Below are 72,089 nucleotides of genomic sequence, written 5' to 3'. Positions count from 1 at the left end.
GAATAATAGGTTCAGGATAACATTGGTAACAAATGAGAGAGAGTGGACAATGGTTAAGGGATAGAAGTTGAGGAAATACACTTATAGCTTGAAATAGACATAGCAAAGTTGAGAACACATAGCAACTAATCAAACAGGTCACAAGACTTAGAAGTAAGTTCAGCAAGACTTAAAAGCAGGTTCAACACTTAGCGAGTTAAACATATAGGCAGTCACATATTGAAAGAGTTAAGGGAGAAACAAGTTTGCAGGATTAAAAGAGATTATCATACACAGGTGCATAATACTAAACAAGTTTAAGTAAGGCACTGACTTAAAAGTTTGAAGCCTAAAGGTCCCAATTATACTAAGGATTCATCACAATGTCATAAGACAGCCATGTTAACTCACATCAGGAAACAAAACAGCATCAAACATGGTAAGGAAAATCAAATTATGACAATTACTACTGAAGGGATATTGAATCGAGTGAGCCAAAGACATGCTGATGAACATATTAACAGGGGAACCAGTCATGGTTGATAGAAAAGGTCTTAACACAGATTAGAACACATCACATATGCAAGATTATCATTATAGAGGTTCACAACAGAGTGGAAAAGTAAACTCATGTCAAATAGCAAATGTAGGCATTCAGGTATTGACACAGTAGACTAATTAACTAAAGAAGGTCCAAATTATTCAGATGAAGCACATTCAAATAATGTATGGTCCAAATTATTCAGATGAAGCACATTCAAATAATGTATCTCAGAACTGACAACCTTTAGGTGAAATTAAACACTAAAGAGGTTCAAAACAAGTGTAAAGCTGACAAGGTCACACACAGAAGTAGCCCAGAACACATTGTCTAAACGAACTTAAGAGAGTCAAAATTATTCAATTTAAGCACAAGCATGTCTTTTTATTGGCAACATTAGGTAAAATTAAATGCAAAAGAGACTTTAAATGAGTGTAAAGCTAACAGAGTTGCACACAAGAGTAGCCCAGAAACACATTAAGCTATGAATTTCAGAAGGGAGAATATATGCAAATCACAGACACATAAAAACGAAAATGCAAAAGCCAAGTGACTTGCTAGTTAAACGGACAAAAATAAAGAACAAAATTCCACAAGAATCCAAAATCTTAATGCGTCAAAGTTCCCAAGGGCTTCAAAGGAACCCCGGTCCATGCTCGCACAAAGAAAAGGTTGAATAATTGAATCTCAGTGGCCTTGGCTTTCAGGCGGCCAAGAACCAAGGCATAGAACAAGAGAACAGTAAAGTGATAACTCTAATTTTTAGTGAAAATTTAGCGATTAAGGTCGGTCCCAAAAGGGAAAGGGGAGGGGTTTATATAGCAGTAAAATTGAACGAACAAACAAGGAAATAAAATAAATCAAACATAGAATAAGGAAAGAAGGCATGCCAAATTAGTTTAAAATCAATTTAGGAGAGAAATCGAGTAAACCCTAGTTGACAGAAATCAGAGATTGGCCGGAGATCTTTACTAATCGGTGTAACGAACCGGCCGGTCGTTTTTGGAATTTACGCCTCGATCCCCCCTTAACTGCTTCCCCTAAGTTCATTTCTGCTATTTTGGTTTGCCGGGACGTTCGGTGTTAGGATTCGGAGTGTTTTGGGACACTTAGTCCCTAAATGAGAGCTTAAGTGTTGAAAAATGGTCCGAAGTCGGAACAGTGTGAAGACAACCTCGGAATGGAAATCCGATGGTTCCGTTAGGTGATTTCGGGGTTGGGAGCGTGTTCGAAATGTATTTTGGAAGTCCGTAGCTCATTTAGGCTTGAAATGCCGAAGTTTGAATATTTGAAGCTTCCGGTCCGATAGTGAGTTTTTGATCCGAGGGTCGAAATGGGATTTCAGAAGTTGCAGTAGTTCCGTCATGTCAATTGGGATGTGTGTGCAAAATTTCAGGTCATTCGGACGAGGTTCGGATAGGTTTTTGATCGAAAGCGTGTTTTGTTGGAAATAGAAGTTCTTAGGCTTAAATCTTTGATTAATTCGGGTTTCCGGCGTTGTTTTAGGTGTTTTCAAGATTGGTACAAGTTTGAATAAGATATTAGGTGGTATTGGTGCTTTTGGTTGAGGTCCCGGGGGCCTCGGGATGATTCCGGGTGGTTAACGGAGGAAATTTCTAAGTTTGCAACAGCTGGTATTTTGTTCCTTCTGGTATCGCAGAAGCGAGATTGGTCTTCCCCCTCATGAAACCGCAGAAGCGGTAATGAATCCGCATAAGCGGCAACCGATGGTGCGGTTTAAGACCGCAGAAGTAGAAATCTGACTTTAATGAAGAACCGTAGAAGCGGCTCGTGGTCCGCAGAAGCGGGACCGCAGAAGCGGTCCCTTGTCCGCAGAAGCGGAAATCCCTGGGCAGAAATAGAAATTTCGAAGGTTTGAGTTCATAAGTTACAAAAATCAATTGAGAGCTCGGGAGAGGGCGATTTTAAGTGGGTTTTGAAGAGAAGATTATTGGGTAACGTTTTCTTTATCCCTTCTAGTTATATTTCATCATTATATAGTTAAATGAATCATTGGAATTTGAATTTAGGATCAAAAATTGGATAATTCGGGGTAAAACTTCATTGGCTAAATTATTGAGTTTTGAGTGAGCATTTGACCTCCGATTTGGGAGATTTTTATATGGTTAGACTCGTGAGAGTACGAGGGTTCTGAAAATGAGAAACCAGGTGTTTGCGATGTTATTTACAAAGTGTAATTGAATTGAATAGATTTGAGCCATTGGGAGTCGGATACTCGTGGCAGGAGCGTGGTTTCTAGTTAATATTGAGCCGGTTCAAGGTAAGTGGCTTGTCTAACCTGTATGGTGACTTCCCTAGGATGTACTTGACTGTTAGTGCCTTGTACGTGAGGTGACGAGCGCGTACTTGAGCCAATTGATGAAAATTCCGGTTTTTACTTAAGTTATTGGGATTTAGTTTTCTTTCTTACTTGTCTTATTCTACCTGAAGTTATAACCTGTGCTAGATTAGGAAAAAGCATGTTTAGTTGACTTGATTGCCTAATTGCTTAAGTTGTTTTGACTGTTCTATGTGGAGCATGCTAGGCTAGTTCTACCTGTGTTTGTATTTCGCACTTCATTCCTTAGTATATTTCTGGCTGTGGTTGCGCATTTACATTGGGACTAGGATGTGGGATTCCGGTAGCTACCCCCCCCCCCTCGTCTGTTTATTTTGGGACTACCAGTTCGATTCCCGGTAGATACCCCCCCCCCCTGCACTTTTACTTTGGGACTGCGAGTTAGATTCCCGATAGATCCCCCCCTGCATATTGATGGTTGGACTACGAGACGGTATCCCGGGAGATCCTCAGTGTGGCACATGAGTTGGACTACGGGACGGTATCCCGGGAGATCCACTGGACAGTTGAGAAAAGGGCTACATGACGGTATCCTGGGAGACCCTCATTGTTATTCCTAGTATTGAGCTGTAGTCATTCTGTGTTCATTTCGTTCTCTGTGTAGTTGTTATTATTTCGTTAGCATGTCTTATCTCACTGCTGTACTCATTATTTCTGTCAGATTTTCATACTGTTAACTAAAATTCTATTTTACCTCAGTAGGGCCCCGACCTTCCTCGTCACTACCCAACCGAGGTTAGGCTTGGCACTTACTGAGTACCGCTGTGGTTTACTCATGCCCTTCCTGCACATGTTTTTCATGTGCAGATCCAGGTACCTCTTCTCAGGCGCACTATCCTTGAGGCAGGGAGATACATGGAGACTTCGAGGTATATCTGCAGCGTCCGCAGACCGAAGAGTCTTCTTCCTTATTCTAGTTGTAGAGCTGTTATCCTATCATACTTTTTATGTAGATATTCTGGAGATTAGAGTACTTATGGTAATTCTATTAGCCTGTGTTTCCCGTGAGTTTCCGGGTTTTGGGATTTAGTTGTAGACTTCCGCATATGTTTAGAGTTGTATAGGCCGGGCGGCCTTATATTCAGTTGTTATTTTTCATGTGTTCAGTTTTAATTGATTATTCCTCAAGTTAAATTGTTATTTCCGCACCGTTAGGCTTACCTAGTTGTAGGAACTAGGTGCCATCACGACATGTTCATGGAGGGTGAACGGTGGTCGTGACAAGTTGGTATTAGAGCCCTAGGTTCATAGGAGTCACGGAACACAGGCCGGTTTATTAGAGTCTCGCTGATCGGTACGGAGACGTTTGTACTTATCTACGAGGGGCAATGTAACTGTTTAGGAAAAATCTTCGTTTCATTTGAATTCCTTGTCATGCGATATTTTGACATCAATTCTAAACTTCTGACTTCTATTCTCTCACAAATGGTGAGGACACGTGCCACTTGAGATGATCAGGCACCCGCACCCCCTACTGCAACCGTTAGAGGCCGGGACCGGGGGAGAGGTCGAGGACGCGCACGTGGTGCAGCCAGAGCACCTGCGCGAGCTGCCGCCGAGGTACCACCAGCAGATCCAGCTGGAGCCCAGGCACATGGCACACCTACTACTGCCACTACTACTCCAGCGCTCCAGGAGACTTTGGCTCAGTTCATGAGCATGTACACCACTTTGGCTCAGGCGGGGTTGCTTCCCATTGCTGTAGCCACATCCCAGGCTGGGGGAGGAGCACAGACTCCCGCCGTCCGCACTCCTGAGCAGCGAGTGCAGGTTAAGCAGGCTCTCGAGATTATTTCGGCACCGCGTGCAGCGCCAGTTCAGCCCGAGGATGGGTCAGCTGCTTCAGAGGACGAGCAGCGGAGACTTGAGAGGTTCAAGAAGTATGATCCCCCAGTGTTCAGTGGATTAACATCAGATGATGCCTTGGGATTTCTAGAGGACTGTCATCGTATTCTTCGCACTATGGGCATAGTGGAGTCCAGCAGGGTTTCTTTCACTGCTTTTCAGCTTCGGGGAGCCGCCTATGATTGGTGGCGGACTTATGAGATAGACAGTCTAGTCGAGGCTGCTACACTGACTTGGACCCAGTTCTCGGATATGTTTATGAGAGAGTTTGTTCCCCAGAGTCTCAGGGATGCATGGCGCGCAGTGTTTGAGCATTTGCGCCAGGGTGTTATGACCGTTTCGGAGTATGTTATCCGTTATACCAGGTTGGCCAGGCATGCACCGGCTTTGGTTGCTACAGTTCGGGAGAGAGTTCGCAGGTTCATTGAGGGTCTTATCCCACCCATCAGATCTAGCATGGCTCGAGAGTTGGAGACGGACGTTCCTTATCAGTAGGTAGTGAGCATTGCTTGGAGGATTGAGGGTATGCTCGCCAGGGAGCGAGGGGAGAGGGAGGCCAAGAGGTCTCGAGAGTCGGGTCACTACTCTGGTGCCCGTACCCCATCAGCAGGTCGTTATGGTAGGGGTTATTCGGGTCGCCCTGTTCATTCAGCTCTTCCAGCAGCCGGCAGTGCTCCAGCTCCACCTGCACCTCAGGAGGCACCTCCAGTTTCTAGCGCGCCTCCTCCGCGGGGTGTTTCCAGAGGTCAATCCAGCAGGCCTAGTCCCAGCCAGTCACAGCCACCACGTCCTCCCAGAGCTTGTTTCGAGTGCGGTGATACACGCGACATGGTTAGGGACTGCCCCAGACTTGGTAGGGGTGCATCTTCACAAACTGCTCAGCCACAGCGTGCTCCTCAGAGTTCTCAGGCCATGATCACAACTCCAGCTGCTACCCCACCTACCCAGCCGGCTAGGGGCGGAGGTCGGGGAGATAGAGGTCGCCCTTGAGAGAGGGGCCGGGCCAGATATTATGCTATTCCTGATCGTACTGAGGTTGTTGCCTCTGAATCCGTCATTACAGGTATTATTCTGGTTTGTCACAGAGAGGCATCGGTTCTATTCGATCCGAGCTCTACTTACTCTTATGTGTCTTCTTACTTTGCTCCTCATTTGGGTGTGCCTCGGGATTCTTTGAGTGCTCCCGTTTATGTTTCTACTCCTGTGGGAGATTCTCTTGTTGTGGACCGCGTTTATCGGTCATGTTTGGTTACTATTCGTGGTTTTGAGACTAGGGCAGACTTATTATTACTCGGCATGGTGGATTTTGACATAATTTTGGGCATAGACTGGTTGTTGCCCCATTTTGCTATTCTTGATTGTCACTAAGACCGTGATGCTGGCTATGCCAGGTATTCCGCGTATTGAGTGGAGTGGTACTTTAGATCACACTCCCAGTAGAGTTATCTCTTTTCTTAAAGCTCAGCGTATGGTTGAGAAGGGGTGTGCCGCGTATTTAGCTTATGTGAGAGATGCCAATGTTGATACCCCTTCTGTTGACTCAGTTCCAGTGGTACGGGATTATCCCGATGTGTTTCCAGCTGACCTTCCGGGCATGCCGCCCAATAGAGACATCGATTTTGGTATTGATCTGTTGCCGGGCACTCAGCCCATTTCCATTCCTCCGTATCGTATGGCTCCTTCTGAGTTGAAGGAGTTGAAGGATCAGTTACAGGAATTGCTTGGTAAGGGTTTTATTCGGCCCAGTGTTTCACCGTGGGGTGCTCCTATTTTGTTCGTAAAGAAGAAGGATGGTTCTATGCGCATGTGTATTGATTACCGCCAGTTGAATAAGGTTGCAGTGAAGAACCGTTATCCCTTGACTCGCATTGATGATCTGTTTGACCAGCTTCAGGGCGCACAAGTGTTTTCTAAGATTGACTTGCGCTCAGGTTACTATCAGTTGAAGATTCGGGAGCCAGATATCCCGAAGACTGCCTTCAGGACTCGATATGGCCATTACGAGTTCCTTGTCATGTCATTTGGGTTGACCAATGCCCCTGCAGCTTTCATGCATTTGATGCACAGTGTGTTCAGGCCATATCTTGACTCGTTCGTGATTATTTTTATTGATGATATTTTGGTGTATTCCCGGAGTCGGGAAGATCACGAGCAGCACCTGAGGACCGTACTACAGACCTTGAGGGAGAAAAAGTTATATGCAAAGTTCTCAAAATGTGAGTTTTGGCTGAGTTCTGTGGCATTCTTAGGCCATGTGATTTCTAGTGATGGTATTCGGGTGGATCCGAGGAAGGTAGAGGCCGTGCAGAGTTGGCCCAGGCCGTCCTCAGCTACAGAGATTCGCAGTTTCCTTGGCTTGGCGGGTTACTACCGTCGCTTCGTGGAGGGATTTTCATCGATTGCTACCCCTATGACTAGATTGACCCAGAAGGGTGCCCCATTTCAGTGGACAGAGGAGTGTGAGGCGAGCTTTCAGAAGCTCAAGACATCTTTGACTACAGCCCCAATTTTGATGTTGCCTACTGGTTCGGGGTCTTATACTGTCTATTGTGACGCCTCGAGAGTTGGCCTTGGAGCGGTGTTGATGCAGGATGGTAGGGTGATTGCCTACGCGTCCAGATAGTTGAAGATACATGAAAAGAATTACCTTGTCCACGACCTTGAATTAGCTGTCATTGTTCATACCTTGAAGATCTAGCGTCATTATTTGTACGGCGTGCCTTGTGAGATCTATACTGATCATCGAAGTTTGCAGCATATACTCAAGCAAAAGGATCTTAATATGCGTTAGAGGAGGTGGTTAGAGTTGCTAAAGGATTATGACATTACTATTCTGTATCACCCTGGCAAGGCCAATGTAGTGGCGGATGCCTTGAGTCACCGGGTGGAGAGTTTGGGGAGTTTGGCATATTTACCAGCTTCAGAGAGGCCTATGGTGATGGATGTTCAGGCCTTAGCCAGCTAGTTCGTGAGATTGGATCTTTCGGAGCCCAGTCGGGTTCTAGCTTGTGTGGTTTCCCGGTCATCCTTATTTGATCGTATCAGGGAGCGGCAGTATGATGACCCCATTTGCTGGTCCTTCAGGACAAGGTTCAGCGTGGAGATGACAGAGATGTGACCATTGGAGATGACGGGGTATTAAGGATGCAGGGCCGAATTTGTGTGCCCAATGTTGATGGTCTTCGAGAGTTGATTCTAGCAGAGGCCCATAGTTCGCGGTATTCCATCCATCCGGGTGCCGCGAAGATGTATCAGGACTTGAGGCAGCACTACTGGTGGAGGCGGATGAAGAAGGATATAGTTGGTTATGTGTCTAGATGCCTCAACTGCCAGCAGGTGAAGTATGAGCACCAGCGCCCGGGTGGGTTGCTTCAGCAGATAGAGATTCCGGAGTGGAAGTGGGAGCGCATCACCATGGATTTCATATCGGGACTCCCACGGACCTTGAAGAAGTTTGATGCCATTTGGGTCATTGTGGATCGGCTGACCAAGTCCGCTCATTTCATCCCTGTGTGTACCACTTATTCATCGGAGCGGTTGGCGGAGATTTATATCCGGGAGATTGTCCGTCTGTATGGTATTCCAGTTTCTATTATTTCGGATAGAGGTACCCAGTTCACATCGCGGTTCTGGAGAGCCGTGCAGCAGGAGTTAGGCACTCGGGTGGAGTTGAGCACAGCATTTCACCCCCAGACGGACGGACAGTCCGAGCGCACTATTCAGATTCTTGAGGATATGCTCCGTGCGTGTGTGATTGAGTTTGGAGGGTCTTGGGATCATTTCTTTCCATTGGCGGAGTTTGCTTACAACAACAGCTATTAGTCCAGCATTCTGATGGCGCCGTACGAGGCCTTATATGGTAGGAGGTGTAGATCCCTAGTGGGTTGGTTTGAGCCAGTGAGGCCAGGCTATTGGGTACAGAGTTAGTTTAGGATGCATTGGAGAAGGTTAAGACGATTCAGGATAGACTCCGTACAGCCCAGTCCAGACAGAAGAGTTACGCGGACAGGAAGGTTCGTGACGTTTCATATATGGATGGTGAGCGGGTTCTGCTTCGTGTCGCCTATGAAGGGCGTCATGAGGTTTGGGAAGAAAGGAAAGTTGAGTCCGAGGTTTATTGGCCCTTTTGAGATCTTGCGGCGAGTTGGGGAGGTTGCCTATGAGCTTGCCTTGCCTCCCAGTTTGTTGGATTTCAGTTCAGTCCAGTTGGACAAGGATCTATCCTATGTTGAGGAGCCAGTGGCTATATTGGACAAACAGATCAGAAAGTTGAGGTCAAAGAACATTGCTTCAGTGAAGGTTCAGTGGCGGGGTCAGCCGGCCGAGGAGGCGACTTGGGAGACCGAGCAGGATATGTGCAGTTAGTACCCTCATCTTTTCACTACTTCAGGTATGTTCTCTATGCTCGTTCGAGGACGAACGAATGTTTAAGTGTAGGAGGATGTAACGACCCGGCCGGTCATTTTTGGAATTTACGCCCCGATCCCCCCTTAACTGCTTCCCCTAAGTTCATTTCTGCTATTTTGGTTTGCTGGGACGTTCGGTGTTAGGATTCAAAGTGTTTTGTGACACTTAGTCCCTAAATGAGAGCTTAAGTGTTAAAAAATGGTCCGAAGTCGGAACAGTGTGAAGACGACCTCGGAATGGAAATCCGATAGTTCCGTTAGCTCCGTTAGGTGATTTTGGGGTTAGGAGCGTGTTCGGAATGTATTTTGGAAGTCCGTAGCTCATTTAGGCTTGAAATGCCAAAGTTTGTATTTTTGAAGCTTCCGGTCCGATAGTGAGTTTTTGATCCGAGGGTCAGAATGGGATTCCGGAAGTTGCAGTAGTTCCGTCATGTCATTTGGGATGTGTGTGCAAAATTTCAGGTCATTCGGACGAGGTTCGGGTAGGTTTTTGATCAAAAGCGTGTTTTGTTGGAAATTGAAGTTCTTAGGCTTAAATCTTTGATTAATTCGGGTTTCCGGCGTTGTTTTAGGTGTTTTCAAGATTGGTACAAGTTTGAATAAGATATTAGGTGGTATTGGTGCTTTTGGTTGAGGTCCCGGGGGCCTCGGGATGATTCCGGGTGGTTAACGGAGGAAATTTCTAAGTTTGCAATAGCTGGTATTTTGTTCCTTCTGGTATTTTCGCTTCTGTGGCTTGGGGACCGCAGAAGCGGCTCCCTCATCGCAGAAGCGAGATTGGTCTTCCCCCTCATGAAACCACAAAAGCGGTAATGAATCCGCATAAGCGGCAACCGCAGGTGCGGTTTAAGACCGCAGAAGCGGAAATCTGACTTTAATGAAGAACCGCAGAAACGGCTCGTGGTCCGCAGAAGCGAGACCGCAGAAGAGGTCCCTGGTCCGCAGAAACGGAAATCCCTGGGCCGAAATAGAAATTTCGAGGGTTTGAGTTCATAAGTTACAAAAATCAATTGAGAGCTCGGGAGAGGGCGATTTTGAGTGGGTTTTGAAGAGAAGATTATTGGGTAACATTTCTTTATCCCTTCTAGTTATATTTCATCATTATATAGTTAAATGCATCATTGGAATTTGAATTTAGGATCAAAAATTGGATAATTCGGGGTAAAACTTCATTGGCTAAATTATTGAGTTTTGAGTGAGCATTTGACCTCCGATTTGGGAGATTTTTATATGGTTAGACTCGTGAGAGTACGAGGGTTCTGAAAATGAGAAACCAGGTGTTTGCGATGTTATTTACAAAGTGTAATTGAATTGAATAGATTTGAGCCATTGGGAGTCGGATACTCGTGGCAGGAGCGTGGTTTCTAGTTAATATTGAGCCGGTTCAAGGTAAGTGGCTTGTCTAACCTTGTATGGGTGACCTTTCCCCTTAGGATTGTTACTTGATATTTAAGTGCCTTGTACGTGAGGTGACGAGCGCGTACTTGAGCCAATTGATGAAAATTCCGGTTTTTACTTAAGTTATTGGGATTTAGTTTTCTTTCTTACTTGTCTTATTCTACCTGAAGTTATAACCTGTGCTAGATTAGGAAAAAGCATGTTTAGTTGACTTGATTGCCTAATTGCTTAAGTTGTTTTGACTGTTCTATGTGGAGCATGCTAGGCTAGTTCTACCTGTGTTTGTATTTCGCACTTCATTCCTTAGTATATTTCTGGCTGTGGTTGCGCATTTACATTGGGACTACGGATGTAGGATTCCGGTAGCTCCCCCCCCCCTGTCTGTTTATTTTGGGACTACGGGTTCGATTCCCTGTAGATCCCCCCCTACACTTTTACTTTGGGACTGCGGGTTAGATTCCCGATAGATCCCCCCCCCCCTGCATATTGATGGTTGGACTACGGGACGGTATCCTGGGAGATCCTCGGTGTGGCACATGAGTTGGACTACGGGACGGTATCCCTGGAGATCCACTGGACAGTTGAGAAAAGGGCTACTGGACGGTATCCTGGGAGACCCTCATTGTTATTCCTGGTATTGAGCTGTAGTCATTCTGTGTTCATTTCGTTCTCTGTGTAGTTATTATTTCGTTAGCCTGTCTTATTTCACTGCTGTACTCATTATTTTTGTCAGATTTTCATACTGTTAATTTATATTCTATTTTACCTCAGTAGGGCCCTGACCTTCCTCGTCACTACCCAACCGAGGTTAGGCTTGGCACTTACTGAGTACCGCTGTGGTGTACTCATGCCCTTCCTGCGCATGTTTTTCATGTGCAGATCCAGGTACCTCTTCTCAGGCGCACTATCCTTGAGGCGGGGAGATACACGGAGACTTCGAGGTATATCTGCAGCATCCGCAGACCGAAGAGTCTTCTTCCTTATTCTAGTTGTAGAGTTGTTATCCTATCATACTTTTGATGTAGATATTCTGGAGATTAGAGTACTTATGGTAATTCTATTAGCCTGTGTTTCCCCTGAGTTTCCGGATTTTGGGATTTAGTTGTAGACTTCCGTATATCTTTAGAGTTGTATAGGCCGGGCGGCCTTATATTCAGTTGTTATTTTTCATGTGTTCAGTTTTAGTTGATTATTCCTCAAGTTAAATTGTTATTTCCGCACTGTTAGGCTTACCTAGTTGTAGGAACTAGGTGCCATCACGACATGTTCATGGAGGGTGAACGGGGGTCGTGACAATTGGCCCCAATATAGCCTGGCGATGATGCATATGGATGAGATTTCGTCCAAGTTCAAACGATTGAAGTTGAATGGCCAGAATCTGAGAGATAGTACTTGCCATGTTTAGGCAAGTACTAAGAGATACCATGGTCTTGCAGGTGGTACTGAGATAACATATAAAAGGCAAGAAAATCATGGAAAGAATCCATGGTTGAGACAGATTTGGAGAAAATTTAGAGGGCGGCTAGGGTTTCTGAGGAGAGTGGAGAGTAATTAAGGGTGGCTGGGCAGAGACAATGGGTCTCTAGGGTTAGGGGTTAGAATATTAGAGAAGGGGTTAGTTTATTAGGGGTCGTTGATCATTTGAGATCAACGACCAAGATAGAAAAGGGGAGTTAGGTGTTTCATTTAAATGGGTACCGCCCAGGTTGGGTAGAACGGTTGCCTGGTTTGGGCTTGGGGTCTATTGGGCTAATGTGTTGGGCCATTTTGGTCCGAAAATTGGCTTAATGTTTGGGTCATCCCTTTAAATACACACAATTTATCAAAATAAATTATAAAATCATTAGTAAATAAATAAAAAATATTCTTATGCACTAAAATGATTTAAAACATTGATTTAGCATTATAAAAATATAAAATATTATTTTGACATAAATAATATAAATAAGGACCATTTGTGTATGAATATAGGCAATGCTGCAAAATTAGGTAAATAGCTTAAGAATACAAACATAATTATACAAAATAAAGTGAAAATATTATAAAATATATGGGGATGCAAAATAGTAATTTTGGATGATTAAGTCATAACAAATAATTTAAAGGGATAATTATTAAATATTTATGTAATTTAAATGCAAGAAAATTAATTTTAAAGTTCTAAAAGATTAGGGAAAATTATAGAAAAATGCTTACATAAATCTTGTAAATTAAATAATGATGCAATAATAACGTTTTGAAAGTATATGTATTGTTTGAAAAAATATGTGGGCAAAATTGGGATTACAATTAAGGATAAAAAATTGGAATCAGTATATTCTCTAGTAAATTGGTTCTGAAAAAAGGATATAGCTTCATTGGCAGTATCTTCATATCCTTCAATCCAATTGCCATCATTTAGTATGATCTTTTTGAAAGATAACCTCTTCCTCCTACCCTTGACAATGGAGTGGAAGAATTTAGAGTTAACTTCCCCTTCTACAAACCATCTGATCCTAGATTTTTGCTTCCATATAGACTCCTGAGTTTTTTAGGCCCTGATAAGGAGAGCATTTATGCGGTTAAGCTCAGCTTTATTGGAATCAGTGTTATTTGCAATGATCTTGTGCTCTAGATCATCCACCTTCTTCTCCAGCTCCCTAGCATTGTCAAAAATATTACCAATAGAGTTCTTGGACCATTGGGATAAGCACATGTAAGTATTTATTAGTCTCAGATGAAATTTCCACATAGGGGAGCCATGAACCTCTATATCTTATGCTTGCTCTACCACCTCTTTAAAAGCATCTTCATAAGTCCAGAAGTCTAAAATCTGAAATATTTGGTAGTGGCCTGGAAAGTGTTCTTAGAGATTGTGAGGAGGGGAGAGTGGTCGGATCCTGTTCTGATCAAGTGATTGACACTAGTAGAGTCATAGTTGTTCATCCAATCTTGGTTAACCAGCACTCTATCAAGCCTTTACAAGACTCTTTTATTAGAAGCCCACTCATTGCACCAGGTAAATTGTGAACCTGATAAAATTGGGTCAATAAGATCATTATCCATCATAAACTGTAGCATAGACATGCTTTTAGACATTCTATGTAGGTTACCACCCTGTTTTTCACTTGGATCAATAATACAATTAAAGTCATCGGCGATATACCAAGGTAGTTTATAATTCTAAGAGATATCCCTTAGGTTACCCCATAGTTGTTTTCTCAAACCAGCATCACACTTTGCATAAACTGAAGTAACAAGTATGTTTGTTCCCATCCAATCAATGATACAAGTAACCTGTTGATCAAATTCCTCCACCACCCTGCAGTTCAAATCATCATTCCAGAAAATCCAAATTTGACTATTGATATTGGCATAAGCATTACCATAGCCCAGCATAGCCTTGAACTTATCAAGTTGGTCCGCTTTGTGAAAAAGGTTCACTAACAGCAATAAAAGGAAGATTTCTAAGCCGGTTAATTTGCTTAAGTCTATCAAAAGAACCACTAGAGCTGATGCTTCTAATATTCCAATATAAAGACTTAAGCATCATAAATCAGTTGGAGAGGTTTTGTTCCTGTGGTATAACCATAGCTTGTTGATAGATGAGTCTTCCACCTCTTCCTCTTGGGTTGTGTCTGCCATTTTTTCCATTATTCCTGCCTCTTTCTCTACCTCTAGGAGATAAGTGAGTCCTTTCAACAATTTTATCTATCTCAAAACTTACATTTACCTCCACTAGAGCATTGGAGTTGAAGGTTTCAATAAGTTGGGCAGCATGATCATTAGTAGTGTGGTTAATAGGTTGGACATCATTCTGAAAGCTTTCAGTATCAACACTTTCGAACTCGTTGGATTCTTCAGTGCACATTTCATCCGCATAGTCACCATCTTCTGCGCTATCCTCTTCCCTATCATCCTCAAAAGATGATTCTTTCATGTGAATATGTTTGGAAATGTACATGTCTTCACTATCTTTATCCTCTTCCAAGCTGGTACTATTGATAAGTTTAAGATAAGTGTTATGAGCATCTCCTAGATTAATTAGGTGATTATTCTTGTTGTTGTTGGATTCTATGTCATTTCTACTGTTGGCTTCCTCTTCAGTGTGTTTGTTGGTGTCATTATCATTAGTAGTATTCCTATAGAAAGAGTGTCTACTATTTTGATCATTTTCGAGCAGTAGAATGGTGTCTTTCTTGTTGTTAGCCTTCTGTTCTGAGGGTTTGTGGATTGTATCAACTCATTTGCCGCTTGGTTGACCCTTTTCCAAGATTGTGTTTTGCAGTTGGACTTTATTGCTAGTCATGTCTTGGTTCTTTTTTTTGTAACTCTGAACCTCTTCTTTTTTTATGTTTTTTCCAATCTTCTGGTTGTTGTTATGAATGGTTTCTTCATCCAATTTGTTTTTACTTTTTCCTGGAACTTTTTCCATCACGGGAGTCTTCTGCACCTCGACTAGTTCATTGATAACAATGCCAGTCCTTATCTTACCTCTCTGATCTTGATTTGTTGCTTGATGGTTCTGGGGTTGAATTTCGGTCAAGCTCTGCTCATCATGGTTGTACCCATTGGGCTTGTTGGACATTTCCATTTGGGTGTTGTTATGAAATCTCACTTTGGCAACCTTCTTCTTATAAATCGTTTGAAATTCATCATCCTTTGGTTTATCTCTTTTTTGCTCCTTCTCCTTATTGAGTTGAGCTTCCTTCTGTGTTTTAATGCTTTCATCTCTGATCTTGTTTCTACATTGGCTCTCATAGTCACCTTGCATATTGCAATACACACAGTAGCTTGGAACCTTTTCATATTGATGTCAAGCCACTTTCCATCATCAGATCCATCTAATCTTTTATAACCTAACCATATTTGTTCAAGTCTAGGCTTTAGGAGGTCAATTTCAACTTTAACCTTTGCAACATTACCTCTATACTTAGAGTAGGTTGCCAAGTCGGGTGCCACAGCCACACCAACTTCCCTAACGAGTCTAGATACAATTTTTCATTTAATCAGGTGATAGGGAAGTTGGTGAATCAGGATCCAAATAGGGACAATGGATGTTTTCTCCTCAGGTTTGAAATCCGGAGTCCACTTGAGAATTTTGATAGGGGCATCGCCAATGTCAATGTAATCCTTATCAAACACGTGATTGTAATCAACTTCATTAGCGAAGACAAGGTAAACATGCTTAGGGTCGAAGTATGCTATCTTAACAGTAGAGGAGAGTTGGAATTGCCTAACAAAAGTCTTCCTATTTTCCTCCATGGATGGTTTACCTCGATAGAACTTACCAATGATAGTGAATCTGCACTCTTTTGCTAGGTTAACGAAATAATCCTTCGCCTTGAAGAAAATCGCTGGTTTTCCGAGGTGCGCGCCATGTTGAATATCAACCATGGTGTCACTGTCAGGAGATTGGAGCTTGGCTTGGATAGTGGCGGCAAAGGTTGGTTTGGACACCAAATGCTTGCCATTGATGTACTTACTCCCTTGATCGAACTCATTTTGTTATTTAGGGAGGTTAGGGTCAAGTAGTTGTTTGCTATTTTGTGGTTGAATGCACTGTTGGTCACATTGATTTAGGTCATTTGTGTGTAGGGTTTTGTGTTGGGGTTGATCGAAATTAGTCGAAACTTTTGGGTAAGAAGTGTGGTTAAGAAGTTGGGTATGTTTTTGGGTGTTGTTATCAGAGGAATTGGGTGTTTGGTTGGTATCATATGATTTAGGTTGGTTGTTTTTGTTTGGTGGTGGGTTTGTCTTTGTATTTTCAGTGGTGGTTCCAGCGATGACATTAGAAGTATTAGCCGTTGGGCTAGCCGTTACTCGATCATTAGTAGCTTTTTTTGGGAGGGGGGAGGCAGCTGAGTTGTCGATATTTCCTTGGTTTGGTCAGGTGGGTCTGGTGGTCGAGTGGGGTCTACGGAATTGTTTGACATCTAGTGAGAAGGGAGAGCAATTTTTAGATAGAGAGAGAGAGAGTTGTGTCGCTTTAGCAGTATTCATATACAATAATGATATCTTTTGGATTGGAGTGCCGAGGTGTTGTCTATTTGAAAACGTTGCCACCCAAACTACAAAGGTAGAGTTGTAGCGTAGCTGTTAATTCCACATGTTCTTTATACGATGCGGCTTCTCGTGGCTAAATTTCTATAACAAATGTCCCAAGAAATATATTTCCCGTCTAAGGCAAGACGTGCCTAGATTATAGAATGTTGTGAGATCCATTTAATTTAAGCCCAACTTTGACTTTTGGCATTAGGTTTGCATCTTCAGCAACGGAGGGAAAAGGAGAAGTAGTAGGTTCATTGGTTTGTAACTTTGGCACAATTGTTCTGTTACTATAAGTAGTTCAGGTTTTCCCTTGTGGCGTCTTTACATCATTGTTATAGTAGCTAGGTTCTTGGTGTCAATTAGACCTCATACCGCGAGATTTATATGTTCTTTATGGGTGAGATTTATATGTTCATTTTTTCTTTTTCTGTAATGCCTAAGAGACAATGTCGTTGTGGTGATGTTCATTTTCTACATGAAATAACCAGTTAGACAAAACATCATCATTTTTTATGTACGTATTAACCAGTTAAGAGCAGACATATTTTCCTTTAAAGTTTTCCATTTTAAGTTTTTATGTTTTATTCTTATAATGGTTCAACGTCATTTTTAGGACGAAAAGGATGCCTGAAGAATGGAGGTGAAGTACGATGTTTTCGTTGTACAAGAACAAGGGTGATATCTAGAATTGCAATAACTATAGAGGTATCAAGCTCCTAAGTCATTCGATGAAAGTATGGGAGATGATGGTGGAAGGGAAGGTGAGGAGGAGTATGTCTATTTCCAAAAATTACTTCGATTTCATGCCGGGTCGTTCGAATACGGAAGCCATTCATCTGGTGAAGATATTGGTGGAGAAGTATAGGACTATGAAGGACTTGCATAAGGTGTTCATTGACCTAGAAAAAACATTCGACAATGTCCCGAGAGAGGTTCTGTGGAGTGATTAAAGGCTAAAAGTGTTCATATAGCCTACATTAGAGTGACTAAGAACATGTATAACGGAGCTAAGACACGGTTGAGGAACACAGGAAGAGACTCAAAACACTTTCTAGTTGTGATGGGGTTGCATCAAGGATCAGTCCTTAGCCCATTTTTGTTTTTTTGGCGATGGACTCATTGATGTGACACATCTAAGGGAAGGTGCCATGGTGTATGCTATTTGCAGATTATATAGTTCTGATTGAGGATACATGAGGAGGTGTTGATGACAGACTGGAGTTTTGGAGACAAACTCTTGAGTCTAAAGGTCTCAAGATGAGCAAAACCAAGATGGAGTATTTGGAGTGCAAGTTCAGTGAATTTACCCAGGAAGCGGACATAGGTGTGAGGCTTGATACACAAGTCATCCCCAGGAGAGAAAGTTTCACTACCTTGGATCTATAATACAAGGTAACAGAGAGATTGTAAGGATGTCACGCATTGCATCGGAGTAGGATGGATGAAGTGGAGGCTCGCTTCCGGTGTCTTGTATGATAAGAATGTGCCGTTGAAACTTAAAGGCAAGTTCTACAAGGTAGTAGATAGACCGACTATGTTGTATGGAGCAAAGTGTTGGCCTGTCAAGAACTTTTATATCCAGAAGATGAAACTAGTTGAGATGAGGATGTTAAGGTGGATGTGTGGGCATACCAGGTTAGATAAAATTAGGAACGAAGTTATTCTGGAAAAGGTGGGAGTGGACCCTATGGAGGATAAGATGCGAGAGGTTATGTTGAGGTGGTTCGGGCATGTTAAGAGGAGAAGCATAGAAGCCTAAGTTAGAAGGTGTGACAGGTTAGGCTTGGTGGGTATCAGGAGGGGTAGAGGTAGGCCTAAATAGTCTTTAGGAGAGGTGATTAGGCGGGACATGGCGTAACTGGAGTTGACTGAGGACATGGACATAGATAGAAGGGTGTAGAGGTCGAAGATTAGGGTATAGGGCTAGTAGGTAGTCGAGCGTTTCTCTTTGTCTTACTCAGTTTGCTATCATTAGTGTTAGTATGATAACCTTTTATTTATAGATTGCTATTACTAGCTAGAGTTTAACTGCTTTTTTGGCTTCGATCTTATTTTTACATTGTTGTTGTTCCTACTTGTTGTCTGTCAGACCCAAAACTACGTTACCAGCATCCGATATACTTCCCGACCCGAGCGAACCAAACCATACGATGCACCCAAACCATATGCATGAAAACCAATTTAACTGCAGAAGCTCTTTAAAAATTATATATATGTTCAAGTTAAATGATGAAATATTTTTTCAATTCAAAATCACTCATGAAGTCTTTCATAACAATAATGAGATCAAATACAACAAATATATTTTCATATATGTCGTGTATTATCCCGTTACTACAACTCATCACAACTATCTATGGGGTCTATGTCGCGCCCCGTTTTCTCGAGAAAGTGTGTTTCGACGTTGTGACAACTCTTATGGATGGGAGATAGAGTTCTAAAAGAAGAAGAGTCGCTACCTAATGGTTTTTAAGGTGCGTTCGGGCAACTATTTTCAGATAACACTATTTGACTAGTCAACGCCACCAAAGATCGGGTAAGGGCTCAAATTACCTCAAAGAGAAGGTGTTAGGCACTCTTCGAGGTCCACAACTGTGGGTCCCGGCCAAACTTAAGACAATGTGGATTATAATTATGCAAGAACAACAAAGAGAGTAAGGTTCAAAGAAATTTATTATAACACAATGACAAAAAAGGATTACAAAGATATAACTATAACGGTCTATATTAGATGACTAAATGTATAAAGAAGAGGGAGGTCCTAAGTTTTTTAGCCTAAAGGATCACCTCGTGCAACATAAATAATACGTTGCAACTCCCTTGAGGTAGGGAGTTACTCATATTATTCAGATCATCTCCTGCTACCCGATTACTATGTTAAAGTTGTTTACCTAAAAGCGCTCTAATTTAATTCTAAGTCGTACCCTATGCGTGCACTACCCGTCCCATGCCTATGGTCCAGGAGGCATTGGACCTCTATTTAGGGTGGTTCTAGACTTTACTTAGGCTACTCAGAATGATAAAACTAGGAGACATACAAAATAAGTTGGACTTCATGTAAAGGTAGTTAAGGGCTCAAGTTAGCCTCCACACTTAGACAACAAATGCACGCAAACAGATTCTCACATTAGGTGTTAGACAGTTTTAGAATTGAGGCAAATTAAAGCCATTAAGCCCAATAGTCATGGTTTCTATGTGACCTTGGATTCAAACGTGCAGGCAGTTTCAGACGCAAGGCGCCACTTTAAACTTATAGACATGATTTCTAAACAACTATACAGTTTTGGAGTATTTGGTATGGCATGTTGATTATTGAGATTACAGGTTACAAGTTATTAAACCTATAACCATGATCTTTAAGTGATTTACGCAGTAGGGGGCAGTGAAAACCATTGGAAATACTCAGAATTGCTCATGTTTGATCCTATGGACATGCTTTCTAGGCGAGTAGCAGCGTTCATAGCTAAGTTCCAACAGTTGGCAAATTTATCAATTATTCCGAAAACATGTTATCTAAGTGAGCGATAGATATAACAGCAGCTAATTAATCAATTAAGCCCCGGGAACATGATAAACTAGTATAATCTTATAGGCATGGTATCTAACCGATGTGCTGCAGTTATGCAAATTGAAAGAACGATTATTGACATTTGTTTCTTATAGGCATGTTGTCTAGTAACACATAGCAGTAGACATATGAATAAATAAAGCACTTATGCTTGGATAGTAGACAAGTTGTGTGAGTGTGTGATTCTCCTAATGGCATGATTTCTACCAGTGTACGTGGAAATTGAATAGCATATATGGCAGATTTGATAAAACAACAAGTAGATCATACAACCCTATAGGAATGTTTTCTACCCTTTCATGCAAACGTTAGAGTATGCCCATTTCCCCGATTTCACTAACACCCCAATTGTTTATTACAAAATTATTACAAACCAGATGATAAATATAAGTAAAAATATTACACGAAAGATAATAATAGGTCTATAGTAAGCCCAAAAGGAGATACTAGTACTGCATGGGCCTTCAACAAACTCTTTCTTCACAAACAGCATACCCGAATCACAATAGGGGACTATATTCATCAGCACAGCCCAGAAACCATAGAGGAACTCAAGCCAAACCAAACAACCACAGATTGACCATATGACCCAAACATTGAATTACATAGAAATCACTTAAGCAACCCAGTTTGCAAATTCAGTAGATAGAATGAGGAAAGAACTGAGTTTTAGAGATAGCTCAAGTCTTGGTAGTAAAGAGAGTGGCCAAAGAACCCCAAATCCTAGTGTGTCAGAGTTTACAAGGGTCTCAAATGGACCTCGAGCAGTGCCTACACTAGGGAGGTCAATAGTGAAAGTCTTGGTGGACTTGGCTTTCAGCCGGCCAAGAGTGATAGATTCATAATAGTGTAGGTAACAAATGAGAGTGAGAGAATAATGATTAAGGGACAAAATAGAGATGCACTTGTATTTTAGAAAGAATACATAGCAAAGTTGTCTAAAACACAGAACATGCTAGGTAAGAGGGTCAACAAGAATTAGAAGCAAGTTGAGTTACATAGACGATGTCGAACTCACTCAGCAATATCTGCCATTTTGCTAACATTCCCGTAGGAATGGGTTTCTGGAAGATGTATTTCTGCGGGTCCATCCTTGATATGAGGTATGTGGTGTATGCACAGAAATAATGCCTCAACTTTTGAGCTATCCATCTTAAAGCGCAGCAGGTGCGCTCCAGCAAAGAGTACCAGGCTTCGTAAGGTGTAAATTTCTTACTCAGATAATATATTGCCTGCTCCTTTCTTCCAGTCTCATCATGTTGTTCCAGAACGCAATCAAAAGCCCCATCTAGTAGTGACAAATAAAGCAACAAAGGTCTTCCTAGATCTGGTGGGACCAGAACAGGTGGTTTAGATAAAATTTTGTCGAAGGCTTTCTAGCATTCTTTAGTCCAGCTTTTTGCAGCATCTTTCTTCAGCATTTTGAAGATCGGCTCACGGATCACGGTTGATTGTGCTATGAAACATCTGATGTAGTTGAGACGCCCTAAAAAGCTCATCACATCTTTCTTATTCTTTGGAGGCGGCAAGTCCTGGATAGCTTTGACCTTTGGGGTCTAATTCAATCATTCGACGACTTAAGATGAATCCTAGCAATTTTCTGCCAAGGACTCCGAAGGCACACTTTGCAGGATTCAGTTTCAGATTGTACCTTCGAAGCCGATCAAAGAATTTCCTCAAGTCTGCTATATGATCTGTGCTTCTTTTGGATTTGATAATGACGTCATCCACGTACACCTCTATTTCCTTGTGTATCATATAGTGGAAAATGGTTGTCATGGCTCTCATGTAAGTATATCCCCCATAGCGTGATAAAGGTTGTCTTTTTGGCATCCTATTCATCCATCTAGATCTGATGATACCTCGCGAAGCAATCCACAAAGGACTGGAGTTCATGCTTGGCACAATTGTCAATTAGTATGTGTACATTGGGCAACGGGAAATCATCTTTGGGACTCAACTTGTTTAAATCCGTGTAATCAACACATACTCTGACTTTCCCATCTTTCTTCGGAACTGGCACCATGTTGGCCAGCCAGGTCAGGTATTCGACCACTCTAAGAACCTTGGCTTTGATTTGCTTGGTGACTTCCTCTTTTATCTTCAAACTCATGTCCGGCTTAAACTTTCTTAGCTTCTAATTTACCAATGGTCACGTGGGATTAGTGGGTAGCTTGTGAGCCACTATGGATGTTCTCAAACTAGTCATATCGTCGTAGGACCATGAAAAGACAATCTTCATACTCTTCTAGGAATCCGGTGTACTCTTCCATCTCTGACAATGATAGGTGAATGCTTATGCGTGTTTCCTTGACTGTTTCGGAAACCCCTAAGTTAACTGTCTCAGTCTCGTCTAAATTAGACTTAGGCTTGTTTTCAAAGTTTTCCACTTCTCTGACAATTTCCTCAGGTATTATATCATCTTTTAGCTCCTCTGAATCACTATCCTTGTGTTGCATTGTCTCGTTACATGTCACAGTCATAGGTTCATCGGGATAGGTAATAATAATGTTGTAGAGAGAAAATGTAAAGAATAATAATAAATACGAAAGGTAGCAATGCATAAGTAAAATCTTGAAAACGTCAACAAGTACGGCTTGATGACTCGAGCAATTATTTCAAAACAAAATACTGAAAATGTCTCAAGTACTCAATAAATTATTTTAAAATAATTGATACTAATTGTTGGGCTACCCAGGAACTCGACGGGCCCGGGATGGTGCAGCGGTCTAATTCTTGAGAACAACTCCTTTCTCCACGGTCTAAATGGTAAGGTCTTCCTCCTCCTCCTCCTCCTCCTCAACTATCGCACTACAATCCATGTCTTCATCATCCAGAAACAGCTTCATCATGCCAGCTAAGGCTTCGTCTTCCTCATACCCCCACATCATGTCAGCTTGATGAAATGTCTGGTGCTAATGTGGTACCAGTTGTTCCAGCGGATAATAAGGACCACGCCATGGCGGCGACCAATTTTGGTATTCGTGCCAAGTATATTCATAGCCAATCCCGAAAGTTGTACCATGACGCTTCGGTTGTACTAGTTTGGTGATCCCTTGGAGATTCTTACCGATACCTTTGCCAGGTTCATATCCTGTCCACAGCTGTATGCTTTCTATCTTGTTGTTCCACTATTTGTCCTATTCAATTGCGTTGACGCGCTCAATGCGATGATATGTTTCTCCACCTAACTTCTTCCTATTCTCGATGACTGGAATAGTTTGATTGGTATAAATGGGATTACTCACATCCCCATGGATGATCACCTCCTGATGGTTCCATTTAAACTTCACTGCTAGATGCGGAGTAGAGGCCAGTGACCCAGCTGCATGTATCCAGGGTCGTCCTAATAATAGATTATAGGTAGCAGATATATCCAGCACCTGAAACTCAACATCAAACCAGGTTGGGCCTATCTGTAGGCTGAGGTTGATTTCTCTGATTGTGGCTCTTTGAGATCCATCAAACGCCTTCACATCCATGTTTCCAGCTCGTATCTCGTGCAGGCCTTTACCTAACCTCTTTAGAGTAGTAAGTGGACATATATTGAGACTTGAACCCCCATCTATTAGGACCCTGGCGATGAACTTGTCTTCAAATTGCACTGTGATGTGTAGTGCCTATTGTGACTTAGTCCCTCTGGTGGCAACTCGTCTTCATGAAAGGTAATTTTGTGACTTTCCAGTACCTGCCCGTCCATGTTGTCTATTTCCTACATAAGCTTCACTCAACACTTTCATCAACGGATTCATGTGTGTCTCAGAGTTTTGTAGCAGTGACAAGATAGATATCTGAGCGGGAGTTTTGTTCAAATGGTCAACCACAGAGTATTCTCTTGCTTGTACTTTTCTCGAAAGGTCGTCAGGGCTAGTCTCAATGATAGGAGGCTTAGATGCAGCTTCTTTGCTTGTTCCTCCAAAGTGCTCAAGTGTATAAACCCTGCTAGTTCTAGTCATGCCGTGTCTTGCACCTGTTTCTTCCATTTTTGACTTTCCCTTCCTCCTTGCTTCCGCAACACAATCCCACGGTATAGCATCAGACTTGTAAGATGGTGCGGGTGCTACCATCACAGTGATGCGTGTGGTTACCCCGACTTCAAATGCTGCTAGTGTGGTTACCTCGACTTCAAGTTGTGCCTGGGTTTGTATCACAATGGGCGTGAGGGTGACTGGAGATGTTTTAGGATTATCCCCCTCCCAAATAAGTCCAATTGACCCCTCCGGATCCCATTCTTCATCGGTCTCTATCATGTTCACTCCCTCACCTCTGTGATCTGGGTGTGGCTTCTTTTGCCTGTATGACCTTGGTGTCGATTAATGCCTGAATCTTGTCCTTCAGTGTGCGACACTCATCAATGGTATGGCCCTTCATGCCTGAGTGATAGGCACATGTCTTGTTTGGATTAATCCACTGAAAAGAATTTTCCATAGCAAAAACAGGAATGGGAGTGACATAACCAGCAGACTCAAGTCTCTCATACAGTTAGTCTATGGGTTCAGCAATTGGAGTGTATTATCTGGTGGTCTACGGTCGAAGTTTGGAATTGGTTTTTGGTAATTTTGGCGGGCGGGTGGTGGTGAGTGATAATATGCGGGTTGGATGTTATAGGCGTAGTAGGTGGTAGCAGGTTATTGGTATCTTGGGTGAAGGCTAGTATGTGGGTGGAGGTGTTTAGTATGTGAGTGGAGACTTTGGACCTTGGCCTACCATCACAGCACCTACCTCTTTCTTCTACGAGATACCTACTGATTGCAAGGCTTTATTCGTGGCATGTAGTGCTTCAGAATTTGTCACCATTACACTTTTTATCCCTTATTCTATTCTTTCTCCCAGCTTGATGATGTCAGAGAATTTATGGTTTTCAATAACCATCAGTCTTTCATAGTACTGGGTGTCTTGAGCTTCGACGAAGAACTTATTCAATTGTTCTTCTTCAAGCGCTGACCTTACCTTTGCAGCTTCAGATCTCCACCGAGTAGCATACTTGCGGAAAGTTTCTTTTGGTTTCTTCTTGAGATTTTAAATGTAGAAAACGCCTGGTGCGTTTCTGTGTTGAACCTGAATCTGTCCATGAAATCTAACGCCATGCTCACCCAATTAACCCACTTCTTGGGGTTCTGACTGATGTACCAAGACAAAGCATCTCTTGTGAGGCTTCTCACGAACAGCTTCATACGGATTCATTCATCTTTGCCAACTCCTACAAGTTTGTCACAATATGTCCTTAGATGCACTTTCGGATCACCAGTCACGTCGAGCATTTCAAACTTGGGAGGTTTGTAACCCTCCGCAATTCCACATCTGGTTGAATGCACAAGTTCTCATAGTTCAAACCTTCAATGCCCTTACCACCTTCGACACTCTAAACTCTACAGTGAGCTTCTTGAGTTCCTCCGCCTTAGTTTTGATGAGCAGGTCCTTCTCGGTTGATTCCGGTATATATAGGGTTTGTTGTGGGGTATGGGGTAAAGTTTCCACATATATGGGATTGCTTTGATGAACTCCAGGAATTTGAGCATAAGGGTGGTCATTGGTTGAGTGTTGGGGATCAGGAGTAGGTTGTAGTGCATTCTAAGGAGTGTGATAAGTGGCGGTCTGTAGGTATTGAGTTGGATAATGATGGTGTTGTTGATGAGTAGGTGCTGGTGGAGGGTTATGTTTCTAAGGAGATATGGGGAATTGATGTGGTGTAGGAGGATTTGGCGGTGGATTTTGGTTCTATGTGTTTTGGGTAGTGCTGGGTTTTGAGTATTTGGATTTTGTTGGTTAATATCAGGGACATTTAGGGTGAGGGAAAGGGTTGCCAAGTTCTGGACCTGCTCAAGTTCTCCTTGTAGGTCCAAGATTTTCTATTCCAGGCGTAAGACCAGTTCATTCTGTGCCAGAGTACTTAGACCATCTGAAGTTTCAACGTTTTCTGCGATAGTGGCATTGTCTTTTCTGATAACTCTTAAGTCATCCCTTTTTTCTTTCCCTTTGCTTCTGCCTTTAGGATCACTTGGTGGAGGAAGAGGTGGAGGACCTCTGGATCTAGTATGATATGCGGATGATGCCAGTATGCACGAACCAACCTTGGGAAGTGGGAATAATCAAAAGAAAGAAAAACAAATAAAAGGTAACCAAGTTAGTAAGGGATATTGAAAGAATGCTCACAATATTAAATATGTTTTGTAAAATCACATAGTAAATCGCGTCCTAATTTGGGGGACCTCGTTGTGCCCGAGGTAGGACTAAGCGACACATAGACTTGGAGAAAATTGATGCAATAATTGCGTCATTTCGTTAATGCGCAAAATGAATCAAATCTTTACTAAATCGACAATAATAAGAAAGTTACTAATGGCATTTAGCCTTATTACAATTGAAATCTAAAACTAAGCTAGAAAGCAGTAGAGAACATCATTTCCTAATAAACTTGGTCCCAGGTGGACCTTCCCCGTGCTTGGTTCTCTTGACTCCATCAATCAGGTTCCCCTGGTCACGCATATCCAACAATATGTAAGCCTTTGCTAGATGCCCTCCTTCATTGCCATCCGTGTTTTGACAATCTGAAAGCCTCTTCCGCATCTTTCCCTCCAGCTCCATCAACCCTTGTTCCAAATTCCAATCTCTCTGTTGACTTAGTGGCAATTTTCCTCCATTCGTTGATTGCTTCATATCCCCTTTGTGTTGTTCCAGATGCCTAGCTTTAGACTCGAAGACCCTTTTGCGTAACCTCCTATACTTGATCTGGGCTTCAGCAGCGTCATCTATGATCTTGTTTTCCAGATTAATTCCCGGCTTGATGTCCCCTGCTATATCGTCTACCAGCCATGATGGGAAGAAGTACACATGACAGGCATGATACCTGTCTGGATCAATAGTATCCTTTTCCACAATGACCTTCTGGTTCCACATATGATGTGCCTCGAGCTTGAATGGAATGACGTCCCCTTTAAAATCTGCTTTGTACTGGACCATGTTGGAAACCCGAGGTATAACCTGTTTTCTTCTTGCTTGTCTCATTACCCTTATAGGAGTATAAGGATAGATACCCCTCAACCCGATCAGTACCAGTGAGTAGTCTCTCTTGACCTAATGATTAACTCACTGCTAGGAAACCATTCAAACATCCAATGTACTTGCTCGTCTTTCAGATTGCTAAAGAAACGCACCCAACTCACAGCATTTCCAGGTTGTGCAAACCTGTCTGGGATAAATGTCTTTCTTTGGGTGATGGTAAGCTAGTCATTCAACGGTCGTCGCAGAAGCTCTTGGTGATATTCTCCTCTCTGAAAATGTTCCAATAACTAGACTTGCAGTAACAAACTACAACCTTCGAAGTGCCCGGATCCTTGTTTGCACCGATCTAAAGCGCGGTACATTTCAGCTAAGATCATGGGGATGATAGTATAGGTTTGTCCCTCGATGCCTTCCATCAAAGTCCTGGCGACCATGGCTAGACGAGTATGGATCCTTCTTCCTTTCATTGGAAATATCAGCAACCCCATGAAGCAGACGATGAATACATAAACTCGACGGTGCGTCCAACCCAAAGAAGTAATGGCGAGTTCCTCCTGATGAAGACGATATGGAAAGTCACCAAGTACCCTTCTCACATGATTCTTGTCGCTAGGCGCGAGGTTTTTCCGCCAGTAAAGTAGTATAGGAGGGATGTTTTGGACCATGCCTAACCTAGGAACTTCGTGCTTCATTTTCTGCAAACAAATAAAGTTAGCCCTTTCCCCCTCTAGATTCGACCATTTACACAATAATGATCAACATATTGGCATATTTTCTCCAATTAATGCACATAACATTGTAGTGTCCATTGGGATCGTGGAAATCCCATCGAACTTTGGACAAGGCTTATCTTAGCGGGCTACTACGTTAACGATGTCATAACCCGTACTAGGTTTAACATAATGCATGTACATTTGATGTTGGAGTAAGGTTTCTAGAATGGTCTAGACTGGTACTCTCAAGTGGACAACTTGAGAGGTAAAGGCACGGGACCGTCGACTGCACCGCTGATCGACTAGTCTACCGCAAATAAGCCTTTCCGATTTAAAAAGGGTAATTCTGGAAGAGCGCGTGCACTCTTCAAGCTCCACTATGTTGATAATTGTCACAAGTAGAGTATGATGTGGAGCATGCTTTAATAACACATTGCCAAGTATTTGCATGATAAATATGTAAAGGTAGTAAATACAGTATTAAGGTAAAACATGAAAAACACAAAAGAAAGACAAAGGAAGAAGTTAGTTCGTGGAATACATGCGAGAATATAATAAAGCAAGTAAGGGAGTAGGGATGGGAGAGGCATGATATAGCAGTCTTTAAACAAAATGAAGAGCGGTCATAGCAAATAATGGTGAACGTGGAAGGGATGTGCATGTTATAACAAATTCAAACAAATAAAGGTGGAGAAGGAAAGGGATGTGCATTTTATAACAAGAAAAATAATCCATATAAGCCAAGTTCATTATGGTAAGAGCCTAAGTATATCTCCAACAGAGTCGCCATGTTGTCACGCCTCGTTTTCTCGCGAAAGCGGGTTTCGACGTTGTGACAACTCTTTTGGATGGGAGATAGAGTGCTAAAAGAAGAAGAGTCGCCACCTAACGGTTTTTAAGGTGCGTTAGGGCACGTATTTGCGGATAATTCTGTTTGACTAGTCAATGCAACCAAAGATCGGGTAAGGGCTCAAATTACCTCAAAGAGAAGGTGTTAGGCACTCTTCGAGGTCCACAACTGTGGGTCCCGGCCGAACTTAAGACTATGTGAATTATAATTAGGCAAGATAAACAAAGAGAGTAAGGGTCAAAGAAATTTATTATAACACAATGAGAAATAAGGATTACAAGGATATAGCAATAACGGTCTATATTAGATGACTAAATTTATAAAGAAGAGGGGGGGTCCTAAGTTTTTTAGCCTTAAAGATCACCCCTTGCAACATAAATAATACTTCGCAACTCCCTTGAGGTAGATGTGGATTATATAATTAGGCAAGATAAACAAAGAGAGTAAGGGTCAGAGAAATTTATTATAACACAATGAGAAACAAGGATTACAAGAATATAACTATAACGGTCTATATTAGATGACTAAATGTATAAAGAAGAAGGGGGTCCTAAGTTTTTTAGCCTAAAGGATCACCCCGTGCAACATAAATAATACTTCACAACTCCCTTGAGGTAGGGAATTACTCATATTATTCAGCGGGCATAGACTCTCATCTCCTGCTACCGATTACTATGTTAAAGTTGTTTACCTAAAAGTGCTCTAATTCAATTCTAAGTCATACCTTATTCGTGCACTACCCGTCCCATGCCTATGGTCCAGGAGGCATTGGACCTCTATTTAGGGTGGTTCTAGACTTTACTGAGGCTGCTCAGAAAAAACTAGGCGACATACAAAACAAGTTGGACTTCATGTAAAGGCAGTTAAGGGCTCAAGTTAGCCTCCACACTTAGACAACAAATGCATGCAAACAGATTCACATATTAGGTGTTACACAGTTTCAGAATTGAGGCAAATTAAAGTCATTAAGCCCTATAGACATGGTTTATATGGGACCTTGGATTCAAACATGCAGGCAGTTTCAGACGCAAGGTGCCACTTTAAACTTATAGACATGATTTCCAATTATACAGTTTAGGAGTATTTGGTATGGCATGTTGAATATTGAGATTACAGGTTACAAGTTATTAAAACTATAGACATGATCTCTAAGTGATTGACGCAGTAGGGGGCAGTGAAAATCATTGGAAATACTCAGAATTGCTCATGTTTGATCCTTTGGGCATGCTTTCTAGGCGAGTAGCAGCGTTCATAGCTAAGTTCCAACAGTTGGCAAATTTATCGATTATTCCTATAGACATGCTATCTAAGTGAGTGATACATATAACAACAGCTAATTGATCGATTAAGCCCTAGGAACATGATAAACTAGTATAGTCTTATAGGCATGGTATCTAACGGATGTGCTGCAGTTATGCAAATTGAAAGAACGATTATTGACATTTGTTTCTTATAGGCATGCTGTCTAGTAACACATAGCAATAGACATATGAATAAATAAAGCACTTATGCTTGGATAGTAGACAAGTTGTGTGAGTGTGTGATTCTCCTAATGGCATGATTTCTACCAATGTACGTGGAAATTGAATAGCATATATGGCAGATTTGATAAAACAACAAGTAGATGATACGAACCCTATAGGAATGTTTTCTACCATTTTATGAAAACATTAGAGTATGCCCATTTCCCCTATTTCACTAACACTCCAATTGTTTATTACAAAATTATTATAAATCAGATGATAAATATAAGTACAAATATTAGACGAAAGATAATGATAGGTCTACAGTAAGCCCAAAAGGAGATACCAGTATTGCCTGGGCCTTCAACAAACTCTTTCTTCACAAACAGCATACCCGGATCACAATAGGGGACTATATTCATCAGCACAGCCCAGAAACCATAGAGGAACTCAAGCCAAACCAAACAACCACAGATTGACCATATGACCCAAACATTGAATTACACAGAAATCACTTAAACAACCCAGTTTGCAGATTCAGTAGATAGAATGAGGAAAGAACTGAGTGTCAGAGATAGCTCAAGTCTCAGTAGTAAAGAGAGTGGCCAAAGAACCCCAAATCCTAGTACGGTAGAGTTCACAGGGGTCTCAAATGGATCCCGAGCAGTGCTTACACTAGGGAGGTCAATAGTGAGAGTCTTGGCGGCCTTGGCTTTTAGCCGTCCAAGAGTGATAGATTCAGAATAGTGTAGGTAACAAATGAGAGTGAGAGGACAATGATTAAGGGACAGAATAGAGATGCACTTGTATTTTAGAACGAATACATAGCAAAGTTGTCTAAAACACAGAACATGCTAGGTAAGAGGGTCAACAAGACTTAGAAGCAAGTTGCTATTACAGGTTCAATACTTAGCAAGAAGTAACATATTGGCAGAAAACACATTGAGAGAATTAGAGGAGAAACAAGTTTTTTTTGAGATTACAAGATTAGCATACAAAGGTGCATAGTACCAAACGAGTCTAAGTAGAGCACAGACTTAAAGGGTTTAAATCATAAGGGTCCAAATTACGCTAGACATCCATCACAATATCAGAGTGACAGACATGTCAACTTATATTATGAAGCATAAGAGTATCAAATATGGTAAGGAAACACAAGTTAAGATAGCTATTCTAAAAGTCCCAATTGATTATTAGGGGACAAGATTAAGCAAACCAAAGGCATAATGAGTGAAAAAATAGCATTGGAGCAAGGCACAACTTAGAGTGAAGGTCTTAACATAGATTAGAACACATTACAGATGCGAGTCAGTCATTACAGGAATTCAGAACAGATTAGGAAAGCAAGCTCATGTCAAACAGTAAATGTAGATACTCAGGTACCAAAACATTAGGCTAATATGAACTTAAGAGGGTATAAATCATTCAGGTGAAGCATATTCAAATAACATATCTCAAAACTGGAAATTTTAGGTAAAAATCAAATGCTAAAGAGGTTCAGATCATAAGACGAGTGCAATGCTAGCAATGTTACACACAGAGATAGCCCAGAAATACATTAGGTCATGAATTTAGAAGTATGAATATGCAAATCATGAATACAAAAGAACAAAATTGTAAAAGCCAAGTGACTTACCAGTTAAACAAATAAGAAGAAAGAACAAATTCCATAGTACTCTGAACATTAATAAAGAGAAAGAACCCAGAATCTTTGTGTGTCAGAGTTCCCAATGGATTCAAATGAACCCCGGGCAATGCTCCCACCAAGAAAGGTTGAAAAATCGAATTCTGGTGGCCTTGGCTTTCAGCCGGCCAAGAACCAAAGTATTGAACAAGAGAATGAGAAAACAACAGAGTAATAGCTTCAATTTTTTAGTGAATCTAGTGATTAAAAGTCTATCTCAAAGAGGAATGGGGAGGGATTTATATAGTAGCTAAACCAGGTGAGTAAATAAGGAAAGAAGTCAATAAAACATGAACAAACAAGGGAAAAACGTACATGCAATCATAAAGCAACCAGTAAAGGAAAGAAATAAAAAAATCAAACCCTAATTAGGGTTCAACGTTTGAAAATTTGTCAACTGTTATGGAAAATCAACTACTCTTCCATGTATATGGACGAAATATTGTCTAGATCTTAGCGATTGAAGTTGAATGGGCCCGAATCTGAGAGACGGTACTTGCCAAGTTTAGGCAAGTACTAAGTGTCACCATAGTCTTGCAAGTAATACTGAGGTAACACATAAAAGGCAAGAAAATCATGGAAGGAATCCATGATTGAGATGGATTAGGAGAAGATTGGGAGGCCGACTAGGGTTTCTAAAGGAGGGAGAAGTGTTTGAGGGCGGCTGATGAAGAGAAATGGGGATTAGGGTTTGGGTGAGAGGATATACGAGAGTGGGGGGAGTGTTCCGAAATTTTGATCAATTTTGATCAACGGCTGGGATTTAAATAGGCTAGGTCGGGTTTTGGACTTGGTAGGTTCATTAGGTTGCTGAGTTTATTGGGCCAAAGGTCTATTTGGACCTTAATTGCTCCGAAATTAATCCTAATTTTGGGCCAGATTTTAAAATAGGAAATGAAAGGGAAAATAATTTGATAAAAAATAGTTAAATAAAATATAAAAATACTATTTATGAAAATTAATACTTTAAAACAATAGTAGAAGATTATAAAAATGTAAGATATTATTTTGACCTTGAATAAAATGATAAATGCAATAAAATCGTAAAATATAATATAGGCTATTATTGCAGGATTGTGCAAATAGCTTAAAAAATACTAATGTAATTATATAAAATGAAGTAAAATATCTGAAACATGTATTATAGATGAAAAATAATAATTTTAGGTATTAAGTCATCACAAAATAATTGAAAGGAGTAATTACTAAATATTCAAGTAATTTAAATGCAAGAAAATCAATTTTAAAGTTCTAAAAATTATGAAAAATTATAAAAAATGCTTGTAAAGATTTTGTATACTTAATAATGATGTAAAATGATATTTTGAAAGTATATATACTATTTGAGAAAATATGAGGGCAAAATTGGGTATCAATAGTCTCTATACCAAAAAATAGAACTGAACACTTAGCCCAACTAATATAAAAAAAACCCGATAGCTACCACGAAACAGGAGTGGTGCCTCACCATATACCTCAGAAAGAGAGTCGTCCTAGTCCTGTTTGTATACCATGTATCACACCTATCTTGAAACATGTAAAGCAATTGGGGCCCTGAGGGCCGAGTACACCACCATGGTACTAAATAAATGTTATAGACCCTCTCTAACTCAAGTTCCTAAGACAAGATTTTACAAAAAAAAATATGCAACCAATATTTGATATAAAGTGATAAATTGTTATATAAATCATGCTCTATATCATTTTAAATAAATAAATAATTGAAAGGTAAATCATGATATAAGTTCTTAGAAAATTTATATCAATCGAAGATCTTAATTAAAAAATTTATATAAACCTATTTAAATTGCATTAAGTCACTGAAATCCGCTTCGGCTCCTTAGACCTAAATATAAGAAAATTATTATCTTTCACCGGTACTATACCGACATCGATATAATAAACAACCACTAAGTGATCAACCTAGCAATAAGTATTTGACCTTATTTGTCTGGGCGGCTTCCCTAAGCACCGTACGAGTCGACTTAACCTCATTACTTTAAGTAATGATCATTTGCCTTTTCAATGGAGGACTTTATCTCGCATACCTCGGCATTACCTTGGAATGTGTCCCTAAACCAGTACGTGTAGTTCCATGGTAACGAACTCAACATTCGAACCAATCTCGATGGTCGTTAGTAACTCAAAAAATATTTGAATATCAAAAATAGATTCATAGCCTAATATCCTAAAAGAATCTATTTTTATCAAATCATGATTTTCATGCCCAATCTAAACCTTATGAACAAAATCAAATAAATAACCTTTTTCAAGTTAATGCCTTTAGCAATTTAACGTCAATCTTTTAAAGATACAACAAAGTGTTACTCCATTGTTCAAATTTAAAAACACAAACTTTTTGATGAAAATATATATTTAGCACTTAAATAGTTTATATTGTTATCAACACATAAGTTTAATAAAATTTATAACGTTTTCCTTAAGTCATCTTGCAAATAAGTTTTGAAAATAAGATTTTTATATAAACTCACATGACACTTCAAACTTAAAAACGCATGGTGACATCATCCCCTTGTCCCCACAAGTGCAGATGCATATTTATAAATACTACTCCCTCCGTTTCAAATTAGATGAGGTACTTTCCTTTTAAGTCTGTTCTAAAATAAATGACACATTTCTAAATTTGAAAATAATTCAACTTTAAAATTTTTTTATTTTACCCATTTTACCTTTAATGAGAAGCTTTTATAACCACAAAAATAGCATGGCCCCACAAAGCTTTTACCCCTTACGCTTTTAAGACCACAAGTTTCAAGAGTCTTTTTTTTCTTCTTAAACTCCATGCCGAGTCAAACTACCTCATCTAAATTAAAACGGATGGAGTGTTATTTATTAACTCAAAACATGTTTTTAGAGAAAGTCCCTCAAGAAGAGTAAGTCATAATCAACTTACCTAATCTTCAAGTTCCAAATCATACTATACCGCTCCAATTGATTAAAATGCTCAAATATTATTAACAATTCAATATCTACCATTAGATATCCAACTACATCAAAACAAACACAAAAACATTCATAAATATCTATTTAGGCTTCACAATTCGGCAACAAGCCTTCAACCATTCCAAATTATCCAATGCGTCCACCAATTAGCCTATCCAATTCCATTCTTTTCATTAAATATTCATTTGGAGTCATTAATGCTACTATATTATTTATTCAACATCACCAACTCATTATTCATTATCTTCTCTAACAAAACTCTAGGTTCAAGAACATCCAATTCATGAACTAGTGTTATTTCTTAGACAAATGGTGATTCCCCCTTCAATTCGTCCATCAATTAAGTTATCAAGTCTATTGGCATCATTAAAAACTCAAAATAATTTTATTTATGTCAACCCACCACTATTTACCTTTTTCTTCATTCAAAATATTATTTTCAAGACCCACTCTTAGGGTTTATATAATCTCCATTATAACTCCAAATAAACTTCATAAACATGCTACCGTACTTTCAATATATCACATGTGTGAAGCTCAAAGGGATTACCTCTTGGTGGAAGAATCTCACTTTTCTCCTTTTTGGGTCTTTGAAGATTTAATCCATTTCTATGGATTTTGATCCATAATAATGTTAGTGTTTTATAAAATGATGTTATATAAGCATTCTTATACCAAATAAACTTACCTTGAAGTGTATTAATGGTGGGAGAGTTCCTCCTTTTCTCTAGAACTCAAACCCTTGTCCAAAATTCCATTCCTTTCTCTCTCCCTGAAATAGCCACTTTTATAGTTTTGATGACATGAATAGTTACACACACCTCCAGCATAGCTACGCTCCCCTTCCTCTTCAACTCCCCTTCATTTGATTAGTTGCTGGAATCACCTATGTACAAGGCAGCGTAGTTGCGTGGCCGCTATGCTGCCCTTTAGTAAGAAGATAATAACTTTTTGTAGGAATATTCAGATGAGAATGGTTTGAAGCACTAAAAACTAGACTCATAGATATTTAATTTGATAGGTCTTATACCACAAAAGTTTTTATATATTGGGAGTTGTGCTCGTTTGAAGTGATGACTTATGCAAACTCACTTGAAACTTCAGTCCATCATATAGTTTACAACTACTTAGCCTTAGTGCTCTTCTTAGACCATAAACCATTATTAATACACCTTGTACATATATTACTATGATCACTTGATATCCTTCATAAACATTAGTCCTTGTTTATATCCAAATTAATATAATTAGCACACGTTAATCTTTTAATAGCCTGAAAACACTTCAAAATTTTTCGGGCTGTTACATTGCCATTACTTTTTCCATCCTTTGTCCAACGGAGGGTTTATCGGAAACAATCTTTTTACCCTTCTAAGGTAGGGGTAAGGCTGTGAATATTTTATCCTTCCCAGACCACACTTATAAAAAATCAGTAGGTTTTTTATCAGACCACATTTATGAAAAATCACTGATTTTTTTATTGTTGTTGCTGTACTCTTAATTAGTTAATGACATAACAATCTAACAATTTTGAAATACCATAAAAAAATAATTTACACGAACAATGAATAAGTAAAAAAGCTAGAACTAACCTCACCTTTCTATTCGTTTTTATCAATTAATGCCTGCAGAATATTGATGGATCAAGGCATATTACTGTTTTAAAGATGATTTAATGGAGTAATGTGAGAAATAGAATTTCATGAAAAAGAGGGGTGTATGGCGGCTGAGATGGTGGTCCAGTGCAGAGAAGAAAAAGGGAAAAAAATATTGTTTGAAAGAAAATTAATAGAGAAAGAAAAAGAAAAAATAGACATTTAAAAAAGAAAATTATTACAACGATGTTGTTTTTACAGACCCAACAAGTGGAGTATCTCACATGAGGTTGAGGTGTTTAATAGGTATACCCTTGTTAAGGTTGGAGTGTCTTATTGACAAATGAGTTTGTTGAGGTGTCTAAGTGGAAAATGAGGACAAATTTATGGGACCATATTTGTATCTCATTAAATTAAAATAAGTAGAAAACTTATATGTATCTTATAAAATTTTAATTGCTCATCTCTATAGGTTCAGACGGTAACGATCTACATTCATAATTCATAAAAGCTTATATTTTATTTTTTAATGCATAATTAGTTATTTAAAATTTTATTTAATAATATTAATATTATTTTTACAAACATATCAATTACATGATTCGGTATATATTTGCAAGGCAAAGAGATCTTATTTATATACACTGTGTTAATCATAACTGACAATCTCTTTGTTTTTGTTGTTTAATAAGGAATAAAATCAAAATTTACGTGCACTTTATTTTCATCTAACAAAATTTCCAAAACTCAATTTGTCCCATAGCCATCTTGGTCGGGATGGCAATGAAGCGGTGCATGTTTGAGATCATGCGGGGCGGGTGCAGGGCGGGGCGGGGCGGGTTAGAATATTTTTTACAAAAATTAACGGCGGTTGCGGGATAAAAATCATGTGAGACGAGCTCTTCAATTTCAAGCAAATTTGCCACTGAATATATAGATTGTTGGAGCATTGCTTCTTATACTTTTCTTTAAAATGAGATTTTGGATGTTTAATATATTAAAAGGCTGTGGTTATTATATTAACTGGAAAAATCTGGTTTTTCTCTTCCTCTTTTTTTTTTCGTTTTCTCATTCATCTTTTTTGTTCCTTTTTTTTTTGTTTTGAAATAACGCTGCTGTTGTTAAATAAAAGAACAATAAGAAGAAACAAAGTCGATACAGTAGCCAAATCTGGAAGTATGAATTTTTAATAAGACTAAATAATAGTAATATATAATTAGCATAGCTAAAATATCAGTGTAACGAGCAATAAATAGATGAGAAGATTTGGTAATTAACTTAAATAATCAAACTTAGCTAAATTAAAGTTGCACAAAACTGAAAATTTCAAAAACAAAAAGCTTATAGAAGAAATCGGAAGTTTTTTGCTAAGGTGGGGCGGGTTGAAAACAAAATTTTTGCTATGCGAGGTGAAGTTTTGCGGGTTGAATCTGAACCCGCCCCGCAACCGGCACTGCCATCTCTACATCATGGTAAAGAAATCGCTCTTGCTTTCGCTTTGACCAGAAATATGAGATGAAAAATCCCACCCTCTTTGCCATAGCTTTGGGATTCTGTCACATGGTAATGAATCGTTTGAATTCCAAGACAAAAAATATAAAGATCCAAAATACTTTTTCATATTTGTACAGATATTTGATTCTTCTCAAACGACTACTTCTTTCCTCTATAGTGCAAGTTTTTTTCTTTTTCTCCTCCTTTGAATCTCTGCAATAGAAAGCTATGCTATTATTCGCCCAAGAGTCAGACAGACCCGTGCTCCCTCCTCTTTCTCTTTTTTTAGTTCCTGATTTTGAATTTCAAACTTAACACCCTAACCCTAAAATTTTCCTATAAATACCCGCGTTAATTGAGCGTTTAAGAGATAGGTTTTCAGCCGTCAACATTACTGTTTGATAAACTTCTCTACCACTCAAAAGTCCTAAACTACCACTTCATTGCTCTCGGATCTTCTGTGTTATAAATGCTTTAATTGTAGGCATCATGTTAATTTCTTCAAAATCTTAATTATTATATGAATGCCTACTACTAGAAAATTATAATGCAGTTCTAGCAAGATACTTTGGGCTAAAGACATTTGGGTTGCATCGACTCTCAAATTTTCAGCATTCTGATATGCTATTACAAGTGTGAAGATGTTATATCTCAAGTTTTTTTATCAGAAAACCTGTAAGATACGTTCAAAATCTCCAAACGGTTGCATATCCTATAGCCTTTGGTGAGTTGGAAAAGGCTAAACAATTAGCCACATAAATTAAAAAAGAAAAGGCCGGCTTGGTTCTATTTTAATAAAAAACTGTTGCTTTTATAAATTAAGGCACTTAAGAGAGATTAATGAGAAGAGTCATTGAAGTGATTTCTCTAATGCAGCTAATGGCAAAATTTTAACATAGAGTCAGACGACTTGATTTTTGTGCCCCTCTTACCTTTTTTTTCTTATTACTTTGTTGACTAACACTGAATTGGTGTCGTGCAGTTATACATTTAGTTGTTCAATCAAGCAACTAACTACTCACATTATCTGTTCAAAAAAGAATGATAAATTTTTATATTTGGAAATAAGTTAACTTTAAACGTTTCATTTTACATATTTTATATTTGAATATTGTCTTGATTATATAAATGGACATTTATTTTTGATAAGAATACACATTGGGCCTAACTCAACCCCAAAAGCTAGCTTGTGAGGTGAGGATTGCCCAAGCCATATAAGGAGACCAAGGACCTCAACTCCCACCGATGCAATGACATGGTTACCTCTTGGTTGCTGAACTCTTTGACAAAAGAGATAGGTGACAGTGTCATTTACTCAAGAACAGCTAAGGATCTTTGGAGCAGTCTGGAACACAGATTTGGTCAGTCTAGTGGAGCCAAGTTGTACAATCTGCAGAAGGAAATTTCAAAAACAATCCAAGGAAACAGCAGCATATCAGCTTATTTCACCACACTTAAGAGACTTTGGGATGAGTTGGACTCTCTTAACTCACATTTAGGATGTACTTGTGCATGTAATTGTGATGGTAAAAGGAAAATGGCTAAATTCATGGAAGATCAGAGGGTGATTCAGTTTCTAATGGGCTTGAATGATGTTTATGCACAAGCAAGGGGAAATGTACTCATGCTTAGTCCTACACCTAGCATGGATCAAACTTACTCACTGTTGCTACAAGATGAAAGTCAAAGGGAGATTTACATGAGCCCACAGTATCCTACTGATGGAGCTTCTTTCATGGTAGGAACACAGAACAAGTTTTCACAGAAAAGCAGCCAAGCACAGAAGGGGTGAAATCCTTAACAAAAGTCAGTTAACACACAGTATAAATCCAAGCCAAGGAAGTCCAAAATCAATCTAAATGTCAGTTGCATCCATTGCTCAAAAATAGGACATGTGAGGGCTGATTGTTATAGGCTTATAGGATTCCCTGATGAGTTTCAATTTACTAAGGGTGAAAATCTTCAAGGAACAATAAAAGCAAATGCTACAGTAGCAGACCAGCAGGGAGATGGACACTCAGATGAGCACAATGGAGGAACTACAAACAATCAAACTCAGTTTTTCAGTAAAGAACAGGTTACTGAACTGGTGAACTTAATCAAGCAGGTGCAAATTGGAAATTCAGGAAGTGGATACTCAGAAATTAGTGTCAATGCTGTTGCTGGTACTATTCTTAAATACTCAGGGACATGTCTTGCTGTTTTTAATACTAAAACCTGGATTATTGACTCAGGTGCCTCAGAACATATGTGTTTTGATTCCAAATCTTTCCTAACTTTATCACATTTGCCTATGCCTTTACATATAAGTTTGCCTAATTCTTTTCAACTCTTTGTCACACACATAGGACAAGTTTGCATTCAACCTGATATGATTCTAGACAGAGTACTCTATGTTCCATCTTTTATTATGTACTCAATTCCAATGCATCATCAACCTTACTTCTAGCCAATGTCTTTTGCAGGTCCCTTTAATGAGGAGGGGACAAGTTTTTGGTGAAGTAAAAGATGGTTTATATCTACTCCAGTCTAGAAGTTTAGAGTCTAGAATTCAATTTAGTCCAAGTGTAATTCTTATTCCAAAAGGAAGTGATTCCAGTTTAGTATCTAGTAAAGCTTCTTTTTCTATTCCAGTCTTTGCTAGTGCTGTTTCAGATGTAATTCAATGGCATGTCAGGTTGGGACATTTGCCTTTTTCAGTAATGAGAAAACTCAGTTTTGTTCATTTTCCTTCAAACTTTGATAATGTGTGTGAAATTTGTGCTAAGGCAAGGCAAACTAGGCTTCCTTTTCCCATTAGCCAAATCAGGACTAAATCTCCTTTTGATCTCATTCATATAGATACTTGGGGACCTTTTAAGACTACTACATACAATGGTTACAATTATTTCTTGACCATAGTTGATGATTTTAGTAGGGCTACTTGGACCTTTTTACTAAGTACCAAGTGCAATGCTTTTCCAGTCCTGAAGTCTTTTCTCTCTATGGTAGAAAGGCAATTTAACAAGCAAGTAAGGAGGGTAAGATCAGACAATGCTTGGGAATTGGGAAAGGGAACACATGAGGCTAAATTTTTTCAGGAACAAGGGATTATTCATGAAACATCTTGTGTGTCCACACCTCAACAGAATGGGATAGTAGAGAGGAAACATAGGCATCTTCTGGAAATTGCAGGGGGTTTACTGTTTCAGTCCAAGGTTCCTCTCCAATATTGGGGAGAATGTGTATTAACTGCAACATTTTTGATCAACAGATTCCCTTCCAAAGTGTTGCAAGGGAAGACACCTTATGCAGTTTTGTTTGGAAATGAACCTACCTATGAAGCTTTGAGAAGTTTTGGATGTTTATGCTATGTTTCAACTCTATCTCAACACAGAGATAAGTTTGCACCCAGAGCTAAGGCTTGTATATTCTTAGGGTATGCACAAGGTCAAAAGGGTTACAAAGTACTGGACAGAGAGACAAAAAGAGTGTTTGTTTCCAGGGACATCAAATTTCATGAAGATTTCTTTCCTTTTCATTCACCACATTTTACTACCTATTTCCCTCCTTGTTCTGAGTCTACTAACCATAACCCTACACTAGATATGACATCACATTTCATCTCACCTTCAGGTCCTACCCCTGATTCTCCTTCACACAATCTTCTTCCAGTTTCCTCACCTCATTCTCCTAATCTTGACATAGTTTCTACACCTATTTCCAGTCCTAACTCACTCCCTGACCCTGACCATTCACCAATGCTAGAAGATTCCTATACTCCTTCAAATTCACATATTTAACCAATGTCCAGGAATGTTATTCCTACACCTCCACCACCAATTGGAAATCTGAGAGAATATCTCAAAGACCTACCTACCTGCAGGACTATGTGTGCAATGCCATTATCCTTTCTGATCTCACTAGTTCCTGCTTCACACAACCTCTCACACCTACTGTTTTTTCTTTTAGTGCTCTTTCTGCCACCAATCAACATCTTGTTCACTCTCTCTCCACCATATCTGAACCTAATAGCTATGCACAAGCCTCCATTCACCCAGGATGGAAAACAGCTATGGAAGCAGAAATTGCAGCATTACAATTAAACCTCACTTGGGATGTGGTAGATTTACCTACAGGGAAGAAAGCCTTACCTTGTAAATGGGTATACAAGGTAAAATATCACTCAGATGGGCCTGTGGAAAGATTGAAAGCTAGGTTAACAGTCAGGGGGGACATTCAAAGGGAAGGAATTGATTATTTTGAAACATTTTCACCTGTGGTGAAGATGACAACCATCAGGTGTCTTTTAACTGTGGCTGTGAAGAAAGGTTGGGAAGTGTCACAACTTGATGTGAATAATGCATTCCTACATGGAGAGTTGCAGGAAGAGGTTTACATGAAATTTCCTGCGGGTGTCTCTCCACCTAAACCAAATCAGGTCTGTTTGCTGAAGAAATCTCTCTATGGGCTAAAACAAGCCTCCAGGCAATGGTATGCCAGACTTGCCGGTGCTTTGAGTTTTAAGGGTTATTCTAGCTCGCTCAATGACTATTCTCTGTTCTACAAAGTGAATGGTGACCTTGTTTCTATCCTAGCAGTATATGTGGATGACATCCTACTCACAGGGGATGATGCTACAGAAATAGAACATATTACTGATTTTCTTCATTCAGAATTTAAGGTGAAACACTTAGGTAATATTCACTATTTTCTGGGCATGGAAATACTCAGAGAAAAACAGGGGTTCATCATCAGTCAAAGGAAATTTACCTTGGAATTACTGCAGGAGTTCAATTGTACAGGAACTCGGATCTCTTCACCACTGGACCCTTCCACTAAGCTTCAGGCAGATTTGGGACCTCCTTTGGATGACCCAACCCTTTATTGCCATTTAGTTGGTAAACTCAACTATCTGACGAATACTAGACCCGACCTCTCTTTTGCTGTTCTATCTCTGAGCCAATACATGCAAAAACCTTGTCTTTCTCATCTTTCTGCTGCTCAACGTGTCTTAAGATATCTTCGCACAGATCCCTCACAAGGCATTCTATTATCTTCCCATCCCTCTTTTGATTTAATGGCCTTTTGCAATGCTGATTGGGCAGCCTGTCGTGTTTCTCGTCGTTCAGTGAGTGGATTTTTCATTACCCTTGGAGGTGCACCCATTTCCTGGAAATCCAAGAAACAAGCCTCCATCTCTATGTCATCTGCCGAAGCTGAATATCGTTCAATGCGTCGAGTCACGACAGAAATTACTTGGCTTGTTCGTCTTTTGGCAGATCTCACAATACATCCTACATTGCCCGTGCCTCTTTACTCTGACAGTCAAGCTGCGATTCACATAGCTCGGAACCCCGTCTTTCATGAATGAACCAAACATGTGAAATTGGATTGCCACTTTGTTCGTCAACAATTTTTGTCTGGTTTGATCTCTCTCTCTTTCGTTCCATCGGAATCTCAGCTCGCCGATCTATTTACGAAACCCTTATTTGGGGGTTCTCATCGGAGTATTTATGCAAGCTGGGGGTCCATTCTCTCCCCTCCACCTTGAGGGGGGATGTTGAAGAACAGAACCCCCATGACAATTTAATGGATGAAGAAGTCACAAAAGAAAAGAAGAAGAAAGAAGCAGGCGATGCAATGAAGAAGAAGGTATGAAGCTTCGGAGTTTCCAAAGGAAACTTTGGACTTATGTCTGAAGTTTTAGTGATACATAATGTGTCAACATAATAGCCCTTGATATTGCAATCCTAAGCTCTAATCTTGACCGTTGGATTAAAAGGAAAAGGCAAATCTGGGCCATTCATTTAATAGAGCTGATGATACACTTTAGAACCTTCTACACGTGAGTGAGCACATGCTCACATTGTAAAGAATAATTTTTATTAAGTTAGTTATACAATTAGCCAATAGAAAATAGGACAAGTGAATAGGAATATTTTATTTACATTCTTTGTATCTATAGGATATGGCTGTATATAAACAACAGAAGTTCTGTGAATAAACTTACAGAGAAAATTTTCACAAATTTCAGTCTTTCTTTCAATTTTGAACCAAAATAAAAAAACAAATTGGTCACTTATTGTGGACCGGAGGAAGTATCGAATTCAATGCCAAAAGTAATTAAGTCAATTAGTTCAGGATACACTCGACGGGTAGCATATGTTGGGATTCTTGTGCATGCGTGCACACATAAAGCACATAACCATGGTAGAAAGGATAGCAGCGGGATTTGGACTCACATTAGACTCGCACCAATGTCATTGAGGTATAAAGAAAGCAGCTTCTCAAATTTTGGAAGAAACAACAACAAACAAACAAAGATGATCTTGCTAATTAAACTCATTATACAAATTATTGCTCTGTTTTTAACTCCATATTTAGTCCAAGACCTCTTCAATCCAAGATACTAGTTGTTCTTGAGCGTCAAGAGGAAGCTACTCCCTTGTCCAATATCATTCTCATGCAGAAATTTGAGAAAATCTGAGAAGCTGCTTTCTTTATACTTGTTTGGATAGTCTTCATCCACTAACTCTTTAGCTGTCTCCATTTTCTCATCCATTCCCAAGCTATGCAAACTAGAAACTGAAATTCTTGTCTTTTGAGAGTTTAAAGTAACTCTGTGTACCACACTTTTATACAAGCCATTGCTTAGTACTTCAAGATGGTCACCTACATGGACTTGTAATGTACCCTGAAGATGTTGAACTGCCCTCCATTCAATATTTTGTGTGTCTAAAATTTCTAATCCTACTGAGCTTTGGAGGACAATTGTAAGGATACTGTAATCTGAATGTGGGGGGAGACCAAGTGCAAGGCCTGGTTGTGGACATGGAGGATAACAATTGACGGCAATTACATTCACTCCATCTTGAAAATTTTGGCTTAGATATGTTGGACCAAGTCCTAGGCCTTCAGTGATTATGCCCATGATCTTAATGGCTAACTTTTGTACTTCCTCTGTATATTTACCCATCTTTTCCCTGTCATTCAACATTTAGACTTATTCCTTAAATTGTTTTGAAACAAGCACGTATAAAGGGGGAAAAAGTTAACAAAAATGTAAGGGATACAATGTTAATTAATCCATTAATTTACATACATCTGATGTCTAGCAGAGGAGAGAATGCCTAAATATTTAATTTTCTATATTGGAAAGTCAGCTGGAACTACGTTCAAATATATTAGCTTCAGCCTTCAAGTTTCTCTCCATGTGGAGCATCATTTACTATATAAGAAATAAACACAATCGTTTTTCTACTCCATTATACTAAAAATATATTTTCACTTTTACTTGTTCATTTTAGCAAATCAAGAAAAAAATAATTTTTTTTTCCCTGTTTTATCTTATAATTAACTACTCATTCTCCCAAATAATTTTCCAAAACTTTTTGAAATGCTATTATTATTATGGGTAAAATTATAAAATACATACTTCATTTATTTTTTCTTAAAGAGAGTGTAAAATCAAAAGTGGATCACTAAAAATGAACAGAGGAATTATTTTATTCGTTGCATGATTTCAGGAATATCATATGAAACAACTAAATACAGACATTTGAAATTTATAAACATACATGAGCCTGTGATTAGCACGTGCAACCTAGTTGACTACATCAAATTTAAATCCTAAAACAGCCAGCCCTTAGATACTCCATGAAACAATAAATAATTAACATGCAGCTAAAGCAATTTGAGTACGATATACCTGTAGTCTGGTGGATTTTCAGGCCACAGTTTAATCCAATCGTTAAGAGGATTTGCATAGTGCTTAAGGAAGACCCTCCAGAACTGAACCTTATCTTCACTGTCCTTCAAGCTCGTGCCATATCGAACAGGCTTGTACACATCATTCGACATAAATTTTTCTTTGTCCTCAGTAGGCAGGTCGAAGAAACCAAAGGCAGCTGAAAGTGCTTCATCTAATATAGCCTGGGATATTCCGTGGTTGATAACCTTCAAATAAGGAAATAAGCAGAAACATTAATTAATTGCAAATAACTTTACCTATTCTCTACACTGACATGTTACAGTGTTACACTGTGAGGTTACTTAAAGGATTACTACAAGTACCTGTTACAATAGCTTAAAATATACTGATATAGCTTAAATTTTTTAATACCAATGTCAAGCTCATTGCTACGTATACTTACGTGAAAGAAACCATTGTGGCGACAAGCATTAGCAATATTTCCGATGATTATTGATCTTTGTAGGCGATTATCATAGCTCGTTATACCAGCCAAATCAACCACAGGGACTTTTGCAAACTCGGACATCAAACTAGGCCGTTGTGAAGGTGGCATCATGTAACACTTTGGGACATAGGACAGCCCCTTCTCTTGTGCAGTTTCCCCAATTGGAAATGAGCTAGAGCTTTCATTATCGTCAGCCATCTAAAAGCTGTAAGCAAAATTTGGATTATTCCTGAAACTTATGAATATAATGGTATATTAACATAATGTAGACGTACTCATTATACTTGCACTAGTTGATCATTGTGACGGTTTACATATGCATGAATTGAAACAGAACAAATGAATCCTAGCTAAGGTGAGTGACCTGATAATTAATTTACAAATTGAAGGATCCAGTTAAAGATATCACCTTCCCAATACTAACCTGTGCACACATACATCCATGACTCTTCCTCCACCACCTCTCTTGGATTATCCGTGTGTATATGGATTGGCTCCAAGAGGAGGTCCCGAACCCGAGTATCTACATTAACCATAATATCATAATATATACTATTGAGATACTACATATATACATCAACTACGGTTCATTTAATTGTATACATGTTATGCGTTTAATGTTGACCTTGTTTGTTACTACAGCAATTAAGGGTGTCCATCCACGGAACAGCTGCGCGTTGTCCCTAGGACTTGCGGAATAACAATATAATGTTGCTTTGGCGCAAAGGTCTTGTCCATGTTCATCTACAAATAAGACATTATTCACCTTTATACCTACGTAACACAAAAAAAGGCTGCTGCATGTATCAAGACCCTTGTTTTGCAGTACTGATATCATGGGTGCTGTCATTTCCAAGATTTTGGAATTTTTTAACTGATCTATTGATGGATGCTTACGAAGCAGAATACTAAGTGGCTTTGTTTCAAAATAGAAGAGACAACTTGAAGCTTTTTTGAGTTTGCATATCTACTCGATAAAATTTATTCGCATCCGGGTGTTTGTAACAAATAAACGTGACATGTATCCTGCATATGAACTTATTTAACTTGGGTTAAATTTTATCACTTAAATGATATGTATTCTTACTTTAATTTGTGGATGTTGTAAACCAAATTATTTATTTGGTACAACTATTTCCTATGGTAAGCTGCTCCGTGTAATAACAGCGTTGGATCCTGAATATTTGCGTGTTTTTTGCGACAGTCAAATCTGCAGCCTTTTTTCAGTAAAACAAGGTTCAGTTATCCGGATTCCGAGTTCAAAAAGCGGCTGCTTAATTATTTCTTTCGAAAGGAAATACTGCTGATGGAAGCATTTAATATGGATAGTGGACATATTCATTTGAATACATATATCATCTATCTAATTGTTCCACATTCTTTGTAACTTAATTTTATACCTTTCTGATATTGATTTTGAGCTCAAAAAATTGGAAGGATTTTACTGCTGATCAAATTAAATAAGATTATCACTCCAACTTTGCAGAAGATATCCAGAATTTCCAAGTGTAGCAAGAAAAAAATTAATTAATAAAAAAGAATGATTAAATTGATGCCAAAAAGCTATTAAAAGTGTAAATTTGTGTAGGAAATTTTGGGTCCACCCATAAGGGGTGCTTTAATGCTCAATAGGGTTATTATTAACCCTAGTAATCCTTTGGAAGTACACTTACAGTGTACATTAAAATATACTCTGAGCAGTATTTTTCCTCTCTCTCTCTCTCTCTCTCTCTCTCTCTCTCTCTCTCTCTCTCTCTCTCTCTCTCTCTCGCTCAATCCAGGCGAGGGTTTAGATTGTGATATAGGGGGTTGCTCCGTCACAATGTGACAACCATCATCGATCAGTGATTCCAGCCGAGGTTCATTCATCTTCCGCTTCCGCTTCACGAAGAACAAGTAAGTTCTCGTTTTATAATTTACGTACCAAATTAATATGTTTAGTTTATCGCCTTCCTACATTGGTATCAGAGCCACATGCTTGCTTTCTGGTCCAACAATAATAGATTTGTTCTGTCTTTAAGTGTTTCTATTTTGTTGTGTGCAATTGGAATGAATAAAATAATTTTGTTACACTGTTTTTAAATAAGTTTTTTGTCACGACCCTAAACCCAACATGTCGTGATGACGCCTATCATGGTACTAGAAAAGCCGACTACCCAGACATTTCCAACACTTTCAACGTTGAAATATACCAAAACAGTTTAAATAAATAGAAGTCTCATAAAACGGAATAGAATATCACAACTCGATACATAAGTTTTTTCCGAAACCGGGGTGTCACTGGGTACATAAGCATCTATACTAATATAGAGTCTGAACCGCTGTCTAAGAAACTCAAATTGAATAAATAAAACTGAGGGATAGGAGAGGAGAGTCAAGGTCTGCGGACGCCAGAGCAGCTACCTCAAAAAAAATCTCCGAAAGACCGTACGACTTTGAGAATCAACACCCACCGTATCCGAAAATACCTGGATCTGCACACGAAGTGGGGTGTAGAGTGAGTACAACCAACTCAGAAAGTAACAAGTCTAACTACTGGACTGAAAGTAGTGACGAGCTTAACAGGTACAGTCTAACTACAGGATTACACTACGGAAATGTAGACATGGTTTCAATTTTAACATTTAAAGCCCAAACAGGTAAATCATGTCATATTCAATTTAAATAAGATATGGTACAACTCGGTATCTACATGACAGTTATATATGCCAACTAAAGCATAAAGACAGAAATGAAATCATATGCATACTTTCGAAGTATCAGTCACTCAGTCCTCCCATTCATTCCATACTTTCAGAGATCTCCTTGCATATTTACTTTTGGATTACGAGGCGGTATCTCGGGAGATCCCCTACTGTTTATTCTTGTGTGCTGTGCTGCTATTCTTCTGTGGTTTTCTCTTTGTTAAATTTCTAGTCTCTTTTTACACTGCTATATTCTTCTGCCTTATTTATTATATACCAGTGAGGCCTTGACCTGACCTCGTCAACCGAAGTTAGGCTTGGCACTTACTGGGTACCGTTGTGGTGTACTCATACTACTCTTCTGCGCATGTTTTGTGTGCAGATCCAGGTACTTCTTACCAGCCTCATTATCAGTGAGCAGTGAGACTTTGGAGACTTCAAGGTATATCAGCCCGCGTCCGCAGACCTCGGAGTCCCCCTCTATTCCCTCCTATGTCGTTTACCTTTATGTACTTTCTTAGACTCTGGTGTATAGAGATACTAGTTTTCTTCTGTAGCTTGTGACTTATGATTTTGTGGGTTTTGGGAGTACTGTGTATACTAGAGTGTTGGTTATCGTACATGCCGAATGGCATCTTTATCAGTTATTTAATTATCTGTTGCAGTTAGTTGTTAAGTTTTTACTTTTATTTTCGTTATTTCCACAAATTTGTTAGGCTTACCTAGTCGTAGAGATTAGGTACCGTCACGACGTCTTACGGAGGGAGATTTGGGTCGTGACAAGTTGGTATCAGAGCTCTAGGTTCATAGGTGTCGTGAGTCACAGGCGGGTTTAGTAGAGTCTCGCGGATCGGTACGGAGAGGTTTGTACTTATCTTCGGGAGGCTATGGAACTATTAGGAAAATTTCACTTCTTTTGATTCCTTGTTGTACGAAATTTGTTAACTTTGAAATTCTAAACTTTTGTCTTCTATTCTCTCACATATGGTGAGGATACGTACAGCTGGATCAGATGACCAGGCACCCGCACCCCCTGCTAGAGCCGCGAGAGGCCGGGGCCGGGGCCAGGGTAGAGGCCTAGGACGTCCACGTGGTACAACTAGAGTACCCGCACGAGCTTCTATAGAGGAGCCACCAGTAGATCTAGTCGGAGCGCAGGCACCTCAGATGCCTGTTACTGCACCAGCTCTTCAGGAGACCCTTGCATAGTTCCTGAGCATGTTCGGTACTCTAGCTCAGGCAGGGTTGATTCCCCTTACTCCTACCACATCTTAGACCGGGGGAGGAGCATAGACTCTTACTGCCCTCACCCTAGAACAATGGGTTCAGTTCGATTAGGTTCCAGAGGTTATACCAGTACAGCCGGTAGCCCAGTTCGGCTCGAGGGTAGGGCAACAGTTTCTGAGGAGGAGTAGCGTAGGCTCGAGAGGTACAAGAAGTAACACCTTCCTACTTTCAGTGGCTTGGCATCGGAGGATGCCTAGGGTTTTCTTGAGGAGTGCCACCGTATCCTCCGTACTATGGGCGTAGCAGAGTATAGTGGGTTTTTTTCACTACGTTCCCGCTTAGAGGAGTGGCCTATCAGTGGTGGCATGCTTTTGAGTTGGGTAGTCCGGCTGAGGCAGCTTCACTTACTTGGACTCAGTTCTCGGATATGTTCTTGGGAGAGTATGTTCCCTAGAGTCTCAAGGATGCTTGGCGCCCAGAGTTTGAGCAGTTGCGCCAGGGTGCTATGACTGTGCCAGAGTATGCGCTTCATTTCAGTGATTTGATAGGAATGCACCAGCCTTGGTTGCTACAGTTCGAGAGAGGGTCCGTCGGTTTATCGAGGGGCTCCATGCCAGCATCAGGATTAGCATGGCTCGGGAGTTGGAGATGGATATCTCGTACCAGCAGGTTGTGAGTATTGCTAGGAGAGTAGAGGGGATGCTTGCTTGGGAGAGAGAGAGAGGAGAGGGAGGCCAAGAGGTCTGGAGAGACTAGCTCTTATACTGGTACTCGTGCAACTATAGTTTGCCATGGTAGGGGCTATGTGAGTTGCCTTGTTCATTTAGCACTTCCAGCCGCTAGTGGTATTCCGGCTACTCCTAGGCCCCAGGAGCCTTATTATGCATTGCTAGTATCTAGTGTACCTCCTGCACGGGGTGCTTTTAGTAGTCAGTCCAGCAGACCTAGCCCGAGCCAGCCACGCCCTTCGAGAGCTTGTTTTGAGTGTGGCGACACTCACCATATGGTGATGGGTTGCCCCAAACTTAGGAGGAGTGCTCCTCCACAGACTTCTCGGGCACCGCGTGCTCCACCGGGTCCTCAGGCTATGATTATAGCACCAGCTACCACTCCACCTGCTCAGCCAGCTTGAGGTGGAGGTCGGGGAGGTAGAGGTCGCCCTAGAGGGGGAGGTCAGGCCAGATATTATGCTCTTCATGCTCGTACAGAGGCATTTGCTTCCGACTTTATCATTACAGGTATTATTCCGGTCTGTCATAGAGATGCGTCGGTTTCATTTGATGCAGGCTCCACCTATTCCTATGTGTCATCTTATTTTGCTTTGTATTTGGGTGTATCCCGTGATTATATGAGTTTTCTTGTTTAAGTGTCTACACTTGTGAGAGATTCTATTATTGTTGACCGTGTGTATCGGTCGTGTTTGGTTGTTCTTAGTAGTTTTGAGACCAGAGCCGATTTATTGTTGCTCAGTATGGTAGATTTGGATATTATCTTGGGCATGGACTGGTTGTCGCCCTATTATGCTATTCTTGATTTTCATGCCAAGACCGTCACGCTGGCTATGCTAGGCTTACCGCGATTAGAGTAGAGAGGTACCTTAGATTACACTCCCAGCAGAGTTATTTCATTTCTTAAAGCTCAACAAATGGTTGAGAAGGGGTGTGATGCGTATCTAGCTTATGTGAGAGATGACAGTATTGATACCCCTAAAGTTGAGTTAGTTCCACTAGTGAAGGATTATCCCGATGTATTTCCAGCTGATCTTCCGAGCATGCCGCCAAATAGAGATATCAACTTTGGTATTGATTTGTTGCCGGGTACTCAACCCATCTCTATTCCTCCATGTCGTATGGCCCCTCCGGAGTTGAAGGAGTTGAAGGAACAGTTGCAGGAATTGCTTAAAAGGGCTTCATTCGGCCCAGTGTGTCACCTTGGGGTGCTCCGATCTTGTTTGTGAAGAAAAATGATGGTTCTATGCGTATGTGCATTGATTATTGCCAGTTGAACAAAGTTACAGTAAAGAACAAGTATCCATTGTCTCGTATTGATGACATATTTGATCAGTTAGAGGGTGCTAAAGTGTTCTCCAAGATTGACTTGCGTTCAGGCTATCATCAGTTGATGATTCGGGAGCCGGATATCCCAAAGACTGCGTTCAGGACTCTATATGGTAACTACGAGTTCCTTGTGATGTCATTTGGGCTGACCATTGCCCCAGCAATATTTATGCATTTGATGCACAACGTATTTCGGCCCTATCCTGACTCATTCGTCATTGTGTTTATTGACGACATCCTGGTGTACTCTCAATGTCGGGAGGATCATGAGCAGCACCTGAAGACTGTGCTTCATACCTTAAGAGAAAATAAATTATATGCAAAGTTCTCAAAGTGTGAGTTCTAGCTAGATTTAGTGGCATTTTTGGGACACGTAGTGTCGAGTGAGGGGATCAAGGTGGATCCGAAGAAGGTGGAAGCGGTGCAGAGTTGGCCCAGACCATCCTCAGCTATGGAGATCCGGAGTTTTCTTGGTTTTGCGGGGTATTACCGTCGATTTGTTGAGGGCTTCTCATCTATTGCAGCACCTATGACCAGGCTGACCCAGAAGGGTGCTCCGTTCAGGTGGACAGAGGAGTGTGAGGAGAGCTTTCAAAATCTCAAGACAACTTTGACTATAGCCCCAGTATTGGTATTGCCATATGTTCGGGTTCTTATACTGTATATTGTGATGTGTTGCGGGTTGGTCTCGGCGCGGTGTTGATGCAGGACCGTAGGGTGATTGCCTATGCGTCTAGACAGCTGAAGGTGCATGAAAAGAACTATCCTGTCCACGACCTTGAGTTAGCAGCTATTGTTCATGCCTTGAAGATTTGGCGACACTATTTGTACGGTGTCCTTTGTGAGATCTACACTGATCACCAGAGTTTGCAGCATTTGTTCAAGCAGAAGGATCTTAACTTGCATCAACGAAGGTGGTTAGAGCTGCTTAAGGATTATGATATCACTATTTTATACCATCCCGGAAAGGCCAATATGGTTACCGATGCCTTGAGCCGCAAGGCGGGGAGTATAGGGAGTTTAGCATATCTACCAGCAGCAGAGAGGCCATTGGCATTGATGTTCAGGCCTTAGCCAAATACTTTGTTAGATTGGATATTTTCGAGCCGAGTTGAGTTTTGGCTTGTATGGTCCCCCAGTCTTCTCTTTATGATCGTATCAGGGAGCGTCAATATGATGACCCCCATCTGCTTGTCCTTAAGGAACGGTTCAGCACGGTGATGCTAAGGAAGTCACTATTGGAGATGATGGTGCATTGGGGATGCAGGGCAGGCTATGTGTGCCTAATAGACAAATTGCTTGTGTTGATTCTCTAGGAGGCTCACAGTTCGTGGTACTCCATTCATCTGGGTGCCGCAAAGATGTATCAGGACTTAAGGCAGTGTTATTGGTGGAGGAGAATGAAGAAGGACATAGTGGAATATGTAACCCGGTGTCTAAATTGCCAGCAGGTGAAGTATGAGCATCACGGCCAGGTGGGTTGCTTCAGAAGTTAGAGATTCCGGAGTGGAAATGGGAGGGGATCACTATGAATTTTGTTGTTGGGCTTTAATGGACTTAGTGGAAGTTTGATGCGGTTTGGATAATTGTGGATAGGCTGACCAAGTTAGCTCATTTCAATCCTATGATGACTACTTATTCTTCCGAGCAGCTGGCTCGAGTTTATATCACGAGATTGTCAGGCTTCATGGCATGGTAGTATCTATAATCTCTGATCGGGGTACGCAGTTTACATCGCAGTTCTGGAGGGCCGTACAACAAGAGTTAGGTACTCGGGTTGAGTTGAGCACATCATTTCACCCTCAAACGAACGGACAGTCCGAGCGCACTATTCAGATACTGGAGGATATGCTCTGTACGTGCGTGATGGAGTTTGGAGGTTCTTGGGATCAGTTCTTGCCACTTATGGAGTTTGTCTACAATAACAGTTATCAGTCGAGCATTCAGATGGCACCGTATGAGGCTTTGTATGGTAGGCGGTGTCGGTCCCTAGTGGGTTTGGTTCGAGCGGGGCGAGGCTAGGTTTTTGGGTACATACTTGGTTCAGGATGCTTTGGAGAAGGTTAAAGCGATTTAGGATCGACTTAGCACAACCCATTCCAGACATAAGAGTTATGCAGATCGGAAGGTTCACGATGTTGCATTCATGGTTGGAGAGCGGGTCCTGCTCCGAGCGTCACCCATGAAGGGTGTCATGAGGTTCGGAAAGAAGATCAAGCTGAGCCCAAGTTTTATTGGCCCATTCGAGGTGTTGCAGTGAGTTGGGGAGATTGCTTATGAGCTTGCCTTACCTCCCAGTCTAGCAGGAGTTCATCTGGTATTCCATGTTTCTATGCTTCGGAAGTATCACGGTGATCCGTCTAATGTGTTGGATTTCAGCTCAGTCCAGTTGGACAAGGATCTATCTTATGTTGAGGAGCCGGTGGAAATTTTGGACAGGCAGGTTCGAAAGTTGAGGTCAAAGAACATTTCTTCAGTGAACGTTCAGTGGAGGGGTCAGTCGGTTGAGGAGGTGACTTGGGAGGCCGAGCATGATATGCGCAGCCATTATCCTCATCTTTCCACCACTTCAGGTATGTCTTTATGCCCGTTCGAGGACGAACGATTGTTTTAAGATGGGAAGGATTCAACGACCCGGCCGGTCGTTTTGAGTGTATTAGCCCGGATACCCTATTTATTGTTTTTTGTGTATCTTTTTCTGCTTATGTAACTTGCCGGGAGGTTCTATTTTTGGTATCGGAGTGTTCTGGGACACTCAGTCTTTTAAACAGAAGCTTAAGTTCTAGAATTTTGACTGTAGTTGGAACTTTGTGAAGATGACTCCGGAATAGAGTTTCGTCGGTTTCGTTAGCTCCGTTGGGTGATTTTGGACTTAGGTCTGAATTTTGTTTTGGAGGTCTGTAGCTGAATAAGGCTTGAAATGGCGAAAGTTGAATTTTTGGGAAGTTTGACCGGAAGTGGACTTTTTGATATCAGGGTCGGATTACGATTTCCGGAAGTGGGAGTAGGTCCGTAATGTCGAATATGACTTGTGTGAAAAATTTGAGGTAAGTCGGACGTGGTTTGATAGGTTTCGGCATCGGTTGTAGAAGTTTGAAGTTTCAAAGTTCATTAAGTTTAGATTGGTGGGTGATTCATGTTTTTGATGTGTTTTGAGGGTTCGACTAAGTTCGTATGGTGTTATATGACTTGTTGGTATGTTTGGTTGAGGTCCCGGGGGCTTCAGGTGGATTCCGGGTGGTTAACGGACAAAAATTAGACTAGTGAAAGTTGCAAATTTTTTGGTGTTTCCAGTTGATGGTTGGTTTCCTTCTTCGTGTTCGCGCGGGGAGTTCCGCATTCGCAAAGAGGAACTGGAGGCAGGAGGGGATTTGTGCTTCGCGTTCGCGATGGAGGTCCTGAGTCGCGAAGCTCTGAGGTAATTGGTATACGCGTTCGTGATGAGGTTCCCGCGTTCACGTTGAGGAAGTTGGTCAACTGAGTCTCCAGGCCATTTTGCCTATGCGTTCGCGATGTTGGTCCCGCGTTCGCATAGGGTCGAGCTGAGTAACCTTCGCGTTCGCGATTAAGCCATCGTGTTCGCGATGAAGGATTTTGGACTGAAGCAATTTTGTGCTTCGCCAACGCGAGCGTTCTTCCGCGTCGCATAGAAGGGAGGCCTGGGCAGAATATGACATTTTAAAATCGAGGGTTAAGCAATTTTTAGCACAACTTGAGATAGAGAACTCAGATTTGGATGAATTTTTGGGGGATTTTCAGAGAAAGCCATTGGGTAACGATTCTTGAATCACTTATGATCCCAGTAATCTATAGTTGATTCTATCCTTTAATTTCGGATTTGGGTTGAAAATTTTGGGGAAAATGAGAGAAGTTCTTCAACTATGTTTTTGAGTTTTGATTCAGAATTAGATTTGGATAATTTTGGTATGAGTGAACTCGTGAGTGAATGGGTGTTTATATTTCATTACTTTTACCTGATTCCGAGACGTGGGCCCGGGTTGACTTTTTGGGGCGATTTTCTAATTTCTTGCTTAAGCCTTGATTTTATTAATTAGATTAGTTTCTTATAGTTATATTTATGGTGTGTAATTGCTTTTGGCTAGATTTGGGCCATTCAGAGTCAGAAAATCGTGGAAAAGGCATTATTACTGATTTATAGAGATTGGTTCGAGGTAAGTGGCTTGCCTAACCTTGTGTAGGGAAAATCCTCTTAGGATTTGGTACTGTTCTGATACTTCTGTGATATGTGAGCGCCGTGTATGCGAGGTGACGAGTGTGTACATGGGCTATTTGTTGAAAAATCCAATTTTTATTGAGTAATAACCTGTTGCATCTTAGTTGAGTTATACCAGCATGTGTAGTTACCTTGTTTAGCTTAAATTTCGCATGTCTACATGTCTTAACTGCTTATGTGAACTTTGTGTAGCATGCTTAGGTGTTTTCCTATTTTTCCCTTATTGTATCAGTCTTAACTGTAGATTTCTTGCTGTTAATTGATATATTCGTCGGTTTCGAGCTGTGTGTTTACTTTGGGACTATGAGGCCGTACCTCAGGAGATCCCCCTACACATTTACTTTTGGGACTACGATGCGGTACCTCGGGAGATCTCCCTGCACATTTACTTTTGAGACTACGAGGCGGTACCTCGGGGGATCTCCTTGCCTATTTACTTTTGGGATACGAGACAGTACCTCGGGAGATCCCCTGCTGTTTATTCCTGTGTGCTGTGCTGCTATTTTTCTGCGATTTTCCCTTTGTTAAATTTCTAGTCTCTTATTACATTGCTTTATTCTTCTGCCTTATTTATTACATACCAGTGGGGTCCTGACCTGACCTTGTCACTCCTCGATCAAGGTTAGGCTTGGCACTTACTGGGTACCGTTGTGGTGTACTCATGCTACTCTTTTGCACATATTTTGTGTGCAGATCTAGGTACTTCTTACCAGCCCCGTTATCAGTGAGCATTGAGACTTTGGAGACTTCAAGTTATATCTGCTCGCGTCTGCAGACCTCGGAGTCCCCCTCTATTCCCTCCTATGTCGTTTACCATTTCGTACTTTCTTAGACTCTGGTGTATAGAGATACTAGTTTTCTTCTGTACCTTGTGACTTATGATTTCCGAGTTTGAGAGTACAGTGTATACTAGAGTGTTGGTTATCGTACATGATGATCAGCACCTTTAGCAATTATTTAATTATCTATTGCAGTTAGTTGTTAAGTTTTTACTTTCATTTTCGTTATTTTCGTAAATTTTTTAGGCTTACCTAGTCGTATGGACTAGGCGTCATCACGACGTCTTACAGAGGGAGATTTGGATCGTGACAAAAAAAATATTTATTTCTATTTGGTCCATTCAATACATACAAAATGTACTAGCACAAGAAATTGGAATTAAACCATTCCCATAACCAAGATAAATTATATTAATCTTGTGCTACAATCATCCATGATGGTTTGTCCAATTCCATCATTAGATCGTGAACTCAAACTTTATACTTATAAGAACCGATGATTTATTCTTCCGTTGATAAGCTAAACTCTATACGCTAAATCATCTACTATATAGGAAAAGGACATAGACTAATATATGATCTATTTAAAACTTTATTAAATTGATTAAACAATTGTTCCATAATTAATATTATATCTAAACCAAACCTATGGTTAATAGTATATACCCCAACAATCTCCCACTTAGACTTTTTAATCATGACAATTATTAGAATATACTATATCTAAACACATGGTTATAAGTATATGCCCCAATAATCTCCCACTTAGGCTTATAAGCCTGCATCTACAAATTTCTCAGGCATTCTTTTTACATGACTGTTAAAGTGTCCACAAAATAATATTTTGTTATAGAATCGTGCCATGTTATTTTCTAATGCAATCTTTGTCCAGTAGTGCTTTGTCGTAACTATCTAGTTTGGTATTAAACTCTTCAGGGATCCTGTTACCGAAACTATCCCAAGAGTGTACACCGAACAATGATTTTCCTAAGTATTCTCCCACTACGACGAAGTAATACTAATATTACCTTCATTACCTTACGGTGTTGAAATATTAGTGACTTCTTACTAGAGTGTTCACTGTTCAAACATCACTCTCACTCGATAAAGGCATGTTCTGTTTATTAACGTTCTCCCACTATTTAAATGCAATGGAACGTCAATTCCGACGTGTGGGTTTTGATGTTCTTGAACATCTAGTTATTTCTTTGCCTAGTTCCTGTAAAACTAGTTTACTTCTAGGAATATGGTTTATTAAGCAGTCCTTATCTTGAAAACTGCATTTGTTTTAATAATTGCCTTATTTTCTTTAGGACAATAAATTAAACCTCCATTCGTTTTCGTGGATATTCAATAAACATGCACCTATCCATTCTTAGTTCCAACTTACATAACTGTTTTCCCTTTCATCACATGTGCTAGACATTCCTATATCTGAATATGCCGCAGACTGAGCTTACATTTAGTCCACAGTTCTATAGATGTCACATGTACTAACTTAGAAGGAACTAAATTCGAAATGTAATTTGCAGGTTCTAGGAAATATTCCAAAAGCGAACAAGGCAAATCTAAATAACACTTCATTAATCTATCCAGGTCCAAAAGACACTTATTTCTTCTTTTTACCACACCACTCTGTTATGGAGTTTACGGTGTAATCCCTTATGCTGATAAGTAACAAAATAACTCTTTAGAGAGGTGCTCGCCACTACAATTAAATTGCAGTAACTTAATATATTTCCTTGGTGATTCTCCGTTTCAAGTCTTAAAAACCTTGAATTACTTAAATCATTAAGACTTACGGTGCATCATATAAACATATTAATATTTTGAGTAATCATTTATGAACGTCACAAAAATACTCAAAACTATCGCTTACCAATATGTTCATTTAACATACAAATTAGAAAAGATTCATTCTAGCTTATCACTAGCTTTATTTTCTTTTGAAGAGAAACATCCTTTTGTCAAATTTCCTTCCAAAGAAGATCCACAAGTTAGTGGTGCCTCTGCTTTCAATTAACCTTAAGGTCCATCTTTGACCAACTTGAAATTCTATCCAAATTAATATGACTTAGACAAAAGTGCACAAATAAGTTTTACTCAAATTTGAAGAACATATTCTCCTGTGAGGTAGACTAATATTCTTTTGTTCAGGAAAGACATTAATATACAATAACAAGGTCATGCATTCATGTACCACATATATTGCATCCTTTAAATTAATGTCTTATCACTATCAAAAGAAAATTTTAACAAGTAATATGACAATTGTATAACGTCATTGTGGAGTTGATATAAAAACATTAAATAGATCATAATAAGTCAAAACAATAAATAATAAAATTCAAACTGCATTCAATATATATATATATATATATATATATATATATATATACATACACATATACACACATACATACATCTCGAATAATAAATTTAGATGGAAAAAAATCATTCGTGCAAAGTATATTAAATAATGCAAGAATTATACAATCCAAAAATAAATAGAACCAACTCAGCTGGAGAGTATACCATTATTTCAGTTAATTGTATATAACCATTTGATACAAAAATTTCGAATGCACTGCACATATAGTATTCATGCATCTTGAATGGAAAATTTTAATGGGAAAAGAACTACTTATGCAACATACATATGTAATGCGAGATTATTCACTCCAATGAATTATAACAGACCCAACTCAGATGGAGAGTATACTATTAATTTAGGTCAGGTGAACATCATAATTAATAGCTCTACTTCAATTGATCCAACATGCATACTCAGATAGAGAGTGATATAAATTACTAGTATTAACCTAGTGAGCTTACAATAAATATATTCGATATGGAGAAAAACCTAAAGTCCACGGGTAAATTTATTACTCACTTGAAATTGATTTTAACGACCCGGCTGGTCATTTTGCTTTCTGGATCCCCGTTACCCTAAATAAGACTCCCCGTATGTGTTTTTACTATTTTATGACTTGCGGGGATGGTTAGTTCAGGATTTGGAAGGGTTCGGATTGAAATCGGAACACTTGGTTCCTTAAGGTTGGCAAAAAGGGCTAAGTTTGACTTGAGTCAACGTTTTGAGTAAACGACCTCGAAATCGGGAGGTCGAGCATGGATACGGTTTTGGATGACCCAAGAATGTTTCGACGCTTAATATTGAAAGTTGGCACATTGAAGGTTTTAAAGTTCTTTAAATTTGGTTTGAAGTAGGAGTTGGTGCTATCGAGGTCTAATTGGGATTTCGAGCCTGGGAATAGAATCGTATGGTGATTTAAGACTTGCACGCAAAATTTGGAGTCATTCCGAGTAGTTTAAGAACTTGAAGTTCATATGTTGATTCAATTTGGTTTGGGGTGTGATTCTTAGTTTTGATGTTGGTTTATGCATTCTGAGGGTGCGAGTGAGTCCGTTTTATGATTTCGAACTTGTTGGTATGCTTGGACGGTGCCTCGGGGGCCTCGGATGCCATTCGGACGATGCGCGGAGGCCTTTGGCTTTGGTTGATCAGCTGAAGCTCTCAGCTTCTGGTGCAATCGCACCTGCGGGGGGCTAGCCGCAGGTGAGAGCTCGCGGAAGCGAGCCAAGGACCACAGAAACGGCCTAATGTGGGCTCCCAGTGACCGCAGAAGCAGGGCAGGTACCGTACCGGTGGAGGCGCAGGTGCGAAGGAGGCCATCACAGAAGCAGAATGGGGTCGCAGGTGCGGCGCACTCGCCATAGAAGCGGGCTCGCAGATGCGAGCTGTTGGTCGTAGAAGCGGGGGAGGTCGAAGTAGGCTTGTCTGCACCTTCGTGATTTTATCCGCAAAAGCGGAACCGCAGGTGCGGCGATGGCATCACAGGTGCGATTTCACTGAAGGCAGTGAGGTCGTTTAAAGACGGACTTAGGCCATGTTTTGTTTATTTATTTCACTTCTTTGGGCGATTTTAGAGCTTCTTGAGAGGGGTATTCACATAGCAAATTGGAGGTAAGTAATTTCTACCGTATGCAAGTTAAATAGATTATGGGTATATTTTTACATGTAAATTTGTGAAAATTATGGGTTTAGATAAAAAAAACTTAGGTTTTGATAAAAATGGGATTTAACCACGAAAATGGTTATGGAATTGAGTGAAAATTATATATTTGGGTTCGTGAGGTTTTGGGTAACAACATTCTTCGAAATATTCTGAAATTCGGGCACGTGGGTCTAGGGGGTGAATTTTAAGAATCTTCCAATTTTGGGTTTGGTAATTACTCTAATAGTTAAATCAGGAACTTTTGAACATGTACTGATTAATTTACATAACATTTGACTAGTTTCGAGTCATTTGGCACCGAGTTGAGGATTTAAAGTACATTTGTGGATCGGAAGTGAACTTGAGAACAATGTAAGTCTCTTGCCTAACCTTGTAAGAGGGAACTCATCCCTTAAGTGTGTTTTGTTCTAGCTCATGCTTATATAGTATTTCGGTATTTTATTGTTAGCCCATGGTAAGTGTCAGTCGACCCCTCGTCACTACTTCTTCGAGGTTAGACTAGATACTTACTGTGTACATGTTGTTTATGTACTCACGCTACACTTCTGCACTAACCGTACAGGATCTAAGGCAGGTTCATCTGGTTATCATCCCGGCGTGCACTCTTGATACTCTGAGACTTTGCGGTGAGCTGCCTTTCGAGCCTGTTCTGTAGCACCCAAAGTCTTTCTTTTGCATTTACTTTCTATCTATTTTATTTCAGATAGTAGTGTAGTATTTTTTTTGTATATTCTACTAGTAGCTCATACACTCGTGAGACCAGGTCTTGGAAATTATGCTAGTAGACACTTGATGATTTTGATTATTTACTTAACTTCATTTGCTCTTAATATTGTTTAGTGCTCATATTATTAAATTTTTCACTTCTTATTTATTCAGTAACAAAAACTCAACTATTTCCTTATTTTTAAAAGAAATAATCACATGGTTAGTTCATTGTAGGCTTGCCTAGCGGTAACGTTTGGCGCCATCACGGCCTTGGGTCATGACAACATGGTATCAGAGCACTAGGTTCACGTAGGTCTCACAAGTTATGAGCAGGCCTAATAGAGTCTTGCGGATCGGTGTGGAGACATCCGTACTTATCTTTGAGAGGCTATAGAGTGTTAGAAAGCGACTCTTTCTTCATCTCCTATTGTGCATTTTATGTGGTACTAAGTATCTCTCTCTTATTCTCTCACAGATGGTGAGAAAGCGCACAGCGGATGTTCTATACCAAGGAGGAGCTGCTCCCCCTATCGCTAGAGGCCGAGGCCGAAGGAGGGCTCCAGCCTATGGTAGAGGACGAGGACGTCCCAGAGTTGCTCCAACTATGCCACCAGCGGATCCAGTAGAGGATCCCGTTATGGAGGAGCAGGGTGAGGTGCCCCCAATAGAGCCAGTTCCGGTGGATTTGATGTCCGCACCGGGATTTTAGGAGGTCATGGGCCGTATGCTACGATTCATGGACACTATGACTCAGGCTGGTTTATTTCTAATAGACCCAGCCACATCTCAGGCAGGAGGGGGAGCACAGACCCCTACCGCTCAGGCTCCTGGGCATGGAGCTGCCATATATCAGACCCTAGGCGCACTACCCATAGGCAGAGTCTAACTAGTGGTAGTAGCGATACCTGATCCCAGACCAGCTGCGGCCGACGAGCCGCAGAAGCTATTGGATAGATGGACAAGGATACACCCTCTTCTCTTTGGAGGTGAGTGGCATGAGGATCTCCAGGACATCATTGATCACTGCGGGGACAGACTGCACAACAGGAGGATATTAGAGTCCCACGGGGTAGATTTTACTACTTTCCAGCTGGAGGGCAGGGCCCGTAGATGGTGGAAATCCTATCTTCTCGGCAGACCAACAGGTTCTCCTCCCATGACTTGGGACCAGTTCACACATGTCACGACCCAATTTAGTTACAGGTCGTGATGGCGCCCAACACCGCTGTCAGGCAACCCAACTCTACATATTAGTGAATTCTCATTTTACTTTTCTGAAACAGTTTCGACAATTTGTTCATTTAAATCATAAATGGGTGATAATCAGCAAGGTAAGATAATAATTATACAAACCAAAAGAATAGTCTACTAATGTGTGTGCCAAGACCTGGTGTCACAAGTATATGGGCATCTAGTAGAATACACAAAAGAAAAAATCTATCCTACTGTCTGAACTAGAATAGACAGCCAAAAGTACAAAGAGCTCCATCACGCTGCTGAATGGTGTGGGAGGAGGGCAGCTCACCGTGGAATCTCGGGACTCTATCAAGAATGCGCACCGGACTGATAGCAAAATGTACCAGCCTCAGATCCTATACAATTAAGTACGGAAGCGTAGTATGAGTACATAAACAATATGTACCCAGTAAGTATCTCGTCTAATCTCGAAGAAGTAGAGACGAGAGGTCGACTTGACACTTACTAGGGTCAAATAATATAAGAAAGTGTCATGCTAAGAATGGATGTCACAAATAAATAACAATTCATAGCAAGAGGTGATAGGTCCTTTCCTAGATAATATCGCAAATATCCATTTACATTTCAGGGCATTTAAAAAAAGTTCAATTCACAGAAAAATACCGAGCAAGAAGCATGCGCAAATAGCCCCGAGGTCGTACGACCCGATCCAACATAAAGATAAAGTGTGCACTGCCGGAGGGTCAAACGGCGCGAACCATAGATGCATCTATTACCCCGCTCGTGAATCATTCGTGCGACGCGGTCAAATATAATTAAACACAACAAACAGTCAAACAGGGATATATCAGGGAAAACAATTATTCAAAGAGTGTCAATTTCTCTTTAAAAGGCCAAGGAAATGAAGTTCCTCTTTATAAATTCATTTACCACGTTCAACATGATTTAATCAGACCAAATTGACCATAAAGTTACAAGAATATCACATAAAGAATCATTTTGGGTCCTAGACTACCCGGACTTAAGCATATTAGTGGCTACGCATGGACTCTCGTCACCTAGTGCGTACGTAGCCCCCGCATTTAGTGGCAAATTATTCAATTATTTCACCTATGGAGACAATTCCCTCTTACAAGGTTAGAAAGGACACTCACCTCGCTCCAACGCGTACTTCCACTATCAAGAACGTGCTCAAACCATCAATTTGGAGCCGAACGATCCAAAACTAATTAAACGAGGTAGGAACTAGTCAATACAAGCTCAAGAGTTCGCATTTTAACTACTAACAAATTTTCCCAACCTTAAACACAAGTTTCCCAAAATCCGACCCCGGGCCCACGTGCCCGGATTCCGAAATTTTTCGAAGAAAGTTGTTTTCTATAACCTAAAGATCAATAATATATGATTTCTATTTCATTCCATAACAAATTTCGTGGTTAAATCTAATTTTTATAAAAACCCTAGGTTTTGCTCTAATCCCATGATTTTCCTTAATTTTTGTGTGTTAATCTACCCAAGACTCACGTATTAAACTAAAAATAAGTAGGATGAACTTACCTCAAAATGCTAGGTGAAATTTCTCTCTTTGGAAGCTCCCAAATCGCCCAAACAATGGTGGAAATGTGCCAAAAAATGGCTAACACCCGCAATAAATGAAGGTCACTGCTTCAGTGATTTCCGCATCTGCGGTCCTAGGCTGCACCTGCGCCCACCGCATCTGTGGAAAGGTGTCCGCTTCTGTGAAATTTCAACAGGGCCACTGGGCCGCTTCTGCGAGGGAGAAGCCGCTTCTGCGGAAGATTAGCCGCTTCTGCGGCTTTGGGCTTGGCCTGCCCTGGCAACTTCTGCGGCTTTGGGCTTGGCCTGCCTTGGCGATTTCTATGAGAGGACGACCGCTTCTGTAGGCTCACACCTGCGGCTGCAACTGCAGGTGCGGTTATGATAGAAGACTGGAGCTTCAGCTCCTTTCCAAATTTTCCAACTTCACTCGAGCCTCGTCCGATTGACGCTCGGGGCCCCCGTGCCCCGGCCAAACATACCGACAAGTTTGAAATCATGAAAGGGACACGCTCGAACCCTCAGAACGCCCGAAACAATGCTAAATCTAAGAATCTCCCCATAAAACCAATTGAATAAAACTTATGAACTTCAAGTTCATCAATTACTTCAAATGCGGCGAAACACCTTTACGCTACTCGGATTGACACCAAACTTTGCGTGCAAGTATTAAATGGAAATACAGAACTATTCTCGGTCTCGAAACTCCGTTCGAACCTTGATAACACAAATACCCGCTCCAAACCAAATACTTAAGAACTTCAAAATCCTTAAGGAATCAACTTTCATTATTAGGCACTAAAACGCTCTCAGGTCATCCAAAACCCAATCCGAACATACGCCCAAGTCCAAATCATCATACGAACCTGTTGGAATCCTCAAATCCAGATTCCGAGGTCGTTTGCTCAAAATGTTGACCGAAGTCAAACTTGGCCTATTAGGCGAACCTTAAGGAACCAAGTGTTCCGATTTCAACCCAAATTCTTTCAAATCCCGAACCAACTATCCCCGCAAGTCATAAATTAGTAAAAGCAAGTACTGGAGGTCTTATTTAGGGGAACAGGGTTCTAAACAGCAAAACGACCAGTCGGGTCGTTACAACATACTTTTTCTTGGATAGGTATATTGCACCCTCTCAAAGGGAAGAGTTGCAGTTTCAGTTCGAGCAGCTCCAATAGGGTAAGATGTCAATGACCGACTATGAGGTGAGATTCTCTGAGTTGTCTCGCCATGTGATGCATAGGCTATAATTACGTATATAGTCGCTTATTACACTCTAATTTACTGCACTATTATGGAATGAATTCAAGTTAGTATGGAGCTTTCAAGTCTGAGTAAAAGCCCAAGGATGGAGTTGGGATCGTGTTCGAGGATCAACAGATGATAGGGCAAAGAAACGAAGAATCGGAGCAGGTATATTGCGCATTGCCTAGTACAACACACATAACTTTTCTCTCAGAACTCCGTTTGGGCTCCACAATATATTTTTGGAAAACTAATTCAAAGGGCTACAACTTTCGTGTTTTACGATTTTTCAAATTCTCAACATAACAGGGTGAAAAGTGCGCGGCTGCGCACTGATCGCTCATATGGGGCAGAAAGTATGAAAAGTGCGCGGCCAAGTACACCGGCACACTTCCAGGTGCGCGGCCGCGCACATCTTATCCGGGAAAAGTGTCCTTTTTTGGGTAGGAGAAGGTATAATTTTTTGGACCTGACCCTACTTGGTGTATATACACGGAAAAATGGTATTTTGAGGACTTTTGACATAATTTAGACCTAAGGAGGCTAAGGAGACCGACATTAGACTGGGGATTCTACCGAAGGAGGCAAGAACACATAGGAGCAAGGTGGAGAATTCTTCTACGTGTTTTTCACTTCCTTCTTCCTATTCCCATTATTGGTTATGAATTCTAGTATTGTAGTTATGCATACTATTATGAATAGCTAATTTGTTATCTAGAGTTTTGATAGAAGCTTTTGTAGGATAAATTCTTGTTATGTTTTTATATAATTGAGCTGTTGGATTTCTCTATTTGTTCAACTACGTTTATATTGTGGTTGATTGAAGAGCTCTCAATCGACTGTGCCTATTTAGTGTGTATTACTCGGAAGAGAATGCATATTTAGGTAGTTGTTGAACAACATCACTCCTAACGTATATGAGGGATCAATACGGAGGGTTTAAAGGTGGGATTAGGGATAACGAATACTTTGGTGAGATCCGAGTGAGCCATACTTAATGCCAACAAGTATAATTCGGGAGAATATGTCTAGTAAATTGTGGTGGTTACTCGGGAGAGAATTACGACACTCAGAGCGCTCATGATCGGTAGAGAATACTTAGGCGAAATTATAGAAGACGTAGCAGGGGAGGATTCCATCAATTGTGGAAATCATAACTCTAGACCTCCTTAATCTTTTCTCCAACCCGTAGTATCTTTAGTTGTTAATCTACTACTTTAATTATTTAGTTAATTCGATATAAGAATCTTAAAATTTATTACTTAGGAATTGTTTGAGCTTTTCTTCTTAGTGATACTCGACAACTGTATCTAAGCCTTAGTTCTCTGTGGGATTCGACTCCGGACATGTAAATCAGATTATATTTGCAACGACTGCATAGTCCTTTTTATAAGGCATAGTTGGGCGTGATCTAATTTTAGCACCGTTGACGGGGAACTAATGGTGTAGCTGTTGGTGTACATATTATTAGGTTTCAAGTTTGATTTTTATTTTTATTTTTATTTTTTGTATTTGAATTTTTTATTTTTTTGTTATTTGTTAATTTTAAAAACGTGACAACTCAGAATTATGAGAATTTTGATGTTGGTAATTCTACTTTTGATCCTCCTTATGCATATAGTGGAGGAAACCACCCATGACAAAATTATCAAAATATTCCCGAGAGCAAGTTATGTGCACCAACTCAATCTTATGTGTGCAATGTGTGTGATATGTGTGGTGGCCGAGATGGTCATTTTTATGGTTGTGCTTATATTTCTTATCTTCCCCCAACCCCGTACTTGATGGCTTTGCTTTTTCTGGTGAAGTTAACAGGAACAAAAAACCCAGGGAAGCTGACCTGAAGGAGATCAAAGATATGTTAAAGCTGACCACGGATATGTTAAAGTGTTTCATCGAACTATATGATAAGAAATCACTGCTGATACAAATGCAAGATGCAACTATTCACAACTTGGAGGCTCAAGAGAATAAACTAATTGGACCTTGTAAAGCGCAACAAGTTTACATTGTGGATAGTAGCCAAGAAGAGCATGAATTGGCTGTAGAAATTGCCATTAAAATAGAGGAGTTGAGAGTAAAATATGACCAAACCAATCATATAGAATTTGAGGATGCCGATGTTGTAGAAGACATACTAGAGTCAACCAAGGACATTGATGATACATATTTAGTTGACTCTAGTGTCATTAGTGTTGAGGATTTAGACAACCCCAATGTTCATGTAGTTGAGCGCATTGGACAACACTCCAAGCATTTTTCCACATTGTGTTTGGTTGATGATACAAAAATAGAGCCATCCGAGCCACTTGAGGAGTCAAGGAATGAGGAAAAAAGTGCCTACATTCTAGAATTCTTCTTGCCAGAAAGTCAGTATTACATACCTCATCTAAAGGCCATGAAGTGCAAAATACTACATTGTTTTATTGGGCAAGTCAGATTCGTTCCACCACCCCAGGAGCATAATCATATGCTTGACTCGAAACTTGGGGTTCAGTTCATAAGCTCAAGGTTGAGGCAAAAAGCGATTCACGTCGTGCCGCGACGCTAAATCAAGCGCTTGTTGGGAGACCCAGCTTTACTGCATTTTTGTATTTTTTTTTATTATTTTTTAAATTTATTATTTTTGCAGTGTCGATTTTTCATTTTCTAGGAGTATGGAAAGCAAAGCTATTGGAAGGATGCAACAGCAAACCAGATGGTTGGAACTAAGTGTGAGGTACCCGCATGAAGGACCAAGCCTGGGAAAAGTCTGAGTACCCCATGAGCTGCTAGTGCTTCGGCCTTTGGCCTACCAGGGAGTTTCTTTTACCCTCTTATTAGTTATGGTGTGCATTGGGGACAATGCAAAATTTTATGTGTAGGGTGAGGAGATTATCTTGGTGACTTTCTATGCATTTTTAGTTGTGTTAGTTTAATAAATTAGTTTTTTTTCTTGAGGAATTTAACTATAAAAAAAAAGGAAAAAAAAGAATTTCTTTGTAGATAGTGTAGTAATTTTTCCTTGGTTTTTCCTTGTGCCGCGATTTTTTTTCAAGGGTTTTGTTTGAACTAGGTGTAGTTAGTTTTATTTTTTTAGGAGTTGGAGCCAGTGTGAGATGAATTGAATAGAAGCAGTATCTCTTGACTTTGTTATACCTTGAGAATAGTGAGTTCTTTGGTTGTGACGCTTAGGTTCAATTGTTGACTCTTGTATAAGTACCTTAAATCGTATAATTTAAAATTTACTTAACTGCTTTGACTAGAGTGTCTTGATGAATCCAATCCTGTGTGAGTTATGTGCCATGTGTGTGTGAGGTTTGGGTGTATTCAGTGCATTGCATTTGAAGTCTAGAACTTGCCCCGTGTGTTTGCAAAGCGAAATAGTAGTTTGCTTCAGTTTTGTTCGTAGTTAAACCCTTTGAGCATGTAATCCTGTTTCTTTGGCAACCACATTACAAGCGTCACTCATTTGTTTGAATTAACCATCTATTTGAACCTTTTCACCTCTCATGAGCACTTGAATTATTATGAACTTTGAAAAAGTTAAAGTGTGGGGTAGTTGGTTTGGCTTTTTAGTGGAACTAATGAAATAAGAAGAAAGGTGCACTGTTTTGAAAAAGTAAGAGCCACTTGTTGAAAGAAAAAAAAAGACAAAAGAGAGTTGTATTGTTGCGAAAATAGTGGAGACCCTTGATGTAAAGGTGCTTAAATAGTTGGGAGTTGATATATGTAGATATGAAGGTGGAGTTATAGTTTGACATAAGTGTGGGGTTTCAACTGCTAAAGTGTATGTATTAAAGTGCTTAGGGAGGTATAGTCACTCTGATATCCAAATGTATCCTACCCATCCCGCAGCCTACATTACAACCAGTTAAAAGTCCTACTTGATCCTTGACTGAATGAGCTCAATTAGTAGAGTAGTACACTGCGGGCAAGCCTATGATGCGTCTTTTGTGGCACATGAATGTCATTTCTGAGAGTGAGTGAATTCTGTCTATCTTGAATTCCTAATTGTTCTTGAGTTTTATTGATTGTGGAACTACTCTCTTTTGTTGTGGGAGGGCACGTGATTCATGAAGGAAAGGTAATCCTTGACCTCTATATTAGAGTAAGTGGGTGAGTTGTGTATAATGCGTGGTACTTGTGAGTCAAATCTTGAGGTGAAGATGTTACGCTTTTGTGCTTAGTCTATTTTGAATATTCTTGGTGTGATGAGTTAGGAGAATTGTTTAAAAAGGTCGAGTCTATATAAAGTGTAGTTTGATTGCTCGAGGACGAGCAATGATTTAAGTGTGGGGTGTTGATGATAGGCTATAATTACGTATTTTAGTCGCTTATTACTCTCTAATTTACTACAATTTAATTGAGTTTGAGCTTTAATCGCTAGTGTTTTGCACTAATTATGTGTTTTATGCCTTGTAGGAGTGATCTCGATCTATGCAGATGTTATGGAATGAAATCAAGTTATTATAGAGCTTTGAAGTCTGAGTAAAAGCCCAAGGATGACGTTTGGATCGTGTTCGGGGATCAACGGATGATAGGGCAAAGAAACGGAGAATCGAGCAGGTAGATTGTGCATTGACTAGTAAAATACAAATAAATTATCTCTCAGAATTCTGTTTGGGCTCCAGAGTATATTTTTGGAAATCTAATTCAAAGGGCTACAACTTTCATGTTTTATGTTTTTTCAAATTCCAAAAAGAACTGGGTGAAAGGTGCGCGGCAGCACATATGGGGCAGAAAGTATGAAAAGTGTGCGGCCAAGTGCATCGGCACACTTCCAGGTGTGCGGCCGCGCACGTCACATCCGGGAAAAGTGTCCTTTTTCGCGTAGGAGAAGGTATTATTGTTTAGACCCAGCCCTACCTGGTATATATACATGGAAAATAGTATTTTTAGGACTTTTGACATAATTTAGTCCCAAGGAGGCTAAGGATACCTACATTAGACTGGGGATTCTACCGAAGGAGGCAAGAACACATTAGGAGCAAGGCAGAGAATTCTTCTACGTGTTTTTCACTTCCTTCTTCCTATTTCTATTATTGGTTATGAATTCTAGAATTGTAGTTATGCATACTATTATGAATAGCTAATTTGTTATCTAGAGTTTTGATAGAACCTTTTTTAGGATAAATTCTTGTTATGTTTTTATATAATTGAGCCGTTGGATTTCTCTATTTGTTCAACTACGTTTATATTGTGGTTGATTGAAGAGCTCTCAATCGACTGTGCCTATTTAGTGTGTATTACTCCAGAGAGAGTGCATATTTAGGTAGTTGTTGAACAACATCACTCCTAACGTATATGAGGGATCAATACAGAGGGTTTAAAGGTGGGATTAGGGACTAACGAAACATTGGTGCGATCCGAGTGAGCCGTACTTAATGCCAGCTAGCATATTCGGGAGAATATGTCTAGTAAACTGTGGTAGTTACTTGGGAGAGAATTACGATACTCAGAGCGCTCATGATCAGTAGAGAATACTTAGGCGAAATTATAGAAGACGTATCGGGAAGGATTGCGACAATTGGGAAAATCATAACTCTAGACCTCCTTAATCTTTTATCCAACCCGTAGTATCTTTAGTTGTTAATCTACTACTTTAATTATTTAGTTAATTAGATATAAGAATCTTAATATTTATAACTAATGAATTGTTTGAGCTTTTCTTCTTAGTGATAGTCAACAACTGTAGCTAAGCCTTAGTTCTCTGTGGGATTTGACTCCGGACTTGTAAACCGGATTATATTTGCAACAACCGCATAGTCCTATTTATAAGGCATAGTTGGGCGTGATCTAATTTTGGCGCCGTTGCCGGGGAACTAACGATGTAGCTGTAGGTATACATATTACTATGTTTCAAGTTTGAACTTTTATTTTTATTTTTTGTATTTGATTTTTTTATTTTTGTGTTATGTTAATTTTAAAAACATAGCAACTTGGAATTATGAGAGTTTTGATGTTGGTAATTCTACTTTTGATCCTCCTTATGCATATAGTGGAGGAAACCACCCATGGCAAAATTATCAAAATATTCCCGAGAACAAGTTGTGTGCACCAACTCAATCTTATGTGTGTGATATGTGTGGTGGTCAAGATGGTCATTTTCGTGGTTGTGCTTATATTTCTTATCTTCCCCAACCCTTTATTATGATCGCTTTACTTTTGCTGGTGAACTTAATAGGTACAAAGAACCCAGGAAAGCTTACCTGAAGGAGATCAAAGATATGTTAAAGTTGACCAAGGATATGTTAAAGTGCTTCATGGAACTATATGATAAGAAACCACGCATATACAAATGCAAGAGGAAA

The 72,089-nt window shown here is 40.1% G+C and overlaps 3 protein-coding genes across 3 annotated transcripts; 2 read left to right on the top strand and 1 right to left on the bottom strand.

Annotated features, from left to right (window-relative positions):
* Positions 1-6,522: 6,522 nt before the first annotated feature.
* Positions 6,523-6,948, top strand: LOC109244054 (RNA-directed DNA polymerase homolog; the record flags this gene model as incomplete). Its single annotated transcript, XM_019411083.1, has 1 exon — positions 6,523-6,948. A coding segment is annotated over exon 1 (426 nt), but the record flags the coding sequence as incomplete, so codon positions are not given.
* A 34,997-nt stretch (positions 6,949-41,945) lies between these two features.
* Positions 41,946-43,244, top strand: LOC109244048 (uncharacterized mitochondrial protein AtMg00810-like). The gene has a single exon (XM_019411078.1). It carries the CDS (start codon positions 41,946-41,948, stop codon positions 43,242-43,244), a length of 1,299 nt encoding a protein of 432 aa, XP_019266623.1.
* An 890-nt stretch (positions 43,245-44,134) lies between these two features.
* On the bottom strand, positions 44,135-46,269 carry LOC109244053 (protein DOWNY MILDEW RESISTANCE 6). Its single transcript, XM_019411081.1, has 3 exons — positions 46,027-46,269; positions 45,582-45,829; positions 44,135-44,856 (listed from the first exon to the last, which is right to left on the bottom strand). The coding sequence occupies exons 1-3, from the start codon at positions 46,267-46,269 to the stop codon at positions 44,283-44,285; spliced, it is 1,065 nt and encodes a 354-aa protein (XP_019266626.1). The 3' UTR covers positions 44,135-44,282.
* Positions 46,270-72,089: the final 25,820 nt, after the last annotated feature.

The sequence above is a fragment of the Nicotiana attenuata genome, unplaced genomic scaffold (assembly GCF_001879085.1).
Source record: "Nicotiana attenuata strain UT unplaced genomic scaffold, NIATTr2, whole genome shotgun sequence".
NCBI classification, from domain to species: Eukaryota; Viridiplantae; Streptophyta; class Magnoliopsida; order Solanales; family Solanaceae; genus Nicotiana; species Nicotiana attenuata.
Note: the sequence above shows the minus strand (reverse complement) of the source record. Positions and strands in the feature narration are given on the sequence as shown.

Bases quoted from the DNA above. Each gene is read 5' to 3' on its own strand.
- LOC109244048 (XM_019411078.1), top strand. From the start codon at position 41,946: ATGGAAGCAGAAATTGCAGCATTACAATTAAACCTCACTTGGGATGTG.
- LOC109244053 (XM_019411081.1), bottom strand. From the start codon at position 46,269: ATGGCTGACGATAATGAAAGCTCTAGCTCATTTCCAATTGGGGAAACT. The intron at 45,830-46,026 runs GTAAGTATACGT...CCTTATTTGAAG, and splicing joins GCCACAATGGTTTCTTTCAC to GTTATCAACCACGGAATATC. The intron at 44,857-45,581 runs GTATATCGTACT...GTTGAATGACAG, and splicing joins GAAAATCCACCAGACTACAG to GGAAAAGATGGGTAAATATA.